General features: G+C 32.6%; 3 protein-coding genes across 4 annotated transcripts; all 3 read right to left on the bottom strand.

Annotated features, from left to right (window-relative positions):
- Positions 1–32,612: 32,612 nt before the first annotated feature.
- Positions 32,613–39,819, bottom strand: LOC121130390 (aquaporin-9). 2 transcript variants are annotated; one of them, XM_040726145.2, is made up of 3 exons: positions 39,711–39,819; positions 34,315–34,982; positions 32,613–32,915 (listed from the first exon to the last, which is right to left on the bottom strand). In XM_040726145.2, exons 2-3 carry the CDS (start codon positions 34,956–34,958, stop codon positions 32,759–32,761), a joined length of 801 nt encoding a protein of 266 aa, XP_040582079.1. In that variant the 5' UTR covers positions 34,959–34,982; positions 39,711–39,819; the 3' UTR covers positions 32,613–32,758. The 2 variants fall into 2 exon arrangements, with proteins under 2 accessions (XP_040582079.1, XP_040582080.1); XM_040726146.2 differs by having other exon boundaries at positions 34,315–34,979; positions 39,711–39,818.
- Positions 39,820–57,506: 17,687 nt separating this feature from the next.
- LOC121130601 (deoxyribonuclease TATDN1-like) lies at positions 57,507–60,076 on the bottom strand. Its single transcript, XM_040726342.2, is given in 6 exon segments — positions 57,507–57,713; positions 57,769–58,194; positions 58,254–58,375; positions 58,377–58,444; positions 59,669–59,851; positions 59,936–60,076. Coding segments are annotated over 6 exon segments (921 nt in total). The 5' UTR covers positions 59,958–60,076; the 3' UTR covers positions 57,507–57,613.
- On the bottom strand, positions 60,042–65,246 carry MED14 (mediator complex subunit 14). Its single transcript, XM_040726341.2, has 4 exons — positions 63,210–65,246; positions 62,511–63,147; positions 61,153–62,445; positions 60,042–61,065 (listed from the first exon to the last, which is right to left on the bottom strand). Exons 1-4 carry the CDS (start codon positions 64,856–64,858, stop codon positions 60,373–60,375), a joined length of 4,272 nt encoding a protein of 1,423 aa, XP_040582275.1. The 5' UTR covers positions 64,859–65,246; the 3' UTR covers positions 60,042–60,372.
- Between the last annotated feature and the right edge of the window lie 4,252 nt (positions 65,247–69,498).

Raw genomic sequence — 69,498 nt, 5'->3', positions numbered from 1 at the left:
TAACCACTCACTGTGAAAGAAGTCAAAGGTTAAACTGCGTCAAGCTCAATGAATCATCATAGAGTACATATGTTTATATAGATAATAAACAAAAGGGAATCCCTGGCTATAGACATGTGGCATTCTTGGACTTCTCTAAATGTAAGTATGTAGAACATGGAATTGTCCAGAGTATTTAGGGATCGGCTTAAAAACATTGCCTTAATATTGTATGCGGGGATAAAATAATGAAAGACTGGCTATAACTTCTTTAATATACGACGTTCAACACTTCAAAAATTATACATGCTACAGGACAATCCTCTTCAACGTAGACTAGTATCCAAGGGAGTCAAATATACGATATGCAATCACATCCAGGGCATATTCCAAAGAACTACGTTGCAAGTTTGGGATTTTTAAAAACAAAGTGGCATATCTTACAGTCAAATATTCCCTGAAAATTATTTGTCTATTATCTAATGATAAGGGATCAGAGATTTTGTCCTAATAGAGCATAAACCACTCTTCAATTTTCTTGGGATGAAACAGTAGATAAAGTTGTGGCTTTAAGTTCCCTAACGTTCTGCTTTGTCAGGTGTATGTTAAATGACGAGACCTCTTCAAGTATTCAACGAATGAATGCCGAACACTATTAGAGATCTTCCAAGAGTCTATGCAAGGACTATTCAAAAAGAGACAGCCTGTGGAAATCTGTAATTATGAAGTGAATTTATTTCCTTCCACTATTCCATGCAAGGATTCCAGCTTTTGCCAATCTTTTGCACACATTGTATACTTCCTCTCATATGAAGACAAAAAATTCATTTTCAAGTGCCAAGGCACTATTTTTAATCCTCTAGCGCCAACAATGTTCATGCGTGGTTAGAAATTTATAATTTTTTTGAAATTAGAGTCCTTTACTATTTCTAAGAACAGAAATGTTTTTCTGGAAAATCGCTTTAAATGGATGATTTTTAGGAATTTTTTGAAAGGTATTTGATTGGTGAGTAACTTGGATTTCGAATGCACAGAGGTGGTACTCAAAAATGAATCCCCAACTTTGGAATGTCTTCTTGTATGTCTCTATATATAAAAATGGGGGAAAGTCCTGATAAGTACTGAAAGTCCAAGTTAAATCTCAAATCTATGCTCACAAATAAAAGTCAAATACGAATCATTAAATATTTTTATGATGTTATATCTCTTAACCTCTCCTCCAAAAAGAAAAATTATAAAATAAAAAACAAATCCAATATCTTCATTCTCTTCATCTGTTGCACTATAATCATGCCGTTATCTCATTTACATAAAAATTTACATTTTACATTTTTGCCAAATGTCGATTGCTTACATTATTTCCCCTTGATAGTGCTCTGAACTCTGAGTGGGTGATTTACAATTAGCTTTTAACAGCAAACAACTCAAAACACTGCTTAAATATTTATTTCATAGCTAGGAGAAATTGCCACACTATCAAATAATTTTGGGCTTATTCCCCCGTTTCTTTTCGGAGGAAAGGTTGCGGGATAAAATAAAGGTTACTTGCATGTTCCACGTTTTGATCATTATTAATTACATTAAAATCTAAAAGTAGGGAAAACAGCAAACTAAAAATATGTTTTAATTATCAAGGAGCTCATAAAAGCCTGTTATTTCAAATTGAACAATTTTCCACCAAAATTCCTTACCAAATTGATAGACTTGTATCAATGACAGATAATTTAAAATGTTCAACTTGACACAAATATCCAAGCAAATTATCATGATAGAAGACTTTAGTTGGGAGAGTAAGCAGTTAAAGAAGGTCGCGCCAGCTTGACATAAATTTACACAAAGAACTGGAGACGTCAATCTATTGAAGTTGACTTAAATGTAACGAATTATAAAAATATAAATAGTAATAATAATATTATGCCTATTAAGGACAAGGTCAACAGTAAAAATATTTTCATCTGAAATTATCCCAATGAGTACAAAGGTTCTCTTGCAGTGGGTCAGTATCTTTTTTTCACGCTCCACACTGACTTTTATCTGCTGTTCGGTCAATGGAGGACGCCGATACTTTCCTGTAGCCTTTTTGTAGGCCTGAGCACCACATACGGGGACTTGTTCATCTTCCTGGTCATGTCAAAAATTGAGGAATTTGGCTTTTTCTTGAAGGACGGTTTCAGGTGGTTGACGGGCACGGAAGGGCTTGCTGTCTGCTCTTGGAGAGTGTCTGAGATCCACCCCGACCTTCAATTGCATGAAAATATTATAAAGCATCTTTTTTGAGGTCCCAGTCTGCTCACAGATGGCTTTCTGTGATACTCCCCCGTGGAGAAGCACTGCAATCTCAATCCTCTTCTCACACTGTGTGCTCATGTTGGCGACTAGGACAATGTTTTTCGTAGCAATTGATTGCCAGTAATGTTTTCTACACCATTGCTCCTCGGAACATTGTAAAAAAATGACTCTTAACCTCTCAAAATTTGTATAATAGGGATGAGTAATTAATAACGGTAATCAAAATCTGACACATTTACGTGTGCTCAAGAATGACAGAGAGTAACCTTGAGGACTTTTTGCAGTGTTATAATAATTGCAAGTTCTTGTTAGCCTCAGAGTAGAATTGTATATTGATATGTGAATAATACTTGATTATTTCCGTCTAAAACCTCCCCTTCGTCACAGCGTCTTGTAGTTGATCTAATACAACTTCATGATGACTCAGCAGATCTCCTCTAAAACAATCTTCAATTTCTCAGAGCTATAATGCTGATTTTCGGTTTCTTTCTTAACATACCCAAAATACTACTGATTAGCACCACTGTTCAATACGAAGACTGTTCAATACGAAAACTGTTCAATACGAAGACTGTTCAATACGTAGATAGCTCTCAGATAATAACGTGGTCCACATTTGTATGGTCGTAATCAAGGTTTTCTTATTTGGGGTGGGAGGGGGGCACTGCTTTCAGTGACTATGGATGAATCACCATTTAAATACTTATTTTTCTCGGTCCAAGGGCTCCATTGTATGACTTTCTTCATCGAAGAAAACACGCCAGACAGAACCTCTTAAATTCTTCAAATAATACTCCCTGAAATGTTTGATATTTACGAAAAAGAAACGGTCATTCAGGCTTAGGTAGGGACTGTAAGGCGGTTGTTTAACTTTCTGGATGCCTCTTAATGAGGTCTATGCAGCACTTCACTTTGTCTGTCTTGATCTCCTCTTACTCTTCTAATTGAGTATCCCAAAACTCAAAAGTTGTTTGTACCCTGGATCGTCTCTCAGCATCCCGTGTAGGACTGATTTTTTAGACAAACGTCTTCTGCAAATCCTCGTCGAGTGCTCAGACGAGAATTCCAGTCAATCAAGTTATGAACAACAGTACTTTTGTAGAGGCTACGTGTCTCTACGGGACACCCTGGACAACCCTGCTTCTCATGAGTGAAAATACCATCCTTTGTTGCCTTAGTCCACCTTACAACAGTCTGCAGAGTAGGGGAGTGTTCTGGCTCCTTGTGGGAGAGTTTAGTATAGATCTCCGTTACGGATTTTCCCGGTTTAGAGTGGAGGTAGACATAGCTGCAAAAACAAATAGATATCTAATACATTTAATACTCTTACAAATTATTTATAACTCAACCTAATATTTGGGACCTAGGGCCCCCTGGTCTGGTGATTACGACCCTGCGTGTATTATTAATATTATTTTTCGATTAAGATCAATTCCTTAATGAGATAAGATTTCCAGATTTCCACCACATAAAGGAAAAATCAATTATTTTGTAGTTCTTTAAAAAAAGAGAGAAGATATCTAACGGCTTAGTGGGTTTTTAAAGTCCCATAGGCCATTTGTGAGTGTTTTTCCCCCCTAAAAAGAAGGATTTACAATAAAATAAAAAAACACAAAGTGAGAAGGGCTCTTTTCTCTGTCAAAGTCGCCAATGAAAGGCTTTGATAATATAATAGAACTGAGGTATAAATCTCTTACACATAAAAGTCATTCTTTAAAAAGTAAAAAAAAAAAGAAATACTGCTTTAAAAGAGGGTATTGCACAATGGAGCCTCAAGGACAACCATTTACCCCCCCTCTCTCCCCCAATAACTCTTTTCTTTTTGTGTATTTCTCTCTATCTATTTGAATGAAGTCTTTGCTGATAGCATGAGACGACTTGGACTGACATTTCAAAAATAATCTTGTTAAATAAAAAGTGTAAAAGAAAATTGAATAATAATAATAATAGTCATATAACTCGAAAAAGAGACATAAAGATATTGCTTCCATTTCTTTTCTTTCTTTATTTTACTCAAAAAGGGACACAAAAAATGGGTACACCTTCACAATGGAGTACTCTTCCATCTATTTATAAAGTTCTCCAAATATTGTGACAGTTCAACTCTACGGAAAAAGAGATTTGAAATTGGTTTTTCATTGTATTTTTGATTAGATTCCTTGTACTTCTTTTTTCTTTCACCTTGGTATGAACCACCATAGGTGTGTAATAGGTATGTAAATAATAAGAGCTGAGCTACCATTGTGTACCTATATAGCACTGATGTAGGTAGGTAGGTTGGTAAAGACCATTGTGTTACGTTTTGACTCTGTTGTTGAATGTACAATGTCCATCCAGGGATTCGTTGAGCTAGCAAACATAGTTGTTTGATTAATTAGAAATGAAATAACTATTCGGTAGTATAGAGAATGGTAAAAATACATATCACGTCATACCATAAATTGTATCTCGCAAACTCTCCTTCCCTGAAAACAAATATTATAGGTATGTATATGTTACAAAATGCCTATTTAGTGGGCGAAAAAAACTTGCAGGAGGTGTAGATCAAAGTATTTTGGGGTTCCCCATAGAAATCCTGGATTTTCATTTATTGTGGGAAATCAATTTTGACGTCATTATGCTTAATATAGATAAATTCTTGATCTTTATCCAGTCTAAATGTCTCTACGTTTCTTTGTTTAATCGCACCAGTTCCTGGAAAATAAGTCACCTCAAAATAGTTTTTAAACCCACAAATAAAATGTGATGGATCAAATAAAATGTGTAATGTACGTTAAATCATTTGTTGATCTAGTTGTTTGTAGAGTTTTATAACAATTTGTTAATGCGAAAAGAATAAATTTGAACCCGACATTAGCACATTTAATCTTTATTATCGCGCCAAATGGAAGTTCTTTGTCTAATGGTTATTTGATATATATGTTTTTTTTTCAATTGCAGGTATTTAAAAGTAACATCTTTTGCACAATACTAGACTCTGTCATTTCTGAAAATTTTATTCCATTCTCTTAATCTTTAAGAAAGTATTGTGGTTTTATTGAAATATCATAAATCTTAACAGATTTTGGTGTAGGTTATAACATAAACATTTGGAAGAGAAGGGAATAAAATCCGATGATGAATTGGTCATAACTTCCTTAATATTGAAGTTAGAGACATGATTTTGGAATCAAAATGTATTTTTTTAACATTATTTATCAAACGAAACAGGTTTAAAAGGACAATATTAAATTTATAATTTTTTGTAACATAGCTACAAATAGGAAAAAAAGGTCAAGTCATTTTATTAAAAGCTTACGTTCTCTTTCAAAAAAAAAATATATATGGAAAAGGCCCAAAATCTGTTGGTGGTTAGTAATTTTTTTCCCAAAAACATGGAATTCATATTACATACATAGGGAAAAATCGTGAGACACACATAGGAAAAAATTGTAGTTTACAGATTTTTCCCAATTTGTGAAATAACATTCTATATTGGGATACCAAAATGTCTTCATCCCATTTTTTTGACAAGTTTAGTGATTTTAATTTTAAAAAATCAGTCACTTAATTTAAACTTAGGTTCTTTTCCGAAAAGAAATAAGAAAAAACAGATCCAAAATCATTTAGTAGTTAGCAAATTTTCCATATAGGATGGGAAAAAGTCTAAGAATAATTTTCAATCAGACTTTTTATTTAACATTCAGAAAACTGATTAGGGGAATAGATTAATAAAAAATTGTATATTGTGAACTATCCCCTCCCAAAAAGAAATTGGAATAAAAAAGGCCCAACATTAGTTGGTAGTTAGACAATTTTTCCAAAGTATGGAATTAATGCATTGATAATTTTGGATATATTGGAATTAGAAGAAAGATCATGTAGCATCGATATTTATCTTGATTAGGTGGCATCTGAGGGATTAAAAAATATTGCTTAATATTTAATCATAGTTATTTATTATTGTTCGAACGTAGCAATATTTATTGAAACTTCCCCAGTAAGACAAGGAATTACATTCAAAAAAGTACTCACATGGTGTGTTTCGGCTTGAAAAACGTCCTGGCAATTGTTCTCAACTTCCACAACTGCCTGAGCTCTCTTCAAGAGCATCACCCACTGAACACCGTTGATCTTCTAGCTATGAAAACTTAATCACCCGAAATGACCGAATGAACACCGAAATGAATGCGTCTAGGATTTTGAATATATTGGAATTAGAAGAAAAAGCATGGATCTTCAACCGGGAGTGGAAAAAGCAATAATCGGGAGGAACCTACTCTGTATTTTATAAAAGCAAGAAAATTAGGTAAATAAAAGATATAAAGGTGATGAAATACCATTTATCCGTATATCTAAAGTCGAATAAAATGTGAAGAAGTTTAATCGATAATACTTTCCTGAGAGAGTCCATGAAATATGGATGGCCAGAGTAGATTTTTTAAGAAAACTCAACATCATACCATAGAAGAAGTGGCAACCCCTCTGGTATTTTAAATTTAGTTTGCTTGTGTTTACTGTTTTAAAAAAAGTTCCTGTCACTGAATTGAATGCTTAAGTTCTCCTCCAAAAGGGATAAAGGAAAAATGGGCCAAAATCAGTTGGCAGTAAGCCAGTTTTTCCAACTATGAAATTAATATTCCATAGCGTATTAAGTATTCCATAAAGTATTGAGACCTTTTAAATTACATTTTTTTTTTAATAAGTTTAGTGAGTTTAATTCAAATGGCACTTTATGAAAGCATCGGCTATCAGCCTTCATTTAATCATCATAATAATAGAAAAATGAGCTAAGACAGTCGTTTTTAGTTCCTCGTTGATAAACATCACTATATTTCTCATTCAGTATTTTTTTAAATTTGATATATGTGCTTCACTCTTTGATTCCTTTTTAATATATGCTCTTTGTTCAATAGGTTATGAGCAAACATAAAAATGTATATATTATCCGCCAGGTGGTGTGAGAGGTTGTAACTTCTTGTTTAAAAGATGGCTCACGCCCAGAAGAGTTTTAATAGTTTCTATTAAATAATATTGTTATTTTGCCAACTGACAGCGCCACTCTCTGACGCTTTGTTTACAAAAGAATATAAGTAAACAATACTCAAGCCCAATTGAGTTAATTTTAATTTGTTAATTTGTTTATTAGGATAATTTAGGTCATTTGTACCATTTTGAGGGGCTTTGAGTGACTTAATGTCCTATTGGAAAGCCTTTGAGTATTTCATTGTACCTTACATATAGTTTCTTAATTAATTATCTTGTTTAAACATATTGGAAAACATTTTTAAGAGTTTTTTTGGGGTCCCCTTCGGTTCCGTACCCTTTCGAATTCCTTGGAGCCCCACTTTGTATTTGATGGATTGCTTTCCATCCCCTGGTATATTATGTAAATATGTGGATAGACAAATACACAAAAGATTTAAATGTAAATAGGCGTTATGCTTAATCCTATTCTAATGCCTTTTGAAACATATGGCTAAGAAAAATGAATAAATTAAAATGATGAGTAGTCGGGGCATACGAGAAAAGGAGAATGATAAATAAAAAGGTTTTGATATTGCGTAATTATTTATAGATGTTTGCATTTGGATCTAAATATAATTGTCTTTTTTATCGTTGTTTTCGGAGTTTCGTATGTCTATGATAAATTCACATTAGACTGTCTCCTTTTGGGGTTAATATTTTTCCCTCTTGCAGAAAGATATTGCCTACTAGGGAAAATTTAGAGACGTTCTTTTTTTAAGTACCTTTCAGGCCTTCTTTGAGGGGGGTACACCCCTGCCCATTTTTTCAAATGGGTAATTTTTAAGGCTCTTGTGCTCCCATTGAAGTGAGAGCTTTTGTAAGAAAAAAAAAAAGATTAAATTATTATAGTTGTATAAAATATGACCTAAACGCGCTTTAAAATATTTTATAGTTGGTAATTTCAAGTGTGGTTTTTTATCCCCCAAAGATAATATCTAAGTATAACGTAATATAAAGTGGGTGTGATCATGGAAGACGAAGAGTAACAAAGAAGTTTTTAAGTGTAAGTCCTCGCTGGACTCGTACTAGAATTGAGGATCGACAATGGAGTAAATCCAGCCTATATGTCCTTACTATTTACGGAGTGGAATTTGTGTTTATTTCCTTCCTCTACAGGACCGCTTTCATATGATCTATTGGTCTAATCTGCTCTCATTTCAAACCCTCTTCAATTTGTCAGAATTATTACGTTCATCTTTGGCGTCTGTAATTTTTACAGTTGACATTATGATTTCATTCTTGAGGAGTTAAATCCTTTTCCTCCTTGATTCAATGATATTAAAACCATATGGAACGTTTGTGTGTGCTCATAAAAGAAGGAAAGTAACCCTGAGGATCCATTGTGGAGTTATAATTGTAATTCCTTGTTGGACTTAGAACAGAATTTAGGATCGAACTTGGAGTAATTCGATCAATGTCCTTATTTTTATCCTTTTTTCCTTCTTACCTTGTCAAAGCTGCTGATGAAACATCATGGCAAATAAACAGGTCTCTTCCAAAATCTTCTTCAAATTGTGAGGGTTACCATATGAATTTTCCTCAGCTGAAATAACAGTGTAGCAACGAGCATGTGTAACTCAGCCTATCATATTAAAAAAAAGGAAATAAAAATATGCATATATTTAGAGCAAAGTTTGTCCGTTCTTCAACGACTAATAACTTGAGGAATGACGGGTTCTCAGGTTGTTCTTTGATGAAAAACGGGAAACTGGACAAAATCATTGATCCAATCTTACACTCTTTCATTTATTAAAAGAATGAATTGAATACAAAAATCCTATTTTGATTATAACATAAAATACCTTCTTGTACCATACCAAAAATAGCTTTGAAGGCCTGTCACCTTCCCAAAGTCAGTTTTTTGATACAACTCAATAGAAAATATGTTTGAGCAGGAGACAAAAAATATATACGCAACAACGGAACAGTCTAACATACACGACCATAGTTACATAAGAAGGGATTCATGGTCCATTTTTCTCTCTGAATCTACATAAAAACACATTTGTTCTCCTAATTTTTTTATTTCATTCTATTTTTTAAATTTATGGGACTTGACATTTATTTTGACAATGATAAAATATTTAAGAGCAAAGTTGCCGGATTCCCATGTTTTCTTTCCATGTCCTTTTATGACTCTTATTACGTAGGGATATATAAATATTATTTTTATATGCAAGCCTTTAGATATAGAGGTACCCTTATTTAAATTGCAATCCTTGCAAAAATATAAAAAATAGCATAATAAAGGACTTTCAAAAGTTATATCTTGGGAATAAAGGTTTGTAGTTGATTAGAGTAGTACCGTTTAGTTACTATTGAATTAGCAACGCTTTCTTAACGGACAAATCATTTAGAAAATAAAGATTTAGATTTAGTACGTCAGCATTAAAACAATCTAGAATAAATATCAAAAAAGGAAACATTCCAAATCTATTTTTGATGAGGGGCGTTTATTTAGGATTTTTTGCATTTAACTTCTTTTTTTTTCGTACGGATAATATTTTTTAGCGGAAATTAAGGGTAAAAATTATATTCCAAAATATTCAATAATTTCGGAAATTTTAACAAAACATTTTACATGTGAATCTTCATTTTTTAATTTTTTTTTTTGAACCACGTTAGATTTTTGAAATTTTTTTCTGAAAAATTTAATTTATTGTGTCTTCTTGGGGATTTTTGAAATTTTGTTCCACAAAATTTAAAATATAAAATATCAATTTTGAAATTTTTTCCCACGAAATTTAATTTTCTATGAACAACTACAGATTTTTCATTTTTTTCCCTCCAAAAATTCAATTTTGATTGAAAATGATGGACTTTGTAATTTTTTATTAACAACTGTGGATTTTTGAATTTTTTTTTCAAAATTTAATATTTGATATTTAATTTTTGAATTTTTTTTTTCACAAAAAAATTTAATTTTTTTAACAGTTGTGAAATTGTGAGTAACTATAGATTTTGAAATTTTTTTTCAAAAAATATATAGGCATAGGATTGACATTGAAGTAATTCTGGATAATGACCTTATTAATATATTTTTCTCCTTCCTCTCTTGTCACAGCTGATTGTAGCTGATCCAATAAAATGCAATTGCCCATTATACACATGATTTTCAGCACTACTTATTGGCAATGTTGTGCTCGGTTCAGGTTAGGCGGATCTATTGGCTCCGGTCTCGGTTCTTTCATACCAATTGTGTATATCTTGGTTCTTTTTTATACAGGCTCAGTTTGATAACAGGCACTTAAAACAAGGAGCTTCACTAGAAAATTTGAGCCCATAAAATGATAATAGATACAACTTGAGCCAGAGCGACTTTATACATAGTGTGTGTAGTGTCCCAAGTTCCAGTAGGGCCCCCGAAAGCTAAAGGTGCTTAGGACAATTATTTGCAAAGTGGGGGCCGTCAAGGGAGGCTAGATGGAACAGAAGATGGAGGATTGCTTTCAGTCTGCACAAACATAGTACACATATTTCGTATAAAGGAGGCATCAGTTAAAAATGTATAATTGTAGGGGGGCTTGGCGTAGTAAAGTTTGGGTCAACGTGGGTTAGGAAATATTATAGGTCACCAACAAGCTTTGTGGGTGACCTGTCTCCATAATCTACCACCACTTTAATTTTGTATTTACAATGTCGAGTACCCAAAGCCCTTTTCCCAGATCCATAAGGATCGGAGCTATTTGGAATTCAGATATAAATGTATCACCCTGGCAACGTAAAAAAAAGCTTTGAAAAACTCTGCAATTGTAGGCAGAAAATGAGAAAATTGACTTATTGATGAAAGTTAATTTATTTTTTATACATAATAGGTATTGTATTTTCTTTAATATTCTATATAGGAAATGAAATAGTACAATATCCGAGACCGATAAACAATATATTGCAGTCTCGGTCATTATTGGAATTTGGTGGTTCTAGCTAGACTAATAAGGGCCCAATCTTGGTGATGGAATTATAAAAATAATAATTTTAAAAAACACAAATTTTGAAGGAAAAAACTCATGTTTTCTTTGTTAAGGCCGTGACTTTTAAGCCCATGTGAGATATACCCAAGTTAAGTATCAAACCTCAAACCTTTTTCGAGTAACAAAGGAAAACTTTTCTCGACTAGTGTAATTGACCAAATTAGATTTTTCATGAGAGTTCAAACACACCACATATAACAAAAGAAAACATTTATATCAAGATAATCTAACTTTTGAGGAAAGTTTTAAAGACAAGAAAGAGAGAGAGATTTGGAAATTGGTATCAAGATCTTAAACGAGAAAATAAAAAAAGAACTTTAGAAAAAAGGATATAAAAAAGTATACATATATTACTTTATCGTAGGCCGATTACATTTGATTTTCCGATTGAATGAACCGGCTTCACATACATAATATATTGCCCATATATAAATTGGGTTTCCCCCTCTCCCCCCCCCCTCTTTCTTTTCCTTACATTTTCTTTATAGAAGAAAAAAAAACTGTTTATTACGGCAAAATTATATGGATTGAGTAGACTTACATAGTTATACATGGAGAGAGGCAATAAGAAAAATAATAATTCCACATGAATGAAGGATATTGGGATACAAATCCAATGGTTAATGAGGAACTCATTAGTAATGAGGGACTATGTTGATCCTTCCATATGTAGGGGTATAACTAATGCACGATCTTTCATTCCTTTTCATCTCATATTTCAAAATTTGTACACATTTATCTTCTCTCCATTCTCTTCATCCCATTGGCAATGACTAGAGTTGTATACAATATGACCGGTTAGTATGTTCAGTAAAAAGAAACCAAAAACTATTTTTGTGCATTTTCTTTTACGAACACTTTTACTTTTTAGAAAAAAAAAAATCCTAAAATTAAATTTCTTTGATTAAAACAGTTTATTCAATCGTTAGGGTTTTACAAAAAATTATTTTTGTAGGAAACATATTTGAAAAATTAAATACAAGTTCAACTAAAATTTTTAACATTACATTTTCTAGTAAAAAAACAAAAATTCCTTAATTTGTGGGTGGGCTGCAACCCCTCCAGCCCATCCCCTGCGGGCCCCTCAGACAAAATATTCTACCATAGAGTGTGAGGGCTCAAAAATTAGAATCTTCTTCGAAGCTGCCCTGCCTCAGTTTTAAAAGTGAGGACAATGACTTTTCCTCATTCAATGGAGCTAACAAATGCTACAATTTGATATTTGTTTTGTTTTTGTCAGATCAAAATATCTGAGCCTCAAGCGCAACGGCAGAGGGTGTGCGATCTCCTCCGCGGCCAAGTTGATACCAAGGAGTTGTTTTGAACAGGATAAATAATCGCTTCTTGGCTGAATCAAGAGCTCTGGTTGAGGGAACTTTCAAGAACAAACTTCCAGCTCAGTTGATAGTCTTACGTGTCGTGCACCAATATACCTTCCTACTTCTTCAAGGCCAACAAGAAAATCAACACGGACGTCATGAACAAGGAACTCAGATATGATGTCTTGCCTTGGTTGATGAGTACGTTTCCCAGGGACAACTATGTGTTTACCTTAGACGGTGCTCCGGCACATACGTCCAAGAAGGTGGAGCATTTCTGCAGGGTGAACAGGTCTGCCTTCTGGTCGGCAGACTTATGGACTTCGTCCTCACCCAACGTGAACTCACTGGACTTTGCCTTTTGGAGTGTCTTGGAGGGCAAGTCGAACAAGACTTCTTACCCGAATGTCGATGCACTAAAGGCCGTGATCACGGAGGAGTGGAACGACTTGTCCTCGGACTTTATTTAGGTCAGCTGTTCATCCACGTATTGAAACCATCATTCAGAATGGAGGGGAAATATTGAATAAAAAGTGTAAAGAATTGCTTTTGCTTCAAAAGCTTACAATAAAAATGGCACAAAATAAAAATATTTAGAAATAAAGAAGGCTTTAAAAATTTTATATTTTTTTATTCATCAACTTGTATACCTTTTAAAAGTTTTAACTCGATTGGTCACATAGAACAATAAGGTATCTTCTAATTGTGTTTTGATTATATTTTATTTATTCTCAGCTTCACAGATCTAAAACATGGAGTCTTAGGCAATCTTGGAGTGGGATTCACAAGAAGATGTAATAGGGTTTTTAACTTTGGTTGAGTTAATGGAACTATAACACAGATTAAGACAAAATTGGAACTATAAATACTCAGATTTGATTGTTCCATAATAGGTCGATTTTTGTGGAGCAAAGGGCAAAGTATAAATATACCTTATTGCCGTCCGTATCGTTGTTCGTTGAGTCTTTAGGTCGTTTTGGTGGAATATTGGACAAAGAGACAAATTAGAAACATAAAATCATACTCTATAAATCCACAAAAACTGAGACAAACAATAGGGAAGGATCCGTAGTGCAGTGAGTCATAGTTCTGCTTTACACGTTCCTCCACCAAAAATAGACCTAACTGTTACAAAGCTGATTAGCAGTTCCATTAATTCAACTAATTTTGAAAGCTATGTTACTTACAACAAATATAAACCATCGCTAGGATTGTAAATCCTAAGCCTTTTTCGCTATTAAAAAAAAAAAAAACATTTGTACCATATTTTAGAGGTGAGCAGAATAGCTGTCATGACGTTTCATTAAATTAGCTGTAAGCAGCTATGACCTGGAGTTAATAACTACAACCCCCACTCTGTATTTAGTAATAATATAGGCAGGAATTGCTCCGTTGTCAATCCTCAAGTCTACCTTAGCTTAGCTGTCATGACGTTCTATTAAAGTATCTTCAAGCAACCATGAGGCGAGGAAGGAAATAAACACATATCTCACTACGTATCTAGTAAATAAAATAGTCGGAATGACTCTAATGTCGATCTTCAATTCTACTCCGAGTCCAACAAGGACTAGATCTTATAACCAATTATTCTAATCGGTACCATTTTAGCCAATATATATAAAACATGAAAGCCTGATAATTTGAAGAATGCTTTAAAGGAGAGCAGTTTAGCTGTGATGACATTTATTTAGATCAGCTACAAGCAGCTGTCAAGAGGGGAAGAAGGAAATAAAACAAGACTTAGGCAAGACTTGCTCAACGTCAATCCTCAATTCTAATCTGAGTGCAACAAGATCCTACAACTCTCCAACAAATCATCAATCAAATATTCAATCCGCTGTTCTATACATTAATGACAGCTTGTATGTAGCAGAAAGATAATCTCCCTCCTCAGAAATTAAATAATAATGATAGCTTATATATTATTAAAAAAACAGGCGAGCTAAAAAAAAAGGCAAAGTAAGAGCATCACTACAAATAATTCCCCGACTAGTACTACGGCGACTCTCTCTCATTTATGAGCAGAGGCACTTTATACGTAGATATTCTCTCTTCAAGAATTAATTCATAATGTACTCCAAAATGTACATCATAAACATATTTTGATCTAAGAAATAGTCGTATTAATCAAATATTGCAGGCTAGTGCATATAACATCGAGCGTGTATACAGGGTGCACCGTATTAATGCTCCCTGATGTATAGCATATACATCTTCTTTATCTAACAAATAACAATATAGTCGTATTAATGAATTAATGCTGGCGTGCCCACGTATGAAAGAGCATGCTGTCTATTTCTTTTTATTGTTGGTCTCATATGCATTTCGTAGTATATGTTAAAATTGTTATAAAATATATGTCAACGCGGATATTTTAAAATAACTTGACTCTCGCAATTGTTTTGTCATCGTGTTTTTGAGGAGAGCCCTATAAAGACTAAAGTAATTGTCAGTCATCACATTAAATTTAAAAAAATACTCAAAATCTTATTATTATTCTTTCGGGGGGTATGGGGGTACTTGAGGAGAGAGCACGTTATGTGAATTCATCAAAGTATTTTAGTAGTGACGTGCAGGGTGACTATATATAAAGGTGAGGCAGGAAGGGAATTCTAACATTTGCATTTTTTCATTATCAAGAGAAGAGTCAAATTTTAATGACGTCACTGTTGAGGCACATAACACTCTGTCCTATATAATTGTAAAGTAATCATTTTAAAATCCAGACTTAATCCATTCTAAGGCAACACAAATTAACTAAATAAATATAATTAAAATTCATTTATAGTACAAAATGGTAGACTTAGGACCATGGCAAAAAGTATAAAAAGCAAAAATATTTAACTTGTATTGATATTAATATCAATACATGTAAATCCTTCCAATACTTATTTCGATTATTATGAAACTTGACGATATCCTTGCCTGATACTTTATAGAATAATAGAACCAATTTCAGAACTAATTATTACAAAAGAATAACATTAATTTGCATGTTAATAATAATGAACTATCTGTACTTAAGCTTGTATTAATATGCTTTATTGTCTAATTTTCTATTTTATTACATAATATAAGAGTGGGGAATTAAAGAATAGCAATAAGTAAAAATTATAACATGCTAATTTTTTACAACCGTACATGAATAATAAATATTAATTTGTAAATTGACCAATTTGTCCAAGTTTTCTCAGATTAACACTTGCGTTCTTCAGTTTGAGCTTTTTATTAAGGTTATTTACTTTCACCCGTATTCTTGTTTTCACAAAGGATATGATGACGTCATGAAGCCAGTTAGGATATAATTCAATTAGATGATTATGCATCCTTTCAAATACGTTTGCGTCTTCATGGTTACAATGAAAAGCATTAAAAAGTTTTTCCAGATTATGAAAAAATTTTAAAAACTCACACGAGGGGATTGTAAGGCCTCCCTTAGAGACTAATTCAACCCAAGGGTAAGACGTTTCTTCATAAAATCTGAAGTCACATGTCTTTTCCTCTAGATTTGGATAAAGGTCTTTAAATTTTTGTTGCCGAAAATCCTGCAATATAAGCCAAACCCCTGATCTGAACAATAATTGGAAACTTGAGATGATTCTTTTGTACCTGTACATGATCTGGGGTCATCTGAACTGAGAGAAGCAAAGGGCCTATGGAGTGAGGGGATTGAATCACTTTTTAATTTCATCCTTTCCTTTAAGTCAAGAACCTCAGCCAGGAGATCCCGCTCAAAACTGAGATCCAAAGACACTGGATGCAAAATACTGGGCATCTCTAGGATTGGGAGAGCAGGGCATGGCACAAACATGCTTTGAAACTCGAGATGATGCCATTTTTGCTTAACAGATCCAAATTAGTTCACTTTGCTTCAATAAAAAATTATCTGAACTGCCATAACAGTGAATTCACTACGTCAGCTTAGTCAGCTAACGCCAACCAGACTGCCTTAGAAGATACATGTTGCCTCACTTTTATATATAGTCAACTTGGTGACGTCTGAGTATTCTAAAGCAAAACGAAGAGTAATGTTAAGGATTTCTTGGGGTATTTATCTTCGATATTATATAAGCAAAAATTTTCTCTTAGTAGATTCCTAATTACTCCGAAAAAGGCCGGGGACGGACCGTTAGTCTGTAACAAGAATAGGGCTCGTTCTATAAAATGTCCAAAGATGACTAAGATCTTCCTTCTTGGTGATGAATAGACAAACATTAGATGGAAATTTGGATTAGTCATAACTCATAAGATAGTACTTGAATCAGTCCTCTAGTAAGGAAGAAAAATATTCATAAGTTGCATAAGAAGAAACGAACAATATGGTGCTCTAAAATTTAATAAATAATATGAAGAAAGTAGACGTATGGCTAGGGGAAGGGGGGGGGGCATCATAAAAATAACCTGCTATAATTCAATTTGTTAGGTCAAAATAAGTAGATATACATATATTTGTACATTAGAATGGATGAGAAGGACCATGTTGTGAATAATTTATTATGAACAGTCCCTGAGGTTGATGAAGAGGCTATAAATGATAAGGAGGTCCAAGACGAGGAACAACCTTTTTAAAAAATAATATAAGTGAAATATATGTATGTGTAGATATAACATTTTGAAATGTTATATAAAAATACAATATAAGAAAATGTTAAATTCGGTCATTCAACTTCATCTGTATAGGATCCATATATTCTTCAGGGCTGTCAGAATACATTTACACAAAATTAATTTCAATTTAAATAATGATTAAGATCCTTTTTGTGGTTGTGTGTGTGTGTTGTAAAGACCCGTAGCATCAACTTTCTTAAAAATATAATGTTGAATCATTATTCGTTTACCAGTCGTTACCCTATCATCCAGCCTTTTATCCAATACGAAAATTTAAAAAAAGGCCATAAATCATATGGTAGTTAGGCAAATCAGTCAATCATACCAACTGCTATGTATCTCTTATGTTGACTAATACTCTCATACTATTTCTTTGCAATTTTTAAAATGAATTAAATATAACATAAATATATTTAATCATTTTCGATATTGTGTCGTAATATATCTTTGTCATATTATATCAAAAGTGTAGCTATACATTAGTATTTGGTTATGATAGGCAAAGTTTCTTCATATAAATCATAAAATGGCTAATGTACCTATATATATATATGTATATTAGGTTCAGTAAAAAGTTATGAGCGTTTATAGGTGTCTTTAGTGAGCTACATCGCATGATTCATCAATCGCATAAAAAAAAGCTTGATTTATTCTTAAAGGTTAAGTGGACACTTTAAAAAAAGTTGATTTGGAGTTTTGTATTTGGTGAAGCCGATTGTGTGTTACAGTGTTCCAAAAATGAAGTAAAAAAAGAGAAAAATGGGTGCATTTTTACATTTTTACGTATCACTATGATCAAGTTGAAAAGGCGGATCAGACTCCCAAAAAAAAATTGTGTAGTTTATGGACACCAATACAATATATAATACAAAACCAAAGCAGGGGCTCCAAAGATCCCGTTCCGGTAGTATGGACAACGAATATTTCGATAAAAACATTGCACCGGCATGTGAGGCCTTATTTTATTACCCAGGAAATTAAGCTTAGCCAGAAAACCATTTGGAACCATCTAAATCGGCTTGATTATTTATCAAAAAGAATAAATTATGGAATAACCATGACATATCATGCGAGACGAGGGAATCGAGAGCTGACAACAAAAATATATAGGGTATTTTTGTATTAGCGAGCTAGTGCCGTGATATACAGAGCTAATGTTGTATTGATCTTTATTTAGTACCAATACCCCAGTCCAGTCTGGAATCATCTAGCAGTTGTGGGGATGGAAAGAATGTCCTCCCAAAACAAGAAATTTTTGAAAAATAAATTATGGATATGAAAACAAAAAAAAAATATTTTGAAAAAACATTTGGAATTATTTTCTAAAAAAAGATCATTTGATCAGAAAAATTTATTTTTGGAAATTAAAAAAAACAACTATATATATATAATCCCGCTTTCAAGTCCACTTGTTGGTCCATAAAAAGTTAAAATCCCGACCCTTCTGAAGTCATTGACTTGTTTCCCCCCTTCTTTTAATTATTAAATAGATATCTCATATAAATATCTTAATTGGCCGAATAAACCATTGACATTTCTATATCAAAAATTTCCAAGAACCGACCCTAAGATTTTTCCTTAGAGTTGAGGTCCATTCTAGACATCGATAATTGCATCCTTCAATCCTATTTTTCTTGAGGTAGAATGAAATTTTTGCCTTCAGTACACTTTTTTATATAAGACAAAACAGAAGGGAGGACTCTGGATTCGCACCTAGCTTAGATGAGCCCTAAGAAAACATTGCAAACCCGTGAGTTCACGAGTCCAAGTCCGCATTCTCCGACACAACACTAATATATATCAGAATAGGAAAGGTTTTGTGATGATGATTGGGATCGTTTAATATTTGAATCTAGTGTACTCTGTTTTTAAAGTACTTACAAAAACTAATCCATCTACTTTGATTTCTTTTTTTTTTTCTTTTTTTTTTACTACATCCTAATCAATCCTCAATCCCCCCCAAATACACATTTAACTTGATTTGTTGTTATTTTATTTTTATTCTACTCCGAGTTCTCATAATTAAGTTAGAAAGAAAGAAAGAAAGAAATTGATGTATTAGGCGTTCAAGAAGAAGAAGGAGAGATATAAAACGATTCTTGTATATTAGGCTGTCCCATTTTTGGGCTACAAACAGATCTTTTATAGCGGGCACATTCAAATAACGGACTTTAGGAAAGTTACAGTTCTCTCATACTATTTATGGCCTGGTGGCGGATATTTTAGGAAGAAAAATTAGCCTTTTTGCTAGGGGTTTTGTACGATTGTCCCAAATATGATACTACCGAGTGTGTCGTTTAAATGTGATCACTTATAAAAAAAGTAAAAAAAAACAAAAATTGGTTATTCCTCCCACCAGCTGACAAACAGTGTGTATTGACACCTCCGCACAACAAAATTAACGCAATCAATCTTAAAATCCCTTCACATAGAGACAAAAAAATCAAGATTGCTAATCTATTTTGCGCGGAAAACACCGACAGCGATCCGAAGCGTGCCTTATGCGACCAGGCAGACTATTTACATCGTCAAGAAGGTCATTAATGACGGTATTGGCATCGAGATGAGCTTCAGGCAATATAAATTTATCGAATATATGGAAACTAAAATAACCAAGCATGTTCCTACGGTATATTTTTTTAGTGGGACTCTTTGATCATAAAAAGGCAGCTTATGACCTCTATAGACTTTTAAAAAACTGTTTATTTTCTCTCTTTCTATATCTTTCTCCTTCTTTATGTATTTTCCCTTCACCGTCTGTATCTTTTCTTCTACCTTCATTCTTTGTTTCTATTCCCCTCTATTCAGTTCTGCAATGCGGACACCTTCCGGAAGTATATATATAAAATAAATCTATTTATATAAGTTAATTAAATATCGGTGTTAATATTTTTGGGTATCACCCCCTCCTCCCCTAAAAAAAACAAAAACTGGTGACCACCATACTCGTCAGATGCCAACGCACTCGACGATTCCTTCTCACCTGCCCAACGTGAACACCGAATCACTGTTTACTATCGCAACTCCACGAGCCCCATTTACAATAATTCCAGAGTAATAATAATGTTAAAGCTTCCAGTGGGACATCGGGATCATTATCAAAGTTGAAGTAGTAATGGTAATACATATGTCAACATCTGTAGAAAGTTCAGTTAATCTCGCTTTACTAGTTTCTGCAATTAAACATATTTAAATTACAGATTTTAAATGTATGGTTTTTAATTCTGAGTCAGTAATTACACTTGTCATATTGTTTCATATTTTGTTTATGAGTAAAAAAATACCTTGTGAATTTAAGGGGGGGTCTAAGACAGGGGTTCTCAACTATTTTAGGTGTTATACAAAATTTGATGTAGAAGATCATCTATTCCTCATTATCATTTGTTTTTTAATAAATAGAGTCGAAGAACAATTCCACCAACAAAAAGATCCAATGGTTTTAGAATGTCAAATACAGCTAGGGTGTCCCCTTATTTTGGAATTTTTTCTGAAAAAAATCAAAATTAAAATTTGACCAAAAAACAATTTGAATGTTAATACTTTTGAAAAAAAACTCAAAAATCTATTCACAAAAAAAAAATCGAAAATCCAGTTTCACAAAAAATTAAATTTTTAAGAAAAAAAAATTGAAAAATTAATTTTTTTGAAAATCGACAGCTGTTCACAAAAAATGTCAAAAATTAAATTTCTAATATTAAAAATTTACAAAACCCACAGTTGTAGACAAAAAATTTCCCAAATTTTTTTTTTTATTGAAAAAATTTCCAAAATTTACAGCTGTTGACAAAAAAAATTAATTGTTCAATTACATTTTTTGGATATATGGGGGCCCCCATCAAAAGCTCCTCCAGCCTACACCCTGCTGACACCCCTATTCAGTCGAATGAAGAATTTTTTAGTAGAGGAAGATGATTTGAACATGTTTTTCAATTCATCATTTGATTAGGGGTCGATCAACTATATTTACAGTAGAGTAACATTTACATTATTTACAGCTTGATGAGCTTCGCCATTTTACTCACCATTGGACAATGATGAAAACTGGTATTTAACCAGTTGTAATACAACATTATAATTAATATTATTAAATAATTTTTGTGGCCCGAATGAAATGCACTCACGGACCGGACTTATCCCTTCTGTTGAAATCCTTTGTCTAAGATCTACTTAATGATTTGAAGATGTTTTATCGAGCATCAATCAAGATGAACTTCCTTCTTTGAATTGTTCAACTCACTTTAACTACTTATTATCAAAATATTCAAAGCTATTCACGAAAAAAAATCCTAACATTGTTATTTTTTTAAAACTACAAACATTAATTTTCATCAAACAAAATTTAAAAAATCCATAGTTTTTTTAAATTAAATTTCAAAAATTCATAGCTATTCATAACAAAAAAATATCAAAATCCACAGATGTTTACAAAAATTTTCAAAATTACAATTCCAAATATACATTTTTTTTTTGAAAAAAAATTGAAATTTTTTTTCTAAAATCTATAGCTATTCACAATAAATAAAAATATTTGTTAAAAAATTCTCCCTGAATTATTTTTTTACCAAATTTTGTTTTTTGAAAAGAAAAACCAATAATAATAATAAAAAGGAAAAATTCCTCAATTAAACGGTGGGTTCAACCCTTCCAGCCGTCCCTGAATATAATTACATTTTGATATGTTATATTCAATAAAAGAGGATAATCGTCAACAATTGAGCAGATCTTGAGGCCCTAAAACAATTAAAATCGGGGAGCACAAGGATTCTTGTACAAATAAAGCAGATATTAAAAAGTATAGCTTTTTACTCAAACCATCTTTTTGGTACGGCTGTACAAGAGGCCTAAAACTTGCGAATACTTCACCAAAAACACCATTTCTTCAAGGTATAATGGCCATTACCCTGCCGGAAAGGGACAAAAAGGTATGTAAGTTTATCAAAGTCCATTTTTTTATAGAATAAAGCATAGTAAAGATTGTACAAGAGGCCTAAAACAGGCTCATACTAACCCAAAAATACTATTTTTGCAAAATAAAATGGCCACTAGCATGCCAAAAATAGTCTCAGATGTAAAAAAACATTGGCAAAACAGATTTTCTATAGAATAGATCATAATAAGGCAGGTATAAGAAACGTAAAACTGTACAATACTTATCAAAAAACATCTTTTTTTGAAAATAAATTGCCCAACCCCGTTCGAAAAATTACCTGAGAGGTCATATACCATTTTTTGATTGTCACCAGCAGAAGATGTATTCTCGTAGGTTGATAAATGTATTACCCAAAAACGGGCCAGTCTACCGTACATATTATATTTATAAAGAATCAACGAACCATTTGTGGAAGAAAGAAAAAAAGAAAGAAACATTTTCCTTGTTGCGTCTTTTTGTTCTTCTTTTTATCCAATTATCTTATTAAGAAAAAAACAAATAACAATAACTATGGTTATAATGATACACCATGATTAAATTTGGTTCTACTCTATTTGTATACATATGTATTTCCAATTAGAGGCAAAAACAGGTGCTTTTTCCTTCCATCACTTCTCAGTATGAATCTATGTTCGATCGTAAAACATATATACAATGAATTATACGTGGAAATCATTAATCATTCCGTAACTGTCCATTGATTTAAAATAGCTAAGGGTAGGGAAGAGGTTGCTTAGAATGGAATTTTAAAGTAAAGTTTCTACATATATCAACTGCTGGACGACCAAAGACGTAGCTCATACACCTTGAACGTATATGCAGGGTGATCAAACCTAGTAACTGGGGTTATAAGCAAAACGTGTCTCGAGAAGTTGCTGTGAATAAATCCTAACCATTTTTAATTACTCCATCACTACTGATTTTTTTTTTTTATCACAAAGCTTGTTAACAAACCCTTTGGGAACTTGGCCACTCAATAAAGCCCCCATCAGCAATAATCATAGCCTCCACACGGCGCTGGTAATACTTACAAGAGTAAAACACTAATTCCTTGGATATGTTGTCCCGGGCAGCCACGATGGAAGCCTTCAGCGAGTCCACACTTGAGTGGGGAGCTATTTAGGTAAAACAGTAAAGTCACGTGGATCCAACTTGGTTGAGGATGGAGGCATAGGTACTTGGACAAAAATAAGGGAATATCTGTGCAATAAAACTTATGGAACTTGGCTGATAAGTGTGACGGTACGCCATCCTGTGTCCATACATAATTTATCACCGGGTAGTTAGCTTTGTATACCATAACAAGATGGTGGTACCGGAGCATCTTTTAGTAGGTATCTTTGTAGTCTTTTTCTAATTGTTTGTTTGAAGATGAAAGGGAACATATTTTTACTGCCGGCTATCACAACCCCCAATGACCATTTTTTGGTTTGGTTGTTTGGTTAGGTACCCCCCTTCCACCTCCTATCTTCCTCCTATCATTGCACTGGCTGTACTCTTGATCCTCTGTAAAAATCTTCTTGTCCGAGAAAATATTCATAGTGATCCATATAAGTACTTCCTTGCATCTCTCAACCCCCTTCTAACCTACAATGATTCTTTCGGTAGAGGATCCTTGTGTATGAGGACACCCCAACTCATCCTTCGCCGCCCTCTCGATGGACCTCTTAGTCAGTGAAAACTTGTTAAAGAGGCGATTCATGTATTTCGTGGGAACTTCCTTGATCCCCTTCTCTAAACTGGCAGGAAATCTGAATCCCTCTACAAACTGAGTCCTCCACTTCCAGCTTTCCTTGAGAGAACTTTTACATTACTTTTCATTTTGGTAATCATGAAAAGAAGGATCCCAGAGCACTTCACAATGTCCATAGTCTTTTTCAAATTAATTTTTACGTCAATAAAACCAGAGATACGCTGCCTTTTTGCTTCTTGGTCACTCATGATGAAGAACGATTGAAATATTTATGGTTTTTTTTATGCACGAAAAACAAAGGGCGAAATTTAAAAAAAATAATCATCGCAGAGTCTCCTTATAATAATGAGAAAACGAGAGTTAATTACCAGTCTACACATTGCTTACGACCCTTTTATTTTTTTAAATAATAATTCATTCACTTCAGGAAAAAAATGAAGCATTTGAAGAAAAATAAAAAGAACAATACAAAGAAACTTTGTACAATTTAGTTTCTAATATTAATTTTGCATAACCCGTGCCATAAGTGCTCTCTTTCCCCAAAAAATGTCTTTTTTTTACATCCTGTGATGCGAGTTTGATTTCTGACATAAATAATATATGGAGCAACGAAGTTCTTATGCAGGAGGTTGTTATCCACTTGCGATGACATCAGCTGTTTTCAGAGTGTTTATACTATGATAGTCTATACTTTTTTATTTATTAAAAGAATATATTAGTACAAGCACAGGGTTACCCTCCTTGCTCAGACCAAGGGGAGAGCGGGAAATCACAATGAAAATAGTAAAAAAAAATATTCAGAAAATACTTTTACATACTAACAATTACAATATGAATGTTTAATTGTTGTCCAGAAATATCTTGATAATTATAATTCTCCTGTTATGATAACAACGATGGAGTGAGAAATTGACTGTATTTTATACATATACTAATCATACTTTATAATCTGGTTAAGTAAGACAATCCATGAAGTCGCATCATAGCAAATCCGCCCCCCTAAAATACTTTTATCATTATTAGCTCTTGCAACCTTTGTAGAATTTTCATGACTTTTTTTTTACAATATTGTGTTATAAATTTCAAATAACATACCAACATATATGCATGAAAAAAAATTGCAAAAAACAAACAAAAAGTATGAATAATAATGTTGTTGAAAAAATAACCCTCGATAGCTCATTCATTTTTGCAAATATTACAAAAAAAATGTAATGAAATATTCCGGAAATTGAAAAAGCTTTAAGAAAGTGTTGGAGTCAAAAATCGTATGGGCAAAATTTATCGTTTAGTGGCATTTCTTCTTAAAATTGAAAAATTGACGTTTGATGAAGAAAAAAAAGGCTAAAAAATGAAATATATATATTTTTTCAGAAAATGACAGATATTTCAGCTAAACGTCATAATTTTATGTGCCAAATTTGTATGCAAACGAATTTCCACAAATTTCTACATACTTTATATTTATTTACTTATCCAATACTCTATCGGATTTTTTTTTTTTTCCCATCTGAAAAAAATGAAACTACAGTTTTCACAGATTTTTTGTTTTTTTGCCTATAACTTTTTATGATTTTGAAAAAATTTAGAAAACGTTGTTATGCGTATAGCTGTTTTTTTGAGACGCCAACACTTTTTGATTGAAAACAGCAGCCCCCCTCCCCACCCCCAAAAAAAAAAAATCCACAACCCCGTCTTAGTTTGAACAGGTTCAAAAGAGGCATCTGTGCAAGATTTCAGCTTCATATGTTCAACAGTGTGGGCACGCATAAAGGACACACACACACACAAACTTTATAGAAAGAAGACCATTATATCAAACAGCGACGCTATACAAAAGTTGGCTTAATATCATGTGACACTAGCACCCTCTAGCAATATATAAATATATGTGATTCTCGATTGCTCTTAGTAAAAGAAATATAGATTTAATTTAAACGTTGACTTCTATATATTTCTTAGATCAGAGGGTTTAATTGTAGCACAACAACGGGGAAAACTATGAAAACTCTTTGGTAGTCCTAGATAAAAACATTAATAAATGATATAAAAAAGACAATTTTAAACACGGGAGTGAGCTCAGAGTCTTACATTGGAATACTTTGAGTTTAAAAAAATGAATGTAAATAGTATTATATTATTCTTTTATTCATATTCCATAGAGCTGGTCGAAAGCTTGGCTCTCTTCTCGTTCTTTCCATATATCTACCTATTTAATTATCTTTAAAATAATCCCCAATTACTTTGAGATCCTCAGGAAATGTTTCTGTGAGGATTTCAAAAGTATTTATAATTATATCAGGAGGTAGGAAAGATAATGCAATAAATATCTTTATTTTAGGTTGAATATCCTCATTTTCAGCATAAATTTGTCGTAGCCCTGACTTTTGAACTTGCCTCCACAACGACTAACCCAAATGAAAAAAACACCCTATAGTTTTTTTAATAAAAGGAAAACATCCTTAGTTGAAGATATAGTGTTTTTAATTCAAAATCAGCTAATACACTCATGGGATTAAATGTAACTCCATATTTGTTTTAAAGAAGTGCATTTACACATAGAATTACTCTGTCCATGACAAGTACGTCCACCGTAAATAATTGATAAAATATAATGGGACTAACTTTAAATTTAAGCTCACTAACCAATGAGGGTATTTCCTCATTATTTACATACTCTTTTTAGTTGAATAAATAATTATTCCATTTTCATCCATCGATCCAGAATCAAACAATAAAATTGATTCTCTAAAGTTTGTAACTCTAAGGTTGGCTGGAGTTTCCGATATTTTGAAAATCAACCCTTATAGAAAAAAGGTAGACATATTTACAAAAAAACTAAGTCCCCAAAATACAATGCTGCGGACGCCCCTGATAAGGCAAATCATTCAATTAATCCCACATTTGATGAAAAATTAAAAATATTATTTTGCCAAATTTTGATAGCCATAGAAATATGGTATTTTAAATGTATGTATTCTTCGAATATATAAGACTTCTTAATTAAGCTCCTTGATGCTCGGGGAAGTGGCGGCGGATAAGTTCAACTTCCCTCGGATCCCAGCAGTTCTCCTAAACAACCTGTGGACTAGGTATATTATATCATGTTAAAAGGGTTCGTTTGTGCTTAGAAATATGGCAGTGGGCAGGTTAAACTACCCTGGAGCCTAGCAATTCACCTGTAGAACCAGTGGACGGGAGACTATTTTGGGATATTAGAAGGGTACCTTGATGCTCAGAGAAGCAGTCCCAGGTAAATTAAACTTTCCACGGACGGGGCTTACCAGGTCAGCTACACAAACTGTGGGTCGGGGTGTATTATAGATTAGTAGAATTTTATCCTGGCATGTTTCTTCATCATTAAATAGTTTTATCGTCCGAATATAATATAAATTGCAACGTAATTGCACACGATGATATTGTCTGGTAATGAATCACACTCATATTGCTCTCATTGATATTGCTTCACGATGACATTACCCCAATATTTTTGTCCGCAACCTTTTTACAACAATTATTTTACATTGAACACTGCAAATTCATCTAAAAGAACAACTTACTAGATACAATAGGTTCAGTGATTGTGAATATTGTAGAACAATTGTTCCGAGGAATTTGATTGTAAATCAATAATAAATAGTGTTGGGTTCCTTTTTTGAATATTAGTCGAACTGGGGAAAAAACTTGACTTTTCTAGATTCGACAATTTCTTGAAAATTTATCAAACTCACTTGAAATATGCTTTGAAAAACTCGATTTTTCTAGAGTCGATAATGTCCGAGCAACAAACAAAACGACAGAGATTGTGCAATCTCCTCCGTACACAAGTCGATCACAAGATCAGTGGACGCTGTTCTCAACGGGAGAAATTATCACTTATTGGGTGAATCAAGGGATTAGGTCGAAGAAACCTTCAGGACCAAACATCCAGCTCAGGTAATGGTCCTCGGCGTCGTGGTGTCCGACTGCAGCAAGATAATAGCCTATTTCTTCAACAAAAAAAAACGAAAATGTCAACACGGACGTCTACTGCAAGATCCTCAGGTACCATGTCTTGCCATTGTTAAAGAGTACGTTCCCCATGGACAACTATGTATTAACTCAAGACGGCGCCTCGGCACACACGCCCAAGAAGTTGCAGAGTTTCTACATGGAGAACATGGCTGCCTCATGGCCAGTAGACTTCCTCAACCGATGTGCTCATGGAGGGCAAGGCGAGCAAGATTGATCACTCGAATGTCAATTTCCTGAAAGCCGTGATCAGGTAAGAGTGGAACAGCTTTTTCTCTGACTTAATCAAGGCCATATGTGCTTCTGCTCCTCCCGGTATTACAGCCATCATTCAGAATGCAGGGGACATATTGTATAAAAAGCGTAGGATATAGTTGAATTACAAACTTTTGCTTCAAAAGTTTGCCATAAAAATGGTACAAAATCAAAATATAGAGAAGTGAAAACAGCTTTTAAAGTTTTATAATTTTTGAGTCCTCTCCCTGTATACTAAATAAGTATATCATGCAGAGCGGGCAGTTGATGTGATCTTAGACCCCATTAGTGCACTCAAAACATTTTAACTTATCTATGTTACGTCATTTATGCTCATGTAGTAACTATAAATAGAGATGAAAATCGTGTATGGGCATGTTATGTAAAAAGAAACCCAAAATCAACATGGTAACCCTGACAATTTGATGTTTGCTTTGGAAAAGAGAGGCGTAGCTATCATGACGTTTAATTAAATCAGCTACAATCAGCTGTGAGTCGGAGAAGGAAATAGACAGTGTAATTGGTAAGAATGATTCCAAATTCGATCTTCAATTCCACTCTGTTACCAAATCCTCAAGGTTACGCTCCCTCTCTGATGTGCACACCTGAATATTTAATCGGGTTTTCAAAGGAAAGGAAGTTCACACCTCAAGACTTAAATAATAATGACAATTGCCGCCAAGGAAAATAAAATTTGTTCTTCAAACTGCCAGTTCCAATTTAAAAAAGTAAAAACGCCTTACATCAATAAGCATATAAGATTGGATATATGTAAGACTTCAAGCCTTTGTATGTTTGTTAGTTAGACGGATCCAACACTAATAATAACCCAGGGTAAATAAAAATTATCTACAAACATATGTATTGGGAATGAGACTTCAAAATCAATCACATGGGGGGTAATAATACATTGGTTCGTGGTTGGTCTTTTTTTTTTCTTCCAACATGTGGCAAAGGAAAGAAAAGGAATTAAAGGAGGGGATAAATTGCTTGCTCCTGGGTCATTTATATTAAATGAAGAAAAACAAAACACTTTTGAAGAACCATTTCATTTTTTTTAATGTCATTATTATTATTATTAGGATGTAGTAGGGAAAAGAAAAGAAGATGTTTGGTACTATGTTCCAACAAAGTGGGGGAACTGTCACTTGGGAATTCGGATGAGAGAGAGAGAGAAAGGTGGTGGTTGTTCATACCCTTAAGCTCCCTATGTATGTATATTTTGTTGTATTTTCTAAATTGATTAGGATAATAGTCCTTGTTTATGTTTGGAAGTAGGGGGGCAAAGGGAGGGAGATCCGTTTTTGCGGTTCCATGATTATTGAAAAATAGAGGATGCACTAATATTATTTCCATAATAAATGAATGTTTCTAATTTTTAGAGTGGTGGATTCGAGAGTGAGACTCATCTCCTTCTGATTGTAATGACTCTCAAAAACAAGATGGTAAACTAATCATTACAATATCCGTCATATGGAGAGTAAGGAGCCATGGATTTTGCAGTATCATTTAGGGTTCTAAGGGGCATGTGTAATTTGATATGTATCTACGAATGTTTCATGTCAAAAAATGTATCAACCTCTAATCAATATTATGAAGTACTGTAGTTTAGTTTTTATAAATTGTTAAGTTATTTAAATAATAAAATAAGTTTAAGACGTAAAATAACAACGTACAGCTGGGATATGATAAAAAAAAAATATTTTTTTTCACACAAATCCTAGGTTGTTAAATATAGCCCTCAAAAACAATTTTCACAAACGATTCCTAAAAATATTTTGATAACAGTAGAGCTAAAATAAGCACGTAGAGTTTATAATCATTTTCTAAAATGATTATAAAAAAAAGGTAATGAGCTCTAATTTTATCTCTTTCAAAAAGTTTTAATTCTAACAAATTTCAAAAAAGTTTTTTGTCTCTCCTAAAAAGGGTTATTATCAAAGTTATAAAAAAACCCACACGCCATTCCTCCCCCCCCAAAAAAAAAAAACCACGCTCCTAATTACGTCACATGATAGTATTTGCCCAACCTTCCCTTGCTAATGCATTCCAGTGCCGGTGGGATCTGTACTCCAAACTCTAAGTGTTAGAACTGATTTAAAAAAAGAAAAAATGAAGAGAAGTGACGTCATCAAGGACCGAACTTTATAAGGTTTATAACTGATATGCTAGAATTAACTGAGCCCCTGAGACACCACTCATTGAGGACTTCCATTATAAAAGCAGTGGCCAACATGTACAAGGAGTTCCTCACCTTCCTGAACCCAGTTCAGGGCCAGATTGGAGTCTGTGGTTGAAGCTTGAAGTGATTGGTCTGAGTGATTGTCTTCCTAATGGACCTTATTAAGAAGAGGACAGGATTTGTGAATTATGGAATAAATACTAGGAAATAAATAGTCATTTACATTACCCTTAAGGTTTCCGCATTTAAAATCCCCATCCCATGATGTGAACCCAAAATTGCGTATGTATATGAGGTATTTAATGTACGGTATACGTAGTCAAACGGGCTAGATACAGGGGAACTAGTACTAGCCAAATCGTTGTATGAATGTCAATCCTTGGGCTATGGTGAGCAACCGTATTTTCAATATTTTGAGGAAAGGTTGAGTGGGTATGTATATGAATACAGAAACTATAAATACGATCATCTACAATTATGTAAAACTTATTTAATATCTACATTTATTATATGAATAATTATGTAGTTATGAAGCAGAGAAGGGATTCATTACGTGGAAGTAGGACTACCAGATGCATAATATATACATTTATATTATAATTTGTCTTCTTTTCATCCCAGTCTAATCCAAAGTAAATAAGTTTGTTTTCTTATAATATGCCTATACATATAATAAATAAATAAATTAGAAACATGTGGAATAAATTACATTTTGTGATTATGATTATTCTGGCCCTGAGAGTAATCCACCCTAATTCTTCCAAGCTTTGCCTTTCCTAATGTGTATTATTACTATTATTAAATGTGGCTATGATTTAAATATAAGGATTTCGTGTGTGTACATTCGAAGGCGTTCGCAGGATTTTATGTATGTATATATATATATATATATAAATTTATTTTCATTTTTTTGGTGTGGGGGGGGGTTTTTGACTTATAAAAAAAAAAATTTACAATTTTTTGGAAATTAAATTTTTCCAATAAATAATTACCAAATTATTTTTTTTTCCAAAAAATTGAAATTTTTTTGAATTAATTTACTAAAATTAAATATAAAAATATTATCTTTTCCAGAGAAAAATTTCAGAGTTATTTAATAGTTAAATTCATGGCTATTTACAAATTTAAAAATTACATTTTCTTGAAAAAGAAAATCATGAGGGAAAAAAATTTCTATACTTAAATTTCATATATTCAATTTTTCGGAGAAAAATTTCAAAAATCCTTAGCTATTATCAAAAAAATAAACTTTTGGCGGAAATATATTTCAAAAAATCTAAAGCTATTTACAGACAATAAAATTTTTTTGGAACAAAAATTGAAAATTTAATTAAATTTCAAATATTAAGCTTTTTGAAATTTGTTTTCAAATATTACATTTTCTAGTAAGAATAAACAAATTCCTTAAAAGGGGGGTAATAGCTCCTCTATTCCTTAAAAAGGGGGCAACAGCTCCTCCAGCCCTCCCCCATGGAACACCTCTGACATTAAGAATAAACAAATTCCTTAATGTGGGAGGGGGTGGGTCGAGTCCTTCTATCCATCCTGCAAAAAGACTTTTTCGGCGTAGGACAGTCAAAAAGCTGACTTTGGCGAAATTACGGGCCCTTAAAGACATTTTGGCTCAAAATTGGCTATTTTTAGGTATTTTGTACCATCCAAAATATGATATACCCTTTAAAAACTCCCTTTGCAAATAGATAATTACTGGGTGGTACATTGAAATCGGAAAAATCTCTAAATCAATAAATCATAAAGGCTGAGTGATTGAAATTTATTGATATTTTGGTATATTAAAGCATAAACAATTAGTTACAAGACAAAAGAAACACAACCTCTCTAGCTTACGTACCATTTCCATTCCCTCACGTCCAAGCAGTTGGGTGTATCCAAGACCATTGTCTACTCTGTCGGCAAATACCAAACGTTGGAGAGGAAATAGGGCTCTGTTAAAAAGGCCAAACTAGAGCCAAAGGAGTGAAAGAGAGCAACCTAGGTCAATCCTGGCAAGTTTTGGGGTTTGATGCTAGAATATCTAGAGAGATATCAAAAAAGTGGGTGGAAAGAGTCTGGAGAGGCCACTTTTTACACCAGCAATCAAAGAAATCCATCACTTTCGTTGCAAGATTCCTTTGAATAAGTCTAGAGGACTACAACCGAAGCAGGTACCAGGACTCTCCCACTACCTGGAAGCCATCATTGCCGCTATAGACGGCTACATTAATTATTAAGATATCTCAGACACGCATTTAATTATAGTATTCATTTTGTTAAAATTACGTTCTTAATTCATAAATTATACCTTGTTGAAGTTTAAAATTCAAAATGTTTAGATTTTAAAGAAATTGAACACTCAAAAATTCAAAAATCAGGATTTTTGTAGAACTATTTATTATACCTATTGAATATATATTAACAAATTTCGTTCAAATAAATACATAAATAATAAATTATTCACTACGGAGGTTTTATAAAAAGAAGAATTGAAGATTACACTAGAAATCTAAACAAGATTCATACATCTATTGGATGATGAAGCTCAATCATGTACTCATAAATCAAGGCTCCAAGAACTCCACCCACATGAGGAAGGATCCAAGGGATCCAGAAAAAGTGTTTTCCAGCCACAAAGGGACCACTTCCATACCCAACAATGAACGTGAATAATCGTCTGTAAAAACATAAATGAGTAACTCCTTCCAAAAAAAATTAGGAATGTATCGGTATCAAAAAAAATGACGTCACGTTCGAATCGGACGGCAAAACCTGTTCCATAAAATATTACTTTCCTTAATGATGTCATCATTTATATCAGTCATTATCAATCAATCTTCACCAGTTTTTATAAGAATAAACATGCTATATTACATCTAAATTAAGAATAATGGTTAACTATTCGGTTGATTGAAAGGGTTGAAGGATGTTTCGCCCCAGGAATTTTCGCCCGCCCTAACTTTTTCCTTCATTTACGAGGATCGTTTGAAAAGTCCATGAGATGGCACAGCTGGCGCGTATGAAGGTTATGTTTAGTTAGTAGTATCTCATGGAAGAACAGGAACCAAATTTCAGGCAGATTCTGTTTGGCATTCGTTTTAATGGAAGAATCGGCCGGATAGATTATGATGACTGTCTTTTGGATTAGACTATCTGGAAAAAGGTAATAAAGATGCATATTATTCATCGTTATTGGACCTTTTGAAAAATAAACTGCGAGAAAAATGCTCACGATTGGGTCACAAAAAAATCGTTTTCCATCACGACAATGCAACAGCTCACATGTTAGCAGTTGTGGTTGCAAAATTAATTGAAATAGTGTTACAACTCAAGATTCACACAGCACTAGCAATCTGACGCACCTTCACTCATTCGTGATCCATCACCATATTATGAATTTTATGAATAATTTCTAGAGTATTAACCTAAACAGGGCGTCCAGAAAGTTGAACGTTACTTGTGCCCATATGGCCATTCCAAAAAATTTAAAACAACTTGTTAACTGTTCTAATCGAAGGTATAGTCTCCATAATTTGTTTCAAGCTTCTTTTTAGTCTCCTAAGACTTTCATAAAGTAATTTTTAATCAACATACATTTTTTTGAAAGTTACTCCACTTCCTCGATTCAAACGAATGCCAAACGGAAAGAAATACACTGCCCTGGCTGAAATTTGGAGTGTTTTTAACTATTTGACTTTGCACGGACTTTTCAAACAACCCTCGTATTATGGCAAAAATATATCTTCTCACTTATAGCTTAAGGTTTAAAATGGATCGTCCTATGCTTGAAGTGATTTGTAGTGTATTTTTGTAGTCATTAGTGGGCAAATTTCGCAAAGCAAATCTTCCAAGTCACCATTGAAAGATACTTAAATCTTTAATAGACTAATTAAATTTGTCAACTGACCTATATACTTTAATGTATTGTAAGTGTAAATGATGCCTTCCAGTGGGCACCCTATAATTTGGAACACTTCTTAAGGAGGGTACGTGGTACGGGAGGGATATTAAGTCCCATGTTAAGGACCGATACAATCCTAAAACAAAAAAGTATATATTGTATAATGATTACTTACGGAGCAAAGTCCCTAGCTGGATTGATAGCCGTTCCAGCGTTCACCCCAAAGCTTAGATGAATGGCAGTGAGTCCCAATCCAATTGATATAGGAACAAGACTTGATATGATTTTCATATTTTTATCATCTGTGACAGCAAGAATAATTATAATCAGTAATGCTGTGGCAAGGATTTGATCAAAGCAGAGACTCGCAACACTTGCATTAATGTCCGCACTCGGATATGAAGCAAAGATCCCTTGTGTTTTCTCCGTTTTGTTATAGCCCCCCTCTACAAATATAATCCCATCTCTATACACGCCGAATAAAGTCCCAGATGCCAGGAACGCTCCAATATATTGTGCTATCATGTAAATTGGGACAAGTTTCCATTTCATTTTTTTGATGGATGCCATGGCTAGAGTGACGGCAGGATTCAAATGTCCACCTGAGACGCCACCTGACACAAATATCCCAATGGTGAGGGCAAAACCATAGCCAAGAGCAATGGAAAGGAAGTTGGAGAAAATTAATGGAGATGATTTTCCTCCTACAACCGTCTGAGCAATGGCTCCATCTCCGAGATACACGAGTAGGAATGTACCTAATAATTCAGCAAGGAATACTCGTATAAGGCTCGGAACTCGTGGAACGTCGAATATCATAATGTTGTCAGATGATATTTTCTACTGAAAGTGAAAAATTAATTCAAATGAAAATTAGAATAAAAATGTTTTAAGAGCGTTCATTAATTGCACTAGTTTAGTGTGATTTACCCCATTTTACCTTAAGACATTTGTCTTAAAGCCATTTTGCAAAAAAATCCGGTAGATTTAAGCGCTTTTTAATACATGTCTTGTGTGAGATACTGCGTACTTTTTTATCATGAGATTGAGTGATAAGTTAGCTTAGTATTTCTTCGGACACAAAATAGCCTAAGAAAATATTACTGTCATAGTTGCAGTCAATATGCGGACCATTTACAATATCCAGCATGCCAAGAACATTAACAAATGGACGTCCAGAGCTCCAGAAAGTAGACTTCTGCTATAAAAAATTTTAACTAATTTTTATAGAACATGGCATTAATTTAAGTGGCCGACATTGAAGGCCTCACAAATGCAAACCCCGCCCAAATTTGGATGACTTGAAGTCCACCATTTCTAAGGTTTGGTCCATCTACTCTGAAGAAAAATGCCTATATCAGCATTAGGGACCCTATAGAGGCTATCATTACTTTATATGGAAGGAAGCCTCAGTGGTTTGCAAAGATATATGTATATATATATAAGTTTATTTTCCTGAATCAGTTGATAAAATTGTAAATTTTTAAACCAAACAGTTTTGTTTATACTGACGATAAAAATGTTCTTTCGCATCTCATTATAAATAAATAAGGTTTAAACGTTGGTATTGTTTGTTTTTTTTTTTTTTTTTGTGGAAATTGATGTTCCTTTTGAATTTGAAAATCAAAATATGTCATGTATACTAATATAAAACGCATTAAAATAATTTTTTTCTGTACGATTAACTTAAAAATTATCACTCAAATTTATATTTATCATGACTATCGAAATCTTACTATTTAATGAGCACGAACCAGGGACAAAAAATGCAATAAAATTTAGTATAATAAAATAAATAACAATAAACCAGTACAATGAAATCGAATGGAAAAAATGCTAAGCACTACTTCGTTAATAGTTATCATTTGAAATGATGGATTTTTGATATTGGAAAATTCTCATGGATTTACCAAAAAAAAAATTTATAATACGAGCACGAACATAATTCCATCATTACTCAAAAAGAAAACAATCATTTAGTGCTTTTATAGTAATGTACAAAAATTTAAAGGAAACATCCATTTCTACCAAAAACCATTAGAAACTTACTAAAATTGTTTTTGGAGAATTTTCCTATAGCAAAATAGTTGTTAGCAAAATGTTCTGATGCAAAATACTTTAAAGTGAAAGTACCGGGACCCCTAATTTATACAGTAACACATTATGAACTAAATTTGTCCTCGTATAAGGTTTAATATTGGATATTAAAGTTACTCGAACTTTTTAAAAACTTGACTTTACTAAAAAAAATTCTAAGAATTATTTCGGGAGAGATATATTTTTTTTTTTTTACATTAACTGGAATTATAATATTAAAAAAATCGAAACATTCTAATAATACAAAACACTGACAATTTAAATATTTATTTTTTTGGAAAAAAATTTCAAATAACTGCATTTATTCACAAAAAATCCTATTATAAATTTTTTTGGAAAAAAATTTCAAAGATCCACGGCTTTTCAATAAATTCAAATGTTAAATTTTATAGTAAAAAAAAAAAAATCTGAGTAGTCGGAGCAGTCTAATAGTACACGTTGCACAAAAATAAACTTACCAGTACATAGTACATTGCTAGTGAGAAAGCCACTCTATGAAGCTTAAGATGTTAGAATGGTTTCGAAATTGAATAAATATATTTTTTTAAATTTTGGGTGGGTCTTTGGAATTTTTCTGAAAAAAATCATTGTTACCCTCAAAAAATTTTAAATATTGCATTTTTTGAAGAAAAAAAAACTTCAAAAATCCCCAGTTATTCACAAAAAAATTCAATTACAAATTGTTTTTCATACAAAATTCAATTATTGATAATTTTACTTACAAAATTTAATTTTTGGAAAAAAATTTCAAAGATCAGTTATTCACAAAGACAAATTTTTGTAGAAAAAGTTCAATTATACAATTGTTTTCATAAAAATTTCAAACATTGAAGACTTTTCTTACAAAATTTAATTTTTTGGAAAAAAATTTCAAAGATCCACAGCATATAAAAAAAATTCTAATATTAAATATGATAGTAAAAAACAAAAATTCCTTAAACTCTAAAATTTCAAGTGCTCGTAACAGCCTAATAGTACACGTTGCACAAAAATAAACCTATTACTACATAGGTTGGCTATGAGAAAGCCACTCTATGAAGCTTAACATCTTATAATGGTCTCGAAATATAATATATATATATATATTCTTGTTTTAATAAGAACTAATTTTTTAAAGATAAGCTATGGAGTTTTTGATTTTTTTTTTTTGAAAAAAATAAGGGTTACCCTCAAAAAGTTTTAAATATTACTTATTTTTGGATTTCATTTTTTTTTTTCAAATCTGCAGTTATTCACAAAAATTAATTTTTTTGGTAAAAATTAAAATATAAAATTTTAAAAGTTAGATTTTTCCCAAAAAAATTAAATAATTAAATTTTAAAGTAATAAGCCAAAATTCCTGAAATTCTTAAAATTCTGAGTTGATGGGACAGCTTAATAGTACAACTTGCAAAAAAATCAATATATTACTACATAGTGTTGCCTGTGAGAAAGCCACTCTATGAAGCTATTTATATTATAATGGCCTCAAAATAAAAAGAAGTGAAAATTTGTACAAATCGGTCTAAAAAAAATTGGCATTATTTAAAAACTATTTAGATGGGCACGGCAATCACAATGATTCTGTCAACATGACCTTGCTGGCGGAGCCCAGCTTGTTATTTCTAAACAAAATTTCAAGTCTTAAACTTCAAATATAAAATTTTCAAAAATCCACAGTTTATCAAGGAGAAAATTTAATTCGCTGTAAAAAAAAATTATAAATTGAATGTGATTTCAAATATCAAATTTTAAGAAAAATATCAAAAATCAACAGCTATCGACAAAAACATACATTTTTTGGAAGAAAATTTCAAAAATCTATAGTTGTTTGGATAAAGTGAGTTTTTTTGTTTTGAAAAAATGTCTAAAATTAAATTTCAAATATAATATTTTTTGATATAAATTTGTTCGGAGGAAATATTTAAAAAATGTATAGCTATTAACAAAAAGTTAAATTATTCTGAAAAAAATTTCAAAAATCCATAGCTATTTTGAAAAAAATCTGGAACTGTTCAGAAAAACAAAAATTTTGAAAAAAAAACTTTAATATTAAATTATCAATATAATTTTTTTTTTTAAATAATCTAATTATTACATTTTATAGTAAAAATAAGAAATTCTCTCCAGCCCCCTGTGGACGCCCCAAGAATTTAGGGAACCAAATTAGCGCCAGACAGTTTTTTGATGAGGTTGCGTGTATTATATCCAAATAAATGTATAATTATAAGTTGCAACCGCTGTACCTTCAGTGTTCACTTTGAAAAAGAACAATTCAATAAATTATAAAAGATTTTTTTTTTTTAAAGAAACAGTAACATAATTTCACTGAACCTCGATTATGCAAAATTTTCAAATGAATCTTACACAAGGCATTATCAACATAAATAAATAATTGCATATAATATAATTAAGTGTTTTAAGAGGCAAACAGAAAAGTATTGGTGATAAAACGTCGATTCTACGAATAAAAAGCTTTTTGATTTATGTTATAAGGGACATACAGAAAAGTATTGGTGATAAAACGTAGATTCTAAGAATAAGAAGCCATTTATTAATTTTGGAGTGATTAATATGCTACTACACAAAACAAGGGTTAAAGGAAGAGTTGATATTCCATTATACAGACGAAATAACCCAGACGAAAATTGGTACTTCTACTAACCTGAACTCAATTCCATATAAAACTTAAAAATACGAAATCTTTTACATGAATACAACAATTATAACAGCATCTACAGGGTTATATATATATATACTTTTTTTTTTTTTTTTTTTTGGGGGGCTTAATTTTTGATTTTTTTTGAAAGTTTTTAAAAATTTCAATAAAATCGTTAAAAATTAATTATTGGGTAAAAAAAAATTAAATTTTTAATACCAATTTTATTTTTTTTTAATTAAAAATCTACAGTTATTCACAAAAAAATATGTTTTTCAAAAAAAAAATCCAAAAATCACAGCTTTACACTATAAATTATATTTTTGTAAAAATTTCAAATATTAAATTATTAGAAAAACAATTAAAAAATTAAATTTTTGACTATATATTTTTTTAAATTAAAAATCTACAGCTATTCACAAAAATTAAAGCTTTTGGTAAAAAATTCCAAAAACCACAGCTTTACAGAATAAATTATATTTTTTGAAAAAATTTCAAATATTAAATTTTTGAAAAAAATTACAAAAATTTACAGTTCTTCAATGATTTTTTTTTTTTTTTAATTCAAAAATCCACAATTTTTCACGAAAAATTAAATTTTTTAGGAAAAAATTTCAAAATCCACAGCTTTTTACAAACAAAATTAAAAAGTGAATAGCTTTTTCACAAAAAATGAAATGTTTATATACAAAATTTCAAATATTATATCCTAAATTTGAATTTTTTGAAAGAAAAAATCAAATATGATATTTTCTAGTTAACACGAAAATTCCATTGTGTGAGGGCTACAACCCCCGCCGACGCCCCTGACTTATAAGTTATATTATTTACTTTACCTGATTTTAATAGATACTTCAACGTCTATGTGTAAGTAATTAAGTAAGTTAAGATAATATTTGGACAATTTACTCGGGTTATAAATCTCTTTTCAAACAAATGATAACTATTATTTTCAATTGAAAAAGATACATGATAAAAATAAATATTGATAACAAAATTTATTAGAGCCACTCAAGAGGGGGTTCACATTAGTGATGGGACGATTAATCAGAATCGGAGAATCGAGTGAATTCAACTATTTATAACTTTTCTAAGTTATACAAAAAAGTGATAATAATAATTAAGGAATTTTGGCTGATTGGTAGAAAATTAAAAAAAATACTTTTTCTTCCAAAAAATTTAATATTTCAAATATAATTTTTTTTTCCAAAAAATATAATTCCCATCAAATACATATGTATTTTTGAAATATTTTTTCCAAACAATTTAATTACTAGCAAATAAATATGTATTTTTAATATTTTTCTCCTAATAATTTTATATTTGAATTTTTTTTTTTTATATATGTTATATTAAAAATTTAACTTTTGAAAACTATTTTTTGTATATAACTGTGTATTTGGGAAAAAATTTCTGAATAGTTGTAGATTTTAGAATTTTTTTTGAGAATCGCAAAGGGTTTTTTAATTTTTTTCGAAACTATATAATTTTTTTGTAATAATTGTGGATTTTTGAAAAAATTGAAATACCACATTGTATATTTGAATTTTATTTTCCAAAAAAATTTAGTATAAGAACTTTTTTTCGAAAAAAAAAAAAAATCCAAATACTAGGGCCGCCCCAAAAAAATAATGCTTTGGGCCCCTCTGATTACTAAATATTATTTTTCAACTATTGTTTAAAATATTAAATAATCGGAATCGGCATCAGAATTTTTTTTTTTTAATCATCCCATCACTAATTCACATGTTTTTCATTGGTGTACTGTAACTTTATATAAAACATATTTGTTTAAGGTCATTTAAAACATTTTCGTATAAGGAGAATTTGTATAACAACAATTTCGACAAAACCATTTCATATAAATTTATGAGAAACAGGGCATAGACAATAGGAATTTTCATTTTTTACCACGAATGTTGGCGGTGTTTTCGGATACTGCCGAAACTTAAGTAACAACTAAGACCCCATCAAACCCCCCTCAAGGGTACCCCGAAAGTTGGGGATGTTTTCGTGTACTGTGGGCTTCCAAAATGGGATGCAGCCCACCGTCGATACTTGAAGAAAGTACTCATAGTTCCCCTCCCCAATGTACCCTAAATGTTATCGATGTTTTCGGTTACCACCGAGTCCCGAATCAGGATGCAATGATTTTAAGTATCGGTAGTTTGTTGCATTCTGTATTGGGACCAAGCGGTAGGCTAAAACACTCCTAACATTTGGGTACAATTGGGGATTGTGGGAGCTCTAAGTAGTTACTCATGTATCGACTGTGGGTGAATCCCTTTTTGGGATCCGGCGGTACCCGAAAACATCCCCAACATACGGATTACAATACATGTTTTAATATTAATGCTATAGCACATTATATTTCTACTTAATTATATACTTGACTAATTCATTTAAAGAAAAACTCCCGGAATGACTTAAGAAGGAATCAATTAACTGTGAGCGGACTTATGGCCGAACAACATTTTGGACATTGAACATAGTAGTATGTGGCTCGAATCTTTAACGTTGTAGAGCTTTAAATAATATGATTCTTTGACAATCAATGAATAGCTTTCCCATAGTCCATCATGTCGAATAATAGTTAATTGATAACGGAGAAAGGATTAGCACTTTTTTCATTTGAATCCCTTTCGTGTTTATTTATGATTTATTGTTTGTTGGGGGAAATGTCTGTTTGTGAAAATGTCATTCGACAAAAAAGTTTTCTCCCAAAAGTCGCCTCACGGTAAATTGATCCCTTTTGAAGTCATGGATGATCTTAATTTCTGTTAATTATATAATTAGTTATCTAAAAAGATCATAGGGAAAAGAGTAGAAATGCCATTCAGCTCTTAAAGTAGGTAATTAAACTTTCTCATTTCCTTTGTTACTTCCCGCCCAAAAAGTTGAAGGGAGGTTTTGCGTGTCCCTCTTTTTGTTTGTTTATTAGTTTTTTTTCTTTGTTTGTCACCAGGATTACGCCAAAATTTACGGATCCAAAATTGGTACAAAGATTACATATGTTTCCAGTAAGAGGCAATTAAATTTTAAGAGTTCAAGCAGCACAAATCGTAAAATCAAAAGTGCAAAATCAACTTTGAAAGAAATTAAGATACAACCTTCAATTTGATTTTGGGGAAGGTTTAGCACTCTACCGAGTGTCATTCTAGTTGCTGTTAAAAATATATCAATATTGAATTTACTTGGGGAAAACTTGACCAGCTTTGAGACTAAATTAAAATGGTCAACAATTATAGATTCTGTATAAAATAAAGAAATAACTAAGTTATATATTATCTTTTAGCTATACCATGTACCTTTTTAACAATAATATAGCCAGTATTTCTAGTTAACTCATCCGGCCAAGTTCTTCATAATCAACAATATGAACGATGCGAGAAAAAGTCGTTTGTTTTGTTTGATTAGAAAAAATGCAATCTGACTTGATATGATATACTTTGAACATTATCTCAATAAGTGATTAATTGTTATAGAATTCTGAAGAGTGGATGAAAGAACAATAGACCGCTGAGGTAAATCCTTATCTTTATTTTTTCATACTTTCATGCCACTGTCTCTTTTGAATGCTTATAAAAATCATATTCTTTTAATTGGCCACGCTTTATCTTTTCCATGTGATGATTCTCATTTGAGTCTAAGTACCCTTGAATAAAAATTAATTATATGCAGTGTGCGATGTAAAATCGCAGACTTTTTGATAAGGAACAAAAAGGTTAAACTTCCTTAATATATATTTCTATTTTACAGAATGATTTCCTGTGGTTGCTATTATGCCCTCCAACCTGGGGTTAAAGGTACCTTACCACTTCTTGATGAATGCCTCGGACATGGCCGCCCACTGCTGATTGACAAAGGGCTTTGAGGTTATCCAAATTTCCATGAGGGGAAGTGCAGACTCTTTTTTCAACTACCTTCCAAATTTCATAGTCGAAGGGGGAAGACTCGGGGAAGAGGGAGGCCAACTTTAACCAAGTAAACAATTTTTGGCCTCTCCTGATCCCTTGGGCTGTAGTGGAAAGCCGTTGTCGTTGCTGTGGTACATAAGAGGTCCTCCCCTAATCCTTTACATACCTCCTCATAGTCGAATCCCTGATAATGAAATCTTTGGGATGCTACCTCCAGGGGCGTCGGAAGGGGGTGGCCAGAGGGGCTTATCCCCCCCCAAAAAAAAAAATTAAGGATGTTTGCTCTTTTACAAGAAAAATTAATATTTAATTTTTTTTTTTCAATTTGATAATATAAATTTAATTTAATTTTCCAAATTTTTTTCCAAAAAATTAAAATTTTTGTGAATATCTAATTTTATATTTGACATTTAATTATGAAAAATTTTTACTAAAAATTAAACTTTTTGTTATAAACTGTAGATTTTTGGAATTTTTTGTAAAATAAACTGTAGATTTTTGAATTTTTTGTAAAAGGTTTTTTGTAAATAGGTATAAATTTTTGAAGTTTTTTTCCAAAAAATTAAATATTTACAATTTAATTTTTAAAACTTTTTTCAAAATTTTATTTTTTTGTGAATAGTTTTGGGTTTTCGAAAAAAAATTCCAAAAAATATAATTTTTTGTGAATAACTGAGGATTATTTTTTTTTTAAATTAATATTTAAAATTGAAATTTTTAAATTTTTTTCGGAAAAATTTTAATTTGTGCATTTAAAAAAAAAAAAATCCAAAAACCTAGCACAGAAAACCAGACTATATCATTTTTTTTGCTTTGGAACGATCTAAACCCAACTTTTCCTCTGGACCGATCTAGACCGAATTTATCCTTCGGACAAATCAAGGCCGAATTTTCTATGAGGCCCATACAGACTGAGCATTTTTGCTTGACCGAATTAGTTCGTTCCAACAATAAATATGTGGATCTTAGACAAGTCTAGGATGTCCAGACGGAGATCCAACACTAGTATTTAGGCAGGTCACGAAGTTACAAGAAAAACAGATTTTGTCTACAAAATTCCAATAATAAATTAATATTCTGCATATTTATACATAAATATTAATATCCTTTAATACAATTATTGAATGTCTGTTTTATTTGTGGTGTGCTATGTGCCAGCCTTTATCGTTCAAATTGATTTGATGCAGCAGAAAATGTGAATTTTTCAACTTGTCGTTAACAAACGCCCGGGGTGATGACGTTTTTCTCTACGACTAAAATTTAAATATCCTTCATGCAGATTTAAGAATAAGGTTTGGTGAAGTTTTGATGATGGAGACAGGAGCGTCCGCAGGCGATTATATTTTGGAGGAGTAAGTTTATGGATTTTTTTTTGTAAAAATGTCAAAATCCACACAGCTGTTCATGAAAAAATATTTTAAACATCAAATTTTTTTCAAATTTTTTTTTAGTATCCACAGTTATTCACAAAAAATTTTAAACATTATATATTTTGGAAAAAAAAATTCAAATATTATTATGCTGCCCCTCCAGCCTACCCCCTGTGGATGCCCCTGGGAGATGCCACAATGGATCATCCCTTAGATTAAATTGAAGAAACAGTTGTCATGTTACAAGAAGAACTGATCAGATTACCCTGTACCTAAGAACTTATATAAGTTTTAGTTCAGAAAGGATATAAGTATTCCTGGCTTCAAAAAGAAATTATCATCATGTGTTCTACTTTAAGACATGTTGCCAAAAAGTTTCTGATAGCATCTTCATTTGTAAGGGTAAGGGGATTTAGACCTGTTGTAAATTTTCTTAGAAACAAACAAAATGGATTAAATCATTGAATATTCAATTATTTGAAGTTAAATGATAACAAAATGCCATCAGAGCATCAAATTCCTGCTTCTCAAATGAGTATATAACTTTTTTCTTGCAATTTCATATAGATAATCTTCCTATTTTTTTAAAATCATATTTGGAATTTGTGTTTTTTCAATTTAATTTTTGATATACTCTTTTTAATTACAATTACACATCATTATTACTAAGGAGAGAACCTTCAGGGAAACTAATATTCGGATAAGTTTCATCAAAATATGAACTGTCGAGGTTGTAGGTTCCCTTTTCATTACAAAAGTAGCCACGCTTGTTAAAAAAAAAAAAAAAAGATGTATTTTTTTTTAGTCAAAATCGGTTCCAAAACTTTTAAAAGCTGCTTAATCATCTTTAACAGGTATATTTGTTGATTTTGAGAGTTCTTTGAGGGCTTTTTGTTTGAGAAAACCGATATTTTATATCCAACCTACAATTTTTCAATTTTTTATTTATTTATTTGCTTTAACTTAATCCATTCTAGAAAGATTATATACATTAAATTTATTAATAAACATTTTAGTTTTTAATTAGGGCACGTGGAAAAAAAAAGTAATCCCACAAAACAGTTCTTATATTTGAAACATATAATGATCAATAAAATTGCTCATGACTACAAATTCACGGCTTTTAAATTGAATAGAAAATAAATTGTGCATATATGACATTGATTCATTTTTAAGCTTTCTAAAATTGCGAGGAACTTTCATCTGAACAAGAGCCATAATATTTGATTATATATCTCTGGCATGGCTCCATGAAGTTAAACTAATATAAGGAAACTTGATAAAAGAATGAATATCTTGCTAAAGCCGCAATCATTATAATTCTAAGATTTTCTATCCTAATAGCCTCTACATTACTTAATTTTTCTGCAATCTAGCATTTGCAGCTGAAATATCATGTTCAAATACTCGATCTTTAGCATTATGGCTTTTCGAAGGGAGTTTAATTAACACTAAAGGGATGACAAATTTCTGATGTAGTCTTTGAAACATCCATTAGTAAAAACTCTCTTTTGAGAGCCGGGTAACTCGCCGCAAAAGCGTGAATTATCGAACTAAACAATTTAAAAATGCAGCCTGATAAATTTTGAAATTGGGAGGTAAATTCTGTTTATCATTACACATGGTAAATCTAGTAAATAAATGACAATAAATAATGACATATTCTTGTCACTTCTGTTTGAGGCGAATAATTTATTAGCAAGGGATGCAGTACAGGTGGCAAATGATTTAATTCTGTTTTTTTTAAAGTGAAAAGATAAATTTTCCGTAAGTTAACACCGAGCTATCGTGAATATCCTGAATTGTAATAATATTTCTAGATAAAGCCTCCGATTCTTGCCTTTGTGGGTGTATTAAAGAAAAACTTTTTGTCATCATTCCGATTCAGAATGTCAATTGTTGAGGAGGATGTGAGATTCGGAGTACCTTTAATTTAGGAAATCGAGTTTTTATGTCAAACTATCCACAAAAAGTTTGAGCTACAATAAGTCGATAACAACAACTCAAAGTTTGTTAAATGTTTATCAAATCAAAAGTGTGGTACTCTAATATAATCGAATGATTTACAGCTTTAATAAAAAATATTTAGACATGTTGCCTTTGTATTTTCTTTATTAGATTAGTTACTTTTGCAAAAAAGTAAATTTTTTTAATGAAATAGAATTAAATCAAATGGGATTTTTAAAAAAGTAAGCGACAGAGTGCAAAACCTTCGTCTAAAATCAAATTGAGCGATGCATCTCAATTTATTCCAAAGTTATGTTTGTTTTGCGTTTTGTGTTACCTTGGTCCCTAAAAATTAAATGGTCTCTTACTCTGACCATATACATTCTGTCAAAAAGTACTATAAATTGTTAATTTAAATTACCCGCGCTGAAGGGATAAAAAAAATCTAAGTCGGCAGTAATATTTTTCATTACGATGCAAAGTTTGATCGCGATCTGTAGACTAATTTTCTTACAACAGCTGGATAAGTCAGTCTACTCACTAGTGTTTTTTTTTGTTTTTTTTACAATGAACACGATTATTGAACAAAGAGTTTGCCTTAAATTTTGTGTTGATTACGAAATTTACTGTTGTGACGAGTTGAAAAATTTAGAAAAAGCTTTTGGTAAATCAGTTTGATCAAAACCCCGTGTATATGAGTGGTACAAAGTGTTAAAAGAGGGACGTGAGATCGTCAAAGACATGCCGCGCTCTGGACAAACTTCGTCCCCTACTACAAACCGAACATCAACGCAGTTATGGAAATTGTGTTGAAAAATTGTCAGACTAGTTTAAGGGAGTTATCACATTGAGAAAATCCGTTTAAAACGATCAAAATTAAGGAAGAGCAACTCATGGATTTTACACAATGATAACAAACCATCGCACAGCGCCACGATTGTGAGCGAATTCAAAGCCAAACACCCAATAAGTACCATCGATTAACCACCATATTCACCTGATTTAGCTCTGTGTGACTTTTTTTGGTCCCCAAACTTAAATTGCTACTCCGTTGAGCCGTTTTGAGTCTATTGGATCCATAAAACAAAATTCTTAAATGGAGATATAGGCCATGCAAAAAGTTTTTATAAAAATGTTTCGTGGAATTGAAAAAACGTTGGCATATGTGTATTGCATCCAATTGAGATTACTTTGAAGACGACAAAATAAATTTTAATGATTAAATGTGAAAGATGTGTTTTTATTTAATGTATAATCTTCGTACCAAGTTTGATAAAAATCGATTTGTAACATTTGGCGTAATTCAGGTGAATAACCAACAAAAAGAGGCAAAATCTTCGTTGGTGGAGGTAACTATGAAGACGCAAGTATAGTGACCACCAATTTGATTTGATCCCTTTATACAACATCATAGTTTTCGAAGTAACGAAAAATTAAAGAAATAGCGAGTGTTTTATTTTAAAACTTAAACTCATTTTTGAAAAAATATAATCATTTGTCATTTTTATTCATTTTCAAAACATTTTTTTATTCTTTTATCTCCATTCTTGGAAATGCAGCAATGGATTTCAACTTTGTTTTCTTTTTAGTTCAATCTATAACTGTTCTTTAAATTATATTGAATCAAACAATTTTTTTCCCGAATTTAAAAACATTTATTCTAGTTGGTAGATTAATTTATTCACTATTTTAGAATAAATCTAAATATTTATAATTCAATTTTAGGCTATTATTTATGATTAAATTAATTATTTTTTTAGTGTATGGTAAATTTAGAATTTGTTCCGAAAACTGTCCGGGTCACTTTTTTTAAATAGCCCTCTGTTACTGAACATCTTTCCTTTTTTTTTTTTACGTAATAAATAAACTTGAGTTAAACGTTCACCCAAATATTAAATTAAGTGAATTAGATTTGGCCATCAACAGGATGTAGTCATCGTATAATTTCATTTAAGATAAAAACTGCTATGCAGTATTAATTACTTTTTATTTATTTATTTGTTTGGTTTGGACGAGTGCCTAAAAAAAAGAGGACAATATTGTCGACTCATGATAAAATGTAATAAAAAATTATGATAGAGTATAATAAAACAATATGATTAAATCTAATCAAATAATATGGTAAAATGCAATGATATAATGTGGTCTGGAATTAAAGTAGAATTGGATTATTTTTTAAAAGTCTCTTAAAACTGTAAAGTGAAGATGTTCTTCTCACCTCTTTGGGGAGACTGCTCCATATCCGTATAGTTCGATTAAAAAGACCATGTCGAAGGTAATTAGTATTTACCGAAAGCTGAACTAAGTAAAAATTGGTAGACGACCTAGGGTTTTTTTTTAAAGAACATTTGCTACTAAAAATGTATTAATTAACTTTGATATGATTGAGTTGGATATTATATTTATAGCAATGCGGATGCCTTAAATTGAAAAAAAAGGAAATAGACAAAAAACTTTTATTCTGAAAGATGTTTTCATCATTGAACTCTTTTTTGAACAGATTAAAAGCAATTTTATCATACAAAATTCCCAGTTAATTAATCAAGGGTTAAAGTAATGAAATTGTCCAAATATGAAGAGTAACTAATTTAAAATATTCATGAATTTAAAACTGAAGTTTTGTTCAAATGGAATAATTAATCGATTTTATGCGATTTATTTATGGATTTCTACTTTAAAAAAATTGACAATATAATATGTTTGTCATTCGTAACAGTTATTAAATGCTTCTTCTACTCAAATATTGCAAATCCAAAAAGATTTCTAAAATATTATCCCCTAAAAATTCATGATCTTCCTATGAAAATGTAAAATGGTAGAACGTTCTTCAACCCACCTTCTTTTTATATCATTCCATTTAAGTGATGTATGTGCACTAATTAAAGTGCACCCCGTGATTGTTTTTCATGCATAGAAACTTTGTTTGAATATATTGTATTATAATTTTCCTCGACTAAATACGAGGGTTATTTATAAAGGCCATGCAAAGTTTGAATGATAGCACTACTGACGCGCATCGAGGTTATGTTTAGTTAGTAGAATCTCTTGAGAAAAAAAACACACCAACTTTCAACCTGATCGGTCTATTTCCTGCTGTTTGGTATTCGTTATAATCGAGGAAGTGGAGAAATTTTCGAAAAATGTATTTTGATTAAACATTACTTTATGAAAGTTAAAGGGCCTCAGGATACTAAATTAAAGCTTGATAAACATTATGGGGACTCTACACCTTCAACTGGAACAGTTTGCAAGTAGTTTCAAAATTTTCGGAGTGGCCATATGGGCACAAGCTCTGATATGGTGATGGAGGACGAAAGAGTGAAGATGGGTGAGATTGGTAGTGCTGTGGGCATCTCGATTTGGAAACCTATTTCAATTAATTTTGTGACCACAACTACTAACGTGTAAGCTGGTGCATTTTCCTGATGGAAAAGTACACATTTGTGGGCAAATCGTGGGCGTTTGTCTTGCAGCTCGGTTTTTGAACGCTTCGATAACGAGGATTAATATGCACTTGCAATAGTTTTGCAGAGAGTGGATGAGGAATAGTCCTTGCAAATCCAAAAGACAGTCCCTCGAATCTTTCCGGCCGATTTTTTGTTTCAAACGAATGGCAAACAGACCGATCCGTCGGAAATTTGGTGTGTGTTCTTCCAAAAGATGTGACTAATTAAACATAACCTCGACATGCACCAGTAGTACCATCTCTCGTTTGTGCGGACTTTTCAGACACCCTCGTAGAAAATTCCACAATGTTTTATGCTATGTTGTGAGTGTTGAGTAGTTTAGAACAACCCTGTACAATTTATCCAATTTGGAAGAAAAAAGAAATGCCTTGGAGCACCCCACCACCCTCTCTTGATCTCTCCTCCTTGAAAACGAAAATGAACAAACCACTTTTAATCTACTTTTATAATTCATAAATCCTCTTAATGACATAAGAGCTTGTCCATATTATAACGCGGTCTATCCTGTTTGATGTTTTCTTTAACTAGGTATAGACTCAATATACCACCTAATGAGTTGATTTTTTTTTTTGTTTTTTTTTTGTTCTAAATGAAAACAATTACCTTTTTATTTAAAAATATCAGGCAACTTATGCAGGTAAAATAGAAATAAAAATAAAATGATTAGACGTGCACACGTTAGGTGTCGTAATTGATTTCTTTTTAAGGCTCTACCTACATATATATTACAGGTAATTCATACAAACATACTCACATAGTTCTGTACAACCACTTTGACTAAATCATTTAAAGATAATATCGTTTATTTATTCGTTAGATACTGATTGAAATTTAATACTCTAGCAGATTTAATTTCAAATATTTTTATTTGGGGGCTGGAGGGGATGTAAAAAAACGAATTTTTGCAAAAACAAAATTATTTTTCACAAAAAAATCATTGTTTTTTGATTATTTTTTTTTAAATCCACCCCCTCCCCCAATATAATCCTGCAGACGCCCTTGATGTCGGTCCTTATTTAGGACTGAGGACAGCAGTACAGTCCAATCCCACTTGACGGTCCTTATTTAGAACTGTGGACCGCGGTCCTGTCCAATCCCACTTGACATTTCTTAAAGAAGGTAATATCAATCACTTGTGAAGACATTGAGATTTTTTTTTTTCTTTTTGTTAATTATTCAATTACTGGAGGTCTAACATCGAAAGGTGTCAACCACCGCGGATTTTGCTTAACTCGAGGTTTGGAATTAATCAGACTCCCTATCCCGGAGTTAGTTCACCTTATTCATCCTTTCATCATTCGCCTGTTCACCCTTACTTCTTTATAATTTAATTCTGCCTTACCTCAACATGATAAATTAATCCCTCACACTTCGTGAATTCGCTTGAAGAAAGTTGGATTTGTTCCTTTACATTCCATTAATGCAGACTTTTTGGTTCATAGTATGTAGGTATCCTTAACTACATTACATTTCTTTCCTAAACATTTTAACTACTAGTGTTGAGACTCGGTACACCACCATTTTTTTTTTTTTTTTTTTCGGTTCGGTCATAAGTTATTTTTTCTAAAACGATTTAGACCGATTTTTCGGTTCAGACCGTGGACCTATTTTTTTTCACTCTCACTCCATGGACCGATTTTTTCCCGTCTCAGTTTATGGAACGATTTTTTCGGTCCCATATATTATGAGAAACCATTTTTTTTCTAGATCAAATGTCATTTTTTTTTTTTTTTACAAAAAAAAACAACTCAAAAGTACACAATAAGTTCTAGAGCAAATACTGTATACATATAAGAGACAACGGGATCAAAATAAATCCGAGCTATCGCTGTTTAAACTTTGTATAACGTCATTGTACTTTAAAAAAACATATGATGTCCTGTTATAAACAATTTATCTGTACAATCGGTCCAGACCAATTGTTTTGGGACCAAACTATAGCAAATTTTTTGTTTGAACCGATTTAGACCGAACTTTTCCTTGGGATCGATCTAGACTGAATTTTTGTATGAATGCAGACCGAACTTTTTTTTTGGACCGAACTAATTCGGTCCCACAAAAAAAATAAAGCGGTTTTTGGACAGTTTTATGATTTCCAGCCCGAACCCCAACACTAGTAACGTCTGTGATACTTGTTATTGGCCAGCCTGAAATTAAATATTCAAATACTCACGTGATTTGATACAATAACCAGCAGCTTTCCACTCATGAAAACAACAATGAACCAAAAATCCTGGACATGGCTTCACAAAATGTTGTGTAGGAAACAATTTCCGCGTATTTTATTCCCTGGTTTTCCAGCAAAATTCTTACTCGAGACATTAAAGACTAAGCATTTACTACCCAAGAGTGTTCAACAGTACTCTCATCAATTAATCAACGCAGACTGGGTATTTGACTATTCTCATAGTAGCCGAGTTTAACTACTCTATTCAATAATTTATGCTATAATATGCTTCAATTAATCTAATCATTCTCATTTTATCAATACCTCTGTTATTTATAATTTATTATTTATGTTCATATTTTTCTGGTATTCCTATCTTTTACCATTAAAAGGAAATATACGGATGGTGCTAGTCTAGTAAAAAGGCCACTAGGATGCCTCTTGGCGTTCCAAGGGCATTGAGCAAAAGACAACGCCTTGTCTGACGAGTTTTCTCGGAACCAGTGTTCACAGACACTTGTATAAAACTAAAACTAGTTTTAAAGCTCTTGGACTTGGGTACATTCCCCTACCCTAATATCGAGTTTATTTATATTATGATAATATATTATAAAAAACAATATATTGTGGTAAACAAGAGCTTTTGTAGTTTTTGATGAGTTCCCTCATAATATGCATATATATTCATATAATAGAAGCGTATAATTTTGCAAGGAGGGGAGGGGGGGAGGTCTTCTAAGTATTTGATATCAAACCTAGACTTTAAACTTTAGTTTATTACCTGTTATACAAACTTACAATTAAAAAAGTTTGCTCAATAAATATTGGTTAAGTTCTGATTAGTTAAAATTTACGGCATTGAAATGACTGGATTAAAAATCAAGTAATACTCGATTGAGGTTAAACCTAACTGGATTTGTAGGAAACTATAGCAATTTGTAGTGGATACTTATCAAAATCCACCTATTCAAAAGCTGATAGTCCACTGTTTTTGACCCCTACCGTCGGACCAACGGAGTATTAGTAGTAACTACGTCATTTCAACTGTAGTAGTTTCCATAAAATACCGATAAGGACCGTTCCCGTAACAGAAAAACTTTATTAGGACCGAATCGATAGGAACAGGTCATAGGGAAAAACTCTGCATCTTTGTGTATTTCAAGCAGACACTCTTGAAAATGTAACATTGACCATGACAAAATACTCATTTCGCTAAATATAACGAATTTTTTTTCAAATGTTTGACCCTGTGATTTATTTATTGTTATTGACATTGCTCAACCATAATGAAGATTGAAGATACATACTAATTAGCTAATCCTCTTGCTAAGCCCTTCTTTTAATTCCTATTTAATAACTGTTTTATAATTTTTTGGTGCATTTTCGAAGCCACAACCCATGCATTCAAAAAAAACTTTGAGGCATGAGAAATCGATCTTGTTTTATGAGAAAAAAAATGAACTTACTAGCGAAAAATTAAACTTACCCTCCCGAGCAGAGGAATCCGGTCTGATCAAAATTTAACTTTGCCTCACATACGTAACTCAAAGTTTTGAACAAATTTTATTTGATGTCTCTGTTTTTGAAATAAATGCGTTTTTATCTTTGTTTTTCTAAGTTGGGCGTACACATACATTAATCATTTTAATACTATGAGGATTACATATTTTGTTTAATCAATTCAAAGGGGATATCAATTTTGGCAAAAATAAACAAAGGGACGTGGACACCTCATTTATTTATTTAGGCAAAATATCCGTAAGACAAAATTACTTTAAGAGGAAATGTCCTAATGCAAAATAGTTTTAGGTAAAAGTACCGTTTCCGAAATTGTATTTGAGTCACGTGATTGCTCCAAAAGAGTGACTTATACCATTTCAACGGCCTTAATTAGATGTTCCAGAAAACCTATTAATGAAAAATATGAAACAGTAAATTTTTTTAGCTATCACAGTTATATTGTTGTTGTTTTTTTAATTATGCCACTTCAATTAGTTATTTAAAACTCGGGATTTAAAATATCTATAATTTGATTATTTAGTCATATGAGTCGTCATAAAACTTTTGGAGATTACATTTTTCTACTTTGTGGAGAGAAGATTAAGCAAATTTCTAATCCTATAGTTGTAACAATAGATAATGTTAAAAATGTTAGAAGATATCAATTTGATGATTATAATCCTAATGATTTGTGTAGTCTCAGTATTTATTTATTCGATCTTGTTCAGTCCAGTCTTAAGACTGGTCCTATAGTCCTTAGGAACCGTCAGAAGTGACTGCTAAAACTGATTAAAAAAAGAAGAAGCAAAAGTTGAATTACGTCATCAAGGACCTAACTTTATAAGTTTTAGGACTGAACTGGACCAGACCAAGACTAGAGTCTTCAACACCTAAATAGAACCGACACAATAATACGGATGATTAAAGTAGAGAACTCAATAGCAAAGAATTGAAAAAGGAATTGCTTCACCATCGTCATTGCTTAAAGCTATCGATTATTTTGGAATAATTTTTCCAAAAATTACGAGATTTCCCTCAATTATAAGCTTGAAAGACCTAGTCAATTGTAATTGTAGGTATAGTAATAAAAAAAAAAATAGAGAAAACTCTGTGTTTTTATAGAACTCTTGTAGAAAAAAAAAATCATTGTAGAAAAAATACATTATGCAAAACTACTACATCTTCATACAGAATAAAGACTGATATACGGTTGAATATTTTAAAGATTGTAGTAGGTCGAGATATCACTCATTCTCAGCCTTGCACTGGTTGGTAAAAGATCCAAAAACGTTTGAGTCGTTTTAAATTCTGAGAAAAAAGTTTTAAATAAATTTGTGGTCAATGGGATTAGACAAGTTAAGGCAGAAGCTTCTAAATGTGGCTCAATTACAATTTTTTTACGGCTAGAAAACATACATGTTTATATGAAGTATCAATTAAAACTAAATCAAAATTATCCATGGGAATGGAGCCATCTCTGTCGATCAGGCCATGGATGAGTGATTCCAGTTCATCATTTGAGCACATGGGCATCAATCTCATTTTTTTGGTAGAAGTTGTATTGAATCAAGTACTATGGCAAGATTGAGAGAAGCTGATAAATCTTTGGATCTCTTCCATAGTAGGATGGCTATTCACAAAATGAACTTTTGCATTGCCACTGAAAGAGATCAGAGCCAACAAGATAGGCTTGTTTTTCTACAGAGATGTTAGAGCCTTTTTTGATTAACTACGTCCTGAGATTTAATCAAATGACCTAATTAAAAAAAAAAATATCCTTAGCCCAATTTTTTCCCCCTTATTCTTATTTTTTGTTTGTTTGGTTGGTTGGTTGGTTAGGGATACAGCTCCTCCAGCCCACTCCCTGGGAACACCCCTGCTTTAGGCCTTACACATTTTCCCCTAAGCGGCTTCAGAATGTTACCCTATCATTCAGCTATGATTCACTCAACTCTACGGTACTTATTAAAAAAATGTTCTTACACAACCTCTCAAGATCCTCAAGTTAAATGAAGATAATGAGTTATGCAGGCTTGAAAGCGTTCGGGTATTTGTGGGTTCTGTTCAGTTTTTTTTATTTTTTTCGTTCAGCAATCATTTCTGTTCGTTCCTTGTTCCAATCATAAGGTAGAACCAGATACACTGCGGAACAGCAAATTGTAACTTCCACTTTGATAGTGTCAGGGAGGCCTCATTTGAGAACTATGTTTCAAAAAATTTAAACACAATAATTCAATGAACATTAGCGTTCAAATGACATACAACTGACTAAAATCGTTTCATTCATTGTCGAGATGGAGACCAAAAGGCAAATTATAGCCGATTTGATTCGCACAGAGCACAGCAACAAGATAAGAAAAACTGGACGGTGGACTAGTCGAAAAACTATAAGAACGACGGTTACCTAGCCTACGCTGTCGATAAGGTTCCGTCAGTCAACCAGACTAAGTTCCCAGGCTCAGTAATGATGCTGGGAATTGTTGCAAGGGGTCGAAGAGAATTTTTCCGATTGCTGAAAAAACTATTTGTGGCCTCCCTTTTCCCTTGAAATTTCATTTTTAGCATTCAGTGTTGAAAAAAAAAATCAATTCCGTTTATTGAACGCCGTTCAATTTTGCGTTCCGTTCACAAGCTTGTATATATATAAATATATACGGTGTGTACAGGTTGCAATTTCTGTACAAGTTGCAACTTGTATAAGGAAATTGTACAAGTTTCAATTGATTCATCTTTAAATGCGTTGTTTTAATCATTTTAATTAGCAACTATACATTGATACTCAGATTTCATTTTGATCTATTAAAATATCAGGGTTATTATGTATTTATGAGTAATATAAATATGGCCATTTGACTTAATAATATGCCATCGAACAATGGTTCCCCATGTGGGAGTAGCATGATACAACGGAGGGGTCACGAGATGATTTCAAAGAAGGAATAATATAATTTAAATTGATCATATTTTGAGTGGAATCATGTACATATTTTTTATGTCTCTTCTGGATCATTTAAAAAAGCACTTTTTCTAGAAGATAGTGCTCCACAAAAACATAACTGGGTACTTATACCGCCACAGCTAATTATTTGTCGTCTTACAAGGAACTTATCGAATTTCCATATGACCAAACACTAAAAACAAATTTTGATTCTGAAACACTTGACAAATTCTGGATTTTTGTGATGAATAAGTACGAACTGCTTAGAATTTATTTATAAAATTTGGTTCAACTTATTTACGTGAGAAGATATTTTCCATATAAACTTATATCAAAAATAGATACTGATCGTATGGAGGAGGATCTTCGAGTTGCTGTGTCCAAAATAAAAACCTAGAATAGACCTGCTTTGCTCAATGTACATCCGTCAATTTTAGAGCTTGATTCGTTTATAAACCTAATGGCACGTCTACAGTCTGTAATGTTATCTGTTTCTTGTGAGTCGCAATTTTAACTAAATTTGCCAAAAAAATAAGAGATAATTAATAGTATAGAAATAATCGAATATACTTATAATATATTCGATTATTTCGTCGTTGTATTTCATATTTTTTTACAATATATGTAGAATTAAAGTCTTTATTTTTGAGCAATATATGATTTGCCTCTAGGTCGAGCTTTATAGGCTTGATATATGGCCTTTAAGCCATATATTTTTATTAAATACACTCCAAATTTATATTCATCCCTCAATGAGAGGTGTAGGGGTCGCACATTGTCGAGCCACATATTTTAAGGGCAAACTCGAAAATTTGTTGGGAATCACTGATATAAAATACATATATTTTGTCATTTGTATTAAAATATCCCAAACAAAACAAAAGCATTACTTTTCGATCGAGCATCTATGAAATATTCCATTACTGCATGATTCTCATCCAAGGTACTGTAAAACCTTCACTTAAAAATATTTATCTCATTTTTTGGTTGTAACTTTTACAATTTTCTTTTATTTATATACATATATCAGCGAATAAATTAAAAATGGACAAAAATTAACACTTTGAAATAAAAAAAAATGAATGTTCATTAATATATTTACGTTGGTATAACTTTTTTAAACAAACAACCCTCGTATTTTATCCAAAATATAAGTCAAGAATCAAATCTTGATGCTGAAGCAGAATTTGATTACAAAACAATTTTTCTGATCCCTTCATTTCGGAAAATGTTAATTTTTCTTTTCGGGAAAACTCTAATCAATACTTTGATTTCTCTATTTTTAGACCAAATATTAAAATGAAGAAACGTATTTATATAATCAACTTTGTTTTTGGAATTATTAAGATTATAATTCAACTATTATGAACATGATATAGTTAATTATAATCATAAAGGATTTTGCTTGACACTGAATCTCTTTAATTTGTAATTCACGACTGAAAGAAGACCCGATCGGTAGTTTCAAATATGACATCAGCAACTTCTTGAGGATTCAGTCCCTTCACTCCAGCTACAATTTCTAGAACTTGCCTAATTAAGAAAAAAAACAAATAAGACTTAATACTAATGACACATCAGTACTTACACAATAAACATGGGCTCATTTCTATTTTTGATAATTGCTCCATGCTTCCAGTTATTTTTCTTAACAGTAGGCACGTCCCCAAAGCGAGTGGATATGTATTTATGACCAGCATGTGAGGGTCTAACCTCACACCATGGACAGTCTGTCTCTATCATGAGCTTATCAATGGGTAGTTCTTTAATCACTTCAATATTTTCCTCCGTCTTACAGGAACATCCGTTGATCCCAATGTAATACCCCGCATCCAAAATGGAATTTGCCTCCTCCAATGATCCATCAAAACTATGAACCACACCCGACTTTGTAAATTTAGATTTGTGACGATTTAAAATCTCAAGTAGCTCCTTGGACGAATTTCGGGAATGCAAAAATAGGGGTAAGTCACATCCATTGTTTCCAAAGTGCTCCAATTGCATATCAAAATATCTATGATTGGAAATGAAATCAAAGGAAATACATATAAATGTTATCATTTATGAACAAACTTTTTCTGAGTTTCGAAATCACAAAAATGCGTTCGTTCCTTATCGAGACCAAATTCCCCGAGGGCAACAATTTTATTTGTATTTTGTTTGACAATATTGCTGAATGAATTTAAATATCCCCTCAACATCCTTTGATTCTTTTAATTCGGAACAACGAGTGGGATGAACGCCTATCGTACTAAACATTCGATCTGAAAATTAAAAGTATATTTATGTCTTAGAAGGTTATTCGAAAGTTTTCAAAGAATATAATAAATAAGTCCACACATGATCCTTCGAAATAAAATGGAATAGTTAAAACTATCCCATTTAATTATAATCTCCACCGTTTTTTTCGATACTTGTTCACATTTTAAAGATAATTTTACTAATACTTCTTTTATAAGTTATGAGAAATCTATCGGGGAAGTTTTTTTACTTTCTTTTTTCATAACATCAGACAAAACATCATAATTGTATCTAATTACAAAATATTATGGAATAAAATTTTTTTAGAACATGCTACTTCTATGAAGAAAAAAAAAGATAGGTTTTGTAATTTTTTTCGAAAATCCTATTATTATGCTGGGGCTAAGTAAAGAAAAAAAATTGCATCGATAAATGTTTTATCATAAAGAGGGAGAGATGATAATTTGAACTTAATTCTGAACTTTATTGTCTGCAATCAGACTGTTTTAAAGGATGAATCTCTCAGAAGCAGTCAGTTTTGCCCAATAGAGGGGGAATTGTATTCCATCAGAACAGTGGCAATCAACACACATCTATAATGATTCGTCAAAAGCTCGGAGAGGTTCTTATCCATCCCCTTTATAGTTTGCACCTAGCACCAAGTGATTAGTGTCTGCTTCTGTTTAAGTCGAATGATTTTGCGGGTGAAAAATTAAGATTCCTCAATATAAACTTGTGCAAATCGAATGTTCCAGTCTTTAGTAATTAGGGACACGTAATGTTGTTTCGATCCTCATTTAGGATTGATGACTGTAGTCAGGTTCATCTCAGTCTCGGTCCGGTCCAGTTTAGTATTGCATATCAGTCCTAAAACTTTGATCCTTGATTACGTTATTTCTATTCTTTTCTAAGCAGTTCTAGTACTGAAACTCCGACGGTCCAAGGACTGATAACAGAGGTCCTAAGACTGGACCGAATAAATTAGGACTGACACAACACTACGGACGGGGATTTTTTATTTATAAAAGATAAATAATGAAACTACTTTTAAACTGCCCACAAGTTATCGTAGAAAACTGCGCACATTTGACAAAAATAGAATAATTTTAACTATGTTAAATAAAGTCTTTAACTTCGATATAAAACAATGAACTTATTTTTACTTCACGTGTTAAGACCCTTAAGAAGGCAATGCTTTAAGAATTATAATCGCAACGAATAAAATTATTTTTTCAATGAGAACGAACCGTCTTTCTTGGCTAATTCCAAGGACTTTTTGCTATCCTCCAAATTTCCAGCAGTCAGTATCATTTTACTCAGGTTACCAAGGGTGAAGGAGCGTTCTATTACGGTGTTCAAATCAGGGCTGTGTTTATTGGATCCGTTATAGAAGCCCTCATACATCAAATCTGTCAAATTAGCTCCAATGTCTAATTTTGAAACAATAGAAAAGATACATTAATATCACGGATAATTAATATGAAGATACTACAATCATGTCTGTGAATATTTACCTATAAATCTATAGCGTTTCATGGTTAAAGGAGTCAGCTCTACCTATAAAAACAAATAAGGATGTCAAATTTGGATTGCAATCTGATTCGTTAATGATTCATTAGATTTTGTTGAACATTCGAGTAGTATTTTTATTTTTATTTATAATATTAAATGTTTCACATTAATAAGTTATCATCATACTAAAATATTTAATTCAATGATGGAAGAGAGAAATAAGGTAAAGAGAGGGGAGGAAGGTTGGAAAGTGGCACAATCATCATTTATCTTAAGGAGTAATCCAGAATAAATAAAAATAAGAAATATGTGAGACTTTACGACGTTTTCATAAGTAGTGAATATATATATATACTCAATAATAGTTTAAAAAAGGTAAGTTAACAAATATTTAATAGTGACAACATCTCTTTTGAGGAGAGATGTTTTTTCATAAAGGTCATTGCTGCTGTTGCTGCTGTTGTCCCATATAAGGAGAATGCTGACCACCCATAGGAGATGGATGTCGTTGCATCATTGGTCCCATCATCCCAGGTCCCATGGGTGGTGGTCCTCCGGCCATAACGCCTTCATTCGGTAGAGTAAAGTTCATAAGAAGATCATGAATGATCGGTAGAATGGTACACCGTTGAGGATTTAATTGTCCTGATCGACTGAACTGATTAGTATGCTGGAATGCTCGAGCAACGATGGGCCCTGAGCTGATGGACTCTTTCTGAACGACTGAGGTTTGATTCACAGCAATGTCGTAAATGACGGGAATTATAAATGAAAAAGGTATTTGGTTGTTTTGAGACATGGCTCGATAAAATTGGAGGTACAATAGCATCTTATCCCTCATTCGTACGACACCGTGTGTACCTAACGGCATTATATGAGGTGATGCTGGAGGTACCATGAGGCAGAGTCTACAAGTCCATTTATAGTTATTTTGGAGAACCAGATCAGGCATGAGATCAAATTTCATTACTTGAATCATATCTCTAAGTACTTCAGTTGGACATCTAAGAATCGAAATGAATGAAGACATCATGATGAGACGATATGGGGGAGCTGCTACTTTGGTGTCGAAAAACCTTTCTAATAAAAGAAGCATTTCTGGAGGCCATTGGTTTCCATCCTCAGGTTGAACCTAAAAAATAATTTTAATAAATTCAACACATTCAGTATAGTATGATACTATTAATAGTGGAAGCGACGCAGGAAAGCGCTAACTCACCTTCAAGTGGAGAGATTGAAAAGAATTGCCAGGCCAGGATGCAACTCTACAATTAAGCTTTTCAACTTTAAAAGATATAATCCCTACTTCGTTTGTGGGTAGGAGAGTCAAAAAATCTTCGACCTTAATACAATTGAGGAGATAACGTTTTAAATACACACAGCCAAGAAAACGGTAAAGAGGTGAGATATTTGACATATTTGTGGGAACAAAGGGTGAGTTACCAGATCCATTGGGCGGAATTAAAATTGAGGGCTTGCATATATCATCGAAAGCGTTAAGAGTTAAAGGTGTTGGATTAGCTCCAGCCCAAAGACGCTGAGGTAAAAGTCGAGGGAGAGCTCTACTCGTGAAAGTACTTCCATGGTACCCAGGCTTGGATGAGGGTCGTTGCGTAACAGGTGATCCCACAGCAAGAGGGGACGGAACAGAGGATGAATGAAAAGGACTCCCAATGGGATGATTTAAAGGAGACCTAACACTACTTGTTCCTGGACTGGGTACGGGTTGGCTTGCAGGAGATGGATTACGAATTGATGAAGGAGGACTTTGGAGAAATCCAACAGTATGGGGACTGGCTGGAGTCATAGGATTACTGGGTGGAGTATGAGGGGTGTTAAATCTTAGTCCACTGTTTGAGGTATCATCTGTGGACATAGGACTTGGTGGATTATCATCTTCAGTTTGAGATTGTCGTCGATGAAACACGGATTCATCTATATATTTCATTAAAAACGTTTTGAGCCCCTGAATAGGTTGAGCTCCTTCAACAACTTTTCTTTGATCAAAAACACTGAAAGCGCCATCTCGAATGTAAACGATTCCACCTTGTTTAATTTGAATGTCCAGAAAGTAGCTGTTGTAAAATACGAGTTTGATATGAGTGGGTCCTTGAGGAATAATGGAAAAGGTTTGAATACTCATTCGCTGTTGCGTAACTCCCATTTGAGGTGTCGTGGGTAGGCGAGCTATGGAACGCAACGGCGGATACGTTTCATGTAGAATTTTACCGAGCCAAGGAAGGTCTCTGTGTTCGTTCAAATGCTGTGTCAATTGCTCTCTCAATAAAATATGAGGGTTTGTGCTGGAAAACTCGTGAATACCACTAAATATTAGACTAAACTTGGATTCTTCAGCTTTCCATTTGATTCTGACAGTAGATTTAAAATATGGTCCATACTCAAGTACTAACTCCTTAAAATTGTATGATTTGATCCTGATATTAGCGCTTTCAGAAGACTCACTAGAATCCAAAAAGTCTACTAGATCTTCAACCACAGAGTATAGATGAGCCTAGAAAGCAAAATAAGTAATATGATTACAAAAAGTTGAGCATTTAAGTAAAAATAGGTGTGTACCATTTGTTCCCATTCGTGTAAAATGCGCTTTACAACAGTTTGTTCAGGGATTGTTACATCGTAGTTGAAATAGACGGGATATCTATTTTTATCTTGTACTGAAGTAACTGGATTATCGATAAATATAAATTCCACCTTCCATGATCTCCCTTGTCGAGATTGTAAACGAATGGATGTTGAAAGAAGATATTTTCTAAGGCGGGAGACTTCATCATCACTCACGCCTGATACGCTAGGAAAGGCTATAATTGTCATGAAAACCCCGATTTCATTTTCTTCAACTTCAATGCCCGAGTGAGAAACATTTAAGTTATCACACTCAGATATTATACCAATAAAAGGTATTCTCTCATTGGCGAATGCGACAACATGTGCCAAGTCAGAAATAAAGTAGGCCGGATATTTTGTCCTTTTGATAGGAGTATCAGATTTTGAAGGAATCTTTCGTTTACCAAGGATAGTCTCTGAAAAATCTTGAATATCAACTTTTGTTCCGGGACCATGGGTAACCAGAAAGGAATCAAGCTCGATCATGGAGAGGGCTTTGAAATACACACTAGGGACAATTTTATTGGTTGACTCTCGATTACTATCATCCTCGTCGATGGACGAGGGTTTGACCCAGAGAAAGTAGTAACTGAAAATGAAAATTGTATTTAGTTTTTATGTGGTTTTTTTTAATAGATAAATTGCACGTACCTATAGTCCATCTCACATTGATTCAATTCCTTCTCTTTAAACTCGATAATAATTATAGCGTTGGAATGGTGATTAAGTCTAATATACATTCTATTTGGAGATAGGTCCTTTAATGGATGATGTTTATCTTGATCAAACAATATAGGAAGAGTTTCATAGGATGTTGCAGGTAACTGTTGTAGCGTTTTATGCACACGATTTTTAGTAATCCAAATCCTTAGTTGAGAAATGAGAGGCTCTAACTTTGACTTGTCTTCGTTGAGATTTCTTTGTATTTCAGAAGTATAGGGATTTGATTCATAGCCAGGGACATGCACTAAGAAAATCCCACTATGTGTATCTATTGCAATGATGAGTTGTTCGGATCGAAGACATGGCTGAAGTATAGGTACTGAGAGAATAGCAGGAGATCCATGGAGACTTGCATGCCCATCATTAAGTTTCAATCGTTTCTCAATATCTGTTTTGAGAGCTCGTAGTCGCGACTTGGTCCTTACATAAATACTATGAACCAATAATCGCTCTAATGACAAATGATCCGACTTCATTGCCTTTTCAGCTGTCTCAGATTCTTCTTTTGTTAAGACGGGACTATGAACTACCATATGAGGTCTTCCAGGATAATTTGGATCCGTTTGAACAGAGAATCGATAGCCCAACTCTGAGGCGGGATCCTTACTCATCCATTCCCGCCAGTAGGACACTGTCAGACATTTACCTAGCCTGTACTCTTCCACTCGAATATAATTCCCCAGTCTTTCTCTAATTAACTTTTGAGACTGAGAGTATAAGACTTCAAGTTGAAGTGACTGACAGAGCGTATGAAGAGTGTTGTACAGATCTTGAAGAGGAGCGTGATCTGCTAAGCGTGTCTGTATAAGATGTTCGACATAGCGGACTTGCATGGAGTGCATGAGTGCTTTCCCTTCCCCAGTATCACGGTCTTCCACCAAAATTTGAACATTTAATAGACGCCAAGGTACGCTGGGCCCTTCCCCAATGAGGGTGAGAGAGGCTTTGAACTCATTGTGCACCATGAAGGTGACTCTTCCGTCCGCTATGTGCAAATGTCGCATTTGAAGAGGAAGATTGGAGGTGACCAAACGGTGCTCAATGACTTGATTCAGTTTGAGTAGGGTTTTCTTCTTGTCCATACATGAGATGGGCTCTGGAGCCACGATTTTGTCGCGTATGATCCTTGGAACACGTGAATAGGAGCCTGTTGTGAGGATTTCCACTGCGGAAGGGAGATTGAAGTTGGGGAGAGTGGCACGAGGAAGGGAGTCACGTGCTATTTTGGCCATGGAGTCCGCGGTTTCGCTAAAGATCCGTGCCTGCCTCTCCAGGTAATTGATGATAGATCCACATTTGTCTACTTTGGAGGCCGAAGAGGCCCATTTCACGAGGGAGAGGAGTCGGATGAAAAGCATGCGAGTCCGTGAGGCGAAGTTGAAGATTTCGATCTTGCGCTCCATGTCTTCCTTGCGAGGAAGGAGCTCGCTCAAGATGCTTAGCTCATGGTACGTCCGCTGAACGATAAACTCCGTCAACATCCCTAGGGACACTTGTCCACCACCAGCGCCCTGATGCTGAGGGGCCACCACGTCCAATCCCCCACTCCCGGCTCCTCCTCCCATCGAAAGAACCATTCTGAGAAGTCTTGTTTGCTTGGTTGAGATCCACTAAGCAGCAATCACCTTCGGATAAGAAAAGCCTAGGATCCGCAGGAGAACGAATTCCTTCAGTCCTTATTCGATCGAGTGCAGTATAATATAAGAGAATTTTAATTCTTTTCTCTTCTTCTCTTTTTTTCTTTTTCTATCTCTCTTTAGCGCGCAGTAGCTTCACCTCCCCGCTGGAGCAGCTGAAGTAATCAAAGAACTAGAAAAACAATGCAGGCAGTTCAGAGAGGAATAGGCAGGCAAGGAGTTTATTTACTGTCTGAAGGAGCACAAGCTCCTATCACGCAACATGTTGTGGTGACAAACATCATTTTTAATGATAATCTCCACTTGGGAAACTCATATGAACAACTACATAGCTACAATATTTGTCGTAGTTGTAATCTTATATCAACATCACGTGGTATTTTATGCCACTCTTCCATTTGTCTTCATATTTGAATTCCTAAAACACTGTTGTTGAGCAAAAATTACTTTATGAATATAACTCAAAATCAAAGTAAAGCGTTTTCTAAAGTAAAATCAATAAAATATTGAATTGGCCCTTCAAAAATAAAGTGGCAACTTCAAATCGGGTTTGTACAAGAATATGTAGTAAGCTTATTTCAAACAAAATGAAGTATTATTTAGCTAGATCATTGATTATTAATGTAGGTAATTCTTAACGTTGATTCTTTGTATTTTATGGATAGACAACTTCATACAGGCTGTATCAATTACTCATATCCCCAATTCAAGAGTCTAGAAGGATCAAAATAATATGGTTTTAAGTCATTACAGTTAATTGATGCCGGAGTTGGTATAGTCGTATGTATTTACGCACGGAGTTAAATACTTATATTTAGTTATTTGTTGTAAAGTAGTTAAAAATTCGAGCACTAATATACGGATTATCCATGAAATATTTCATCATTGCATGATCCTCATCCCAAGAAGTAATGTAAATCCTTCATTTAAAATGATTCGACTAATTTTTTGGTTGTAACTTGTACAATTTGAGTTTAAAGTAAGTGGCAACTTGTACAAAAATCGCAAATTGTACACAACATATGTTTTGTCTTTGGTAACTACAAATAGGGAGAAAAAAAAAAGAAGAGATATAGATATATTTAGAATTGATTCATACTTCAATTTTTTAGTGATATGTTTTATATCCTGTAGATTTAATTTGCTTATTTTATGTAACAATGTTCAAAAAATATGACAATATAAATATTTCAAGAGTTCGAAATTTGTTCAAAGGGAATGCCAAATGTTGTTTATTTACACGTCTATATTAATAAAGTAAAGCTTAGCTCTATTTATGTATCCAAGTACAACACAAAGTCATTTTTGAGTGCATCTTAGGAATGCGTATATACTAGGACGCTACCAGATTTTTAAAAAACGAATAGTGTCTAGGTGGAAAAAATAGCCAGATTCGTTTAAACTCATATCTCAAGGAAAAATGGAAGGAGAAAATAAAGGAAAAGTGTTTAGTTGGAAAAAATGGCAGGATAAAAAAAAGAAGTGTCTAGGTGGAAAAAATGGCTAGATTGGTTTAAAGTTATGTCTCAAGGAAAAATGCAGGAGAAAAAAAAGGAAAATTGTCTTGGTAGAAAAATGGCTAGATTTGCTTAAAGTGATATCTCAAGGAAAAAATGGGAGGAGAAAAAAAAGAAGTGTCTATGTGGAAAAAATGGCTAGATTCGTTTCAAGTGATATTTCAAGGAAAAAATGGCAGAAGAAAAAAAATAAAAGTGTCTAGGTAGAAAAAATGGCTAGTTTTGTTTGATGTGATATAATAACAATAAGTTGACAATCACCAATATAATAAATATTAAAATAAAAGAAAAATAAACAAACATGAAAGCGCAGGGATTCGAATGGAATAAGAGCTAATCTCTTCAATCTCCTGTTACTCATGGATCAACAAACAGGCATTAGCATAATATATTGAGAAATACAAGGCACCTGAAATTTTCGGGGGCTGGAATATCCTTCCCAAGGAAAGAGTACACTCGATTCCCTTATGAAGATTTGTAGTTTTCCTCGGATGGATTTTCATTCCCTCGTCCCTTGTGGGATTCTGAATCCCAACATCTCTTGAGATGGATGATCAAGTTAGAAGTATCTTCCATGAATCCCCTTTGACCTTCTTTTGGCCCAACTCTTGAAGAGCATAGAAGTCCACTTCTTCCGGTCTTAATGATCCCAGGCCTTTGCAATTGCCAAATTAAAAGAACATCTAAATATCAAATTTGTCTCTCTTGGAATGATTCAATTGTTGCAATGCGTTGTTTTTTATATACTTTAGTTTTATGGTAATAACTTCAAATAGTTGTAGTACTACCTATTAATTATTAGTATGTGTAATTAGCATATCCTACTCAATATATTACATCTGAATCTCAAAGTGAAATGATCCCGCCATAGTTTCAACCCTTGAATATATTCATTGCTGTATTGAGATGAATAGATTCCTACCCTTGGAAGGAATTCACTCTACTCTTGTATGAAGATTAGCTTAGTTATGTTAGCTTCTCAGGATAAATGTTTATCCCCGCATATATCAAAAATTGAGCATCTCTTGTTGAGGATAAAGTATCTCGTATATCTTCTTTTGTCCTAATTCTTAGAGAACATGGAAGTATTCCTATCTTTAATGAATGAAGATCGATCTAAGCAAATGAAAACCACATCTAAATTAAAAATGTTTGATATGTTTCAACATTAAGATAATAAATAGTGTTGTTATAATGCTAAGTAAACATATTTTACTTTATTATATTTACAAATACGGCATTGAGTCCCTTTTATATTCCATTATAATTGTAGTGTCTTGAAAAGGGAGTGCAACTAGACTTTAACCAATTCAATATATTTTATCACAAATTGAGAGATGTAACTTTTATAATTATGTAAATCCTGTTTTGGAAATTCTTTGATTTTTCCATGGATTTATATTTGATCTAAATTAGTTGAAAATTATGCATTTTTTAAACATACATAAGCAGAAAATAATGCTCGAAATCATTAGTTTGATGATGATACATATTTTATTCATAAAATGAAATTTTAACAACCTTAAAAAAAAGGAATTTATATTAATATTTGTTTTACAATTTAATGAAATTGGACCCGGATTCTCATTCTAAATTGAAATGAATGAATATATAGAGTTCTTATATTCATATTCTTTGATAAATATCACTGAAGGTCATTATTTTTCATTTCAAATGTAGTTACATATTCAAATGTCATTGTACCATACTAGAAAAATACACATAAAAATTCGTTGAAAGTAAATTGGAAGTATGAATTTACAGTCTTAAATATACAAATTCGAGGATTTGGCCCCTTTATGTAACTACGTAATGCAGGTTGCAACCTGTTTTGTTCTCTCTGACAAGAAATAAGTTTTAGGGAGAGACGAAGACTATGGTGTGATATATTAATATTATATAAAGGTGTACATACAATATTAACCTGATATAAAATATGTTGTATATATGAAATACTGAGTTGTAGAATTGATCTTTTAGAGTATAGACGTGCCTATGTACTAGGAACAGCGTATTTATTTATCGAGTATATTTGAGCCTTTCATGGCTAGTTAAGTCGAATACTATCTACATTCTCGACTGAATAAGAAATATATATCTTAACAGTTTGTGACTGTAATCCGGATTCATATTCGCGTAGTCATTTTCACTATTAAAGATGCCGCAAACCTTACCTCTAAGACTACTACAGATATGGATTCTAGTATACAGGAAAATTCTTTTGATTATATGAAGAGATCGATGTCGGCGTTCAAATAAAATGTTTTTTGAGGATCGAAGCATTGCTATCAGTGTTTGACTGACACTGAACTGGGATCTGAACCTTTCAGTCCGGAGATCTTATTCGACCAATGGAAATCCAATTTATCAAAATATGAAGATATGGTATACTCTATGGGATGGCGTTATAGTAATATAATTTAAAAAGACATTATAGGTTAAAATCCTTTTCATAGTCATTCACATTTTGACGTCAAAATACACGGCAATAGTTCATCGTTTCCTAACTATTAATGAAAAAAAAAGGGTTTATTTTTATAAAGCAAGGTTGTGTAGGCCCCGAATATGGCCAAAATCAAGAATACTGACGTGACATGAAAAGGCTCTATATATTAAAACAAATAAAATTCTTGAAATGATGTCCCTAAGTATATAGATGATAAGTGATTCTAAGAAATTATATCGAGGTGCTCAAACATGTAGATGTTGTAAATGAATAGTAATTTCATGATAACATTAAGAATAAATTATGTAAATATGAGGATTTATTCCCCTAAACATAAACTGTTATGCACATCATTTGTGATAAGATAATATAATTGCATCAGTCCTCAATATGGGCCTCAATATGTAATATGAATAAATTATTACTTTAATTTTAAATATTAAATACCTATTACGGCTGTCAACGTCTATAACGATCAAACTTTCATCCATCATTGTAGATAGCGGTTCCAAGGGACAAATTTAAGTACCTAAAAATGTAATAAATTAAATAAATCATACAAATACTTGTATGATTTATTAGATCATTTAACTATCTTCGTAGTAAATCTCAAACGT

Source organism: Lepeophtheirus salmonis, chromosome Z, assembly GCF_016086655.4.
Source record: "Lepeophtheirus salmonis chromosome Z, UVic_Lsal_1.4, whole genome shotgun sequence".
Classification (NCBI taxonomy): domain Eukaryota; kingdom Metazoa; phylum Arthropoda; class Copepoda; order Siphonostomatoida; family Caligidae; genus Lepeophtheirus; species Lepeophtheirus salmonis.
Note: the sequence above shows the minus strand (reverse complement) of the source record. Positions and strands in the feature narration are given on the sequence as shown.

What these genes read in the sequence shown, in the direction of transcription:
- MED14 (XM_040726341.2), bottom strand. Translation starts at nt 64,858, where the DNA reads ATGGTTCTTTCGATGGGAGGAGGAGCCGGGAGTGGGGGATTGGACGTG. An exon ending in CAATGTGAGATGGACTATAG is followed by an intron (nt 63,148 to 63,209) that starts GTACGTGCAATT and finishes TTTCATTTTCAG; the next exon opens with TTACTACTTTCTCTGGGTCA. An exon ending in TTCAATCTCTCCACTTGAAG is followed by an intron (nt 61,066 to 61,152) that starts GTGAGTTAGCGC and finishes ATTATTTTTTAG; the next exon opens with GTTCAACCTGAGGATGGAAA.
- LOC121130390 (XM_040726145.2), bottom strand. Translation starts at nt 34,958, where the DNA reads ATGATATTCGACGTTCCACGAGTTCCGAGCCTTATACGAGTATTCCTT. An exon ending in CCAGCTAGGGACTTTGCTCC is followed by an intron (nt 32,916 to 34,314) that starts GTAAGTAATCAT and finishes ATGTTTTTACAG; the next exon opens with ACGATTATTCACGTTCATTG.